Below are 72,089 nucleotides of genomic sequence, written 5' to 3'. Positions count from 1 at the left end.
AGACTTATCGTAATCTCGATTCCTAGTTATGTTCGGATATCGCAGTGCGCAAGACAGCACTCTGCTAATACCCTAGCGTGTACAGTGGTGTTCATCTGTCAGTTCCTGGTATTTAGTGATAATAACGCCTTCTTTTGGTGTTTGTGTCAGTAAAAAGAAATTTTGAACGTTGATAACAATTCCTGTGGAGAGTGTGCAGGCTAACCCTAATGCGCCGGCCCATTTACTGACTGTCCCTAAGTGACGAGCCCTATCCCAACGGTCCACACTCACGCATTAGGACGTCGTCATCCAGCGGCGTGTTCCATCTGTTCCAGCAGGAGTTAGCTCAGTCCGTCGACTGAGAAGCAACTTACAGTATGACTTCTAAAGAAAAGGACAAGAGCCTGGAGCGTCAGCAGATTTGCGTGTCTTTGACATGAGTCCAACCACATTGGTATTAACATGAGGTATCATGTGCTGTGGGGTCTTGGAGAAGAAATTTTATGTCGGGATGGAGATAACGAGAATTACAATGCCAACACATGTTGGCAGAGTGGAGATAATAGGAAAACTTCCAGAATCGGATGCGTCAGACACGTCAACTATGCTCTCACGATCTCAGACGCTGAAAGAAAATGTAGTAAGCAGGGAAAACAGAATCATGATGTTCCATCATCGTTCTAGTGTGCATCCGGAATATTATTAATCCTTTTTCAGATAATTAGGCTGACAATGTTACAGTCATTGTCCAGGCGAGTCACTTAATTTTTTTTTTTTAAATTACTTTACACAGTACTGTGGAGCAAACGGCTAAGCGTCAGAGATGAAACTGCCGTTAAGGAGAGCGTCAGTCATAGATAAAACTGTTTGTGTCTAAGAGAGTGACTGTAAGGCTGTCAGCCGAAACATCGGAACAAGAATATCCTGATGTACCTCTGAAAGATGATGGAATTTTCGATCCAGAGGAAAACATCAAGAAACACAAGCAATGATGATATTTATCGAACTGAAAAACAGGATGACATTAAGAAACTTAGGGAAAATAGTTGATACTAAGGAAGAGAAAGTAATGTAAACGTAATTCAATGAACTAACTACGTCTTAATAGTACTTTCATCCTGTTTAGCGGATGGTAAAAAAAAAATAATCGAAAATGAGGGCCTTAAAAATAGTCGTTTACCGTGAGATACCGGGTAGCAATTCCAGTTGGCCTACAACATGTCGTTCCCAGAGGCGAGACTAACGAGGATCTCATGGTAGGAAGAAGCTATACAATGGGTTCTTTGCAGTTACATTTAAAGCTTACTTGGGGATAAATACTTGGAGATAACTCATCTCTCAAGTGCTTCTGATATTGCACTCGTACTTCCGATAAGACCATTTCTGGGCGCTGTGAAGAAATGAACCATGAAAAGAGTAACTTTCCTTAAATTGTGCCTCATAGTCCACATTTCCTGCAGGAAGCAGGGGGGGGGGGGGCGGGGATTGAACTTTAAAAGAATGGATTGTGCTACCTGTTATTTAGTGTTGAACTGATTAATACAGTGGACTTACTATAGGAAGATACAATAACTAAGTACTCCAACGAAAAAATTTTCTGGTATGACATTCACCCCATAAAAGTACGGAACATAACTGCACATCTAAACGGTTATCGGACTTACTGCTTAGATAATGACGGGTGATATAGGCCGACGTCATAAGAGTCATCAGATAGCGCTGTGCATGTATACAGATGGTTGCAGCATCACGTACACAAGGTGTTAAAGGGCAGTGAATTGGTGGCTCTGTCATTTGTACGCAGGTGATTCACGTGAAAGAGTTTTCGACGTGATCATGGTTGCACTACGGTAATTAAAGAGACTATGTACGCGGAATGGTAGTTGGAGCTAGACGCATGGGAGGTTCGCTCTCGAAAATAGACAGAGAATTCAGTATTCTAAGAACCACAGTGTCTAAAGCACGCCAACAACACCTCTCACCTCGGACACTGCAGTGACCGACGGCCTTCGCTTAACGACCGATAGCAGGGGCGTTGGCGTTGAGCTGTCAATGCTAAGAGACAAGCAATATTACGTGAAACAAGAAATAGATTAGATTAGTTTTTCGTTCCATAGATCCGTGCTGAGCAGAATGTGGGACCTATGACGAACCTTTCTGTTAGGACAGTTACAGTGCAATGAAATGTGTCACTAATCGGCTGTGGCAGTAGATGACCGACGCAAGTGCCTTTGCTAACAGCACAACATCGTCTGTAGCGCGTCTCCTGGTCTGGTGACCACATCGGTAGGGTCCTATACGACTGGTAAACCATGTCCTCGTCAAACGAGCCCCGATTTCAGCTTGTAAGAGGTGATGGTAGGGTTCGGCTGTGGCGCAGATTCTCCGAAGCCTTGGACGCAAGATGTCAACAAGGCACTGTGCAAGTTGAGGGTGGCTTCAGAACGGCGTGGGATGTGTTTACGTGAAATGGAGTGGGTCCTCTGGTCCATCTTATGTAACTTACTTAAATTAATCCCAAAAATGTTGAGGCTCTCAGCAAATAATCAAATGTGAAATTATAATAATTTCTGTATAACTTTTCAAAACTTTCGGAGTTTTTCTGTGTATTGTCTCAATCGCATTTAACATTAAAAAATTATTTAGAAAGTGGTGAACAATTTTGCTAGCTTAAATACCATCTTGAGATTACATGTTGTATCGTAAATGCACTGACAGTGTACAAAACGAGCAAGTACTATAACCTGATGTATTTTTTACGTCATACAATGTGAAACACGCGTTTGAAAATCCGAATCAGTTCTGGAAACGTGTTATGCAAGTGATACGTAATTATAGATCAGATCGAACATGACGGGTTATATTTGGTACTTAAATACAGAATATTGACGTTTACGTAGTGTGGTGGAACTGTCACTCATTTTCATATAGAAAGTTTTCTGTTCTACCATCTGAGCAAACACCTAGCACAAAACGAAAACATTATGAACCATCGAATAAAGTTATGCTATTTACATTTGTAGTGTCAATATGTCTCGCAATTTTAAGAGTCATGAACACAAGGGGCGTCATGATTATGTGACTACCTTACAAGCTCGTATTACTTCTGAGTAGACAAACTACAGAACTACAGGTATATGATTTAATAGGTAATCGCTTAAGTCTGCTCGACAGATTGCTTCCTTTAGGAATCAGGAAGATGAAATTTGTTCTCTATAATCGACAGAAAAACAGTCATGTCTCTCCTTCATTATCAGAAATGTATAGGTGTTCTTTGCATTCTCAGATTTACTGTCATGAACACAGACACTCATACTAGATTTTCGCATATTATTAACACCGGTGAAGACCGCGTTGAAGGTGGAACTTTTTCCAATCAAGTCAGGAATGCATAAGCATGAATGATAAACATATTTCGCACTATTATCATGTTGTCCAGTCTTTTTTCTATAAAAATCATCCCATCCCAATAAGTTGTCAGACAAATCGCCTTTCACGTAGATGAATATCCAGTCATTCACTGCCTCTCGCGACAACCAAATGTTCCACTGAAGGTGCATTCTCGTAAAACATATGCATCCTACACTGGTTATGAAATGTACTTCACATAGGAGGAATAGATAGTCTTTCAGATTTGCGACAGAATTGCGTCAAATTACAGTCTGCAACGAAACGATCAGTCTCACTGATTGTTAGCTTGTCTAATGGATTTCCACGTTAAATAATTAAAACTGTAGATGTACAGAGCATAGTTTTATAGCCAATTATCAGTCCTGACTGCATGAAACGTGTGTTGTTCTACACAAGTGAAATGTGGACCCATAAGTATTTACTTCAGTTCTCTGGAAGGTACTGATTTGGATCCCACATCAATCTGCGTTAGTATCTGTTTATGTATAGGACAAACGCTGTATTGTGTTTTAGCATAGCATTGCGATCAAAATATATAACAGCTGCAAAAACGTTTTTGCTGATGACCAAGAAGGCAACACTCCCAGTAACGTGGTTTCTTCTAAATTTGATTCTAATTGTAATACAATTGTAAAACTGCTATCCCAGTTACGTTATATTGTGTGTGTTACGTTGTGGCTGCCCCATGTTCACTGCCAGGGTGCGGGTGTGGATCCAGCAACGACCAACAACATACTTGCATTTTTGAAAGTGTAATGTCACCCTACATACCAAATTCTTACTAAAGGAGGAAATTTAGAAGCGTGTACATTTAGTAAATTATCTGCCCTGTTGTCTTTAAAATGCACGGTGCCAATTACAAGGAAACACTGATCATATCCTGGCAAAAGTAGAAAAACAGAAGAAAAAACAAATAATTAAATAAACAAAAATAAAATAAAAAAAGAAAACGAGATAATGCTAATCTTGCATGTTACCATAACATGGAGGTTCACCGTTATATATGGACGACTTTGACATCATTTTAAAAGAGCAAAAAGGAGAATTAATCGACAAAATAATAGAACAGTCTGGTTTGGTAAATACACACATTCGAAATGTTGTAATAAGATCAGTCATACACCACAAGAAGTGATACATCATCCACAACAGTGTCTCGTTATATATGTTAAGGGATTAAAACTGTAGACAGACCGATGACAGTTTGAATTATACACCCACCTATCAAACTCAATTTAGTAATGTGCAGTAATTGCTTTAGGAATAGTGATGTGATGTAGACGGAGCTCAGAATATGTTTCTTCAGCTGTAGTTGATCAGTGTTCCGAGCATTGCTTTCATCTTGTTGTTCAGGGTATGAACTAAGATTTGACAGCTCTGGTGTGACTGTATTCTGTGCTATTATTATTACGGAATGTCTAAATGAATGTCATGATTGTTATGTCGTCATGGAGTGATATTTTGTCAGAATCAGTAGGCATAAAGCTGCATTTAAGATATCGCTAAGGGCAACGCTCCACCTCCACAGCAATACATGTGTGATCGAGAATATATAAGAGTTGACTCTGTAAGTTAGTACTGTTTGGTTTCACATTTGGTAGAAGTACAGCTTCTTGACACTTTGGCTGCATGGAAAATCTGTACCATAGTTGGACAGTAAAAATAGCAACTTACACCAGGTAAGGTAAGCAGTAAGATCATATATAAATCTGCACATTTATGCAGGCTATGGCCAAAGTAGAAGACGTGTGAAATGTAAAAAAAAATGGAAAAATGGGAAAGTTTGGAAATAATGTAGAAAACAGAAATAAATAGAAAAATGGAGGAATACTGAAAAATTTGGATATAAAATGTAATCCAGAATATCCATATTTATGAATGGAGAGTATTCGAAATTTGCAGCATATGCACTAGATATCTAGGACAGATGTGACGTTATACATACATTCAGAAACAATAGATTTATACAGAGGGAGTAATCGGGACAGGTAGTACAGAGAGGCTGTGGGTTGGTAACTGAAGACTAGATATAGCAGAGGGGACGACAACACATATACGTATGTGTATGCTTTACAAGTGGCTCGGTGGTGCGTTCTAGAGATAAAGTGGCAAGACAAAACCATCATATTCCAACAATTTCTGCTTGCATGTGGAAGCGGAAATTTTAGTTCCAATCCCCAATATAACTTAACTACTGGTTCTGTACATTTGAATATGTTGCGAAAACGTTGCTGACATGTGCCAAGCTCTTTGCTAATTACTGGTGTTAATTTAGTGGAGTGTGATTTGTAAGAGCCTTTTGTTTGGATTATGAATGCTGTGGTGCTCCCTCCCAATATACACAAGCTGCATGTCACAACACTTGCTCTCCGTTACATTCATAATGCTAGTACTATATGTATCAAGTGAACTTACAGGAATGTGCATAACATTCACTTCCTGACACAATTGTCCAGTCTCATACAGATTTTTTCAAGTGTCATTCCTCATGTTTCTTCCCTCTGTTTCCTCTGTATCCTTCTTTCCATCCTATCTGTTCTCTTCATATTTATCAGGGTCTGAGGTCCATTTTCAATAAACCACCCATCACGACTTCTCTTCACGTCCTTAGCATACTCTGGAGTCTTACGACATGCTACTTCTTTCTCCTCTTTTCTTCAATCCTCCTTCCCTCTTCTAAAACCGTGCGATCTGACTACTTCGTTAACCCCTCCATTACGAAAATCTTTTTGCCTCACTGAGTGCTACAGTGGTCATATGAACCCCAGGTAAGTAACACTAGATGCATCGACAGTAGTTTAAGAAACTAACGTAAAACAAACATTACACTGCTCAATGTAGCAGGTATGTTTCTATTTTCATAAATATTACGGTCAAGAAACAAAAAGAAATATATATTGGGTCATATTGAGCCCAGTGGTTTGTAGTGCAAAACCCATGTGTTGTAAATATTAAAATGAACGAAACATAATTGGCTACAACTGACTAAGAGGGACAAAGTCATTTATTTTGAAACTTTTGGTAAGAAGAGAGGTACACATTTCATTGTGCTTATAGGATCACAGTGACCCAAGTGGTACTAGGGATTTTCCACAGTGCACAATGTATTGTCAAAGTGTCTTACTCCATAAATATTAACCAACATGTTACATTATACATACCATGACATCATTAATTTCTATTATCAAAGTACCTACCATAATAATTAGCGCTATTTTTGCATAATTTATACAAAAACTTTAATGTCAAAGTACCCAACTTATAATATTTACTACCACATTTTAAGTAAGATGACTCTGTCGCTGATGATGGACTACTCACCACATTGCACAGACGTCGAATGACAGTAATTGCACAATTGGAATCATAATATAAGTAATTTGTTATCTGCAAAGTGGCAGCCATTCTCGAAATAGGGAATCGTTTAAAAAATACAATTTCAAAGGCCTCAGTTGAGGCTTTACAGTCTTTCTTCCAATGTAGCTTCGGCTGTGAATATGTGACACAAGCTGCCTGCCTTTCAGAACCAAGGTGGTTGTGTTTGGTTCTAGCTGCTGACAAGAGATGCCTTCAACCCTCTGCTATAATGTAAAATAGCGAATTATGGCCTTGAGCTCCGCCAATAGCGTGATAGCATGTGTGGGTTGCAGGCCACATGTATGGACTCTGGAGATTCGGCAGAGCAGAACACTGTTGCTTCTTTCTGTGGTAATCATGACCTCGAGTAAATGAAACATCCTTCTTGGGAGGCAGAACAGAACTTAATATGAACCGAGTCCCTTCCTGTTGGATACTTTATTTAGTTTGTTCATCTCCCCCAAACTGGTGTACACCTTATAACTCTCTACCCTATTCACTCCTCGTGTATCCGCACAGTGAAACGTATTCTCTTTATTTGACTTAATATCCTGTCTTATCACTTAACATCGACATTGGACGCTAACCACACAAGTCCTGATCAGTCGACCTCCTGTACATTGTCGTAATAAGCAGGATGCAACAACCTCCTTCTTTCCTCACACCTGTACATTCCATAGGATATTATTAATGAAACAAACAAATCCATTTTTACAACAATAAATTTTATTAAATCACATTTAACTGTAGTACATACTCTCACATACACTCATGCCAGTCGATTACTACAATGAAAAAAACAACAGAAGTGTGTTATATTCTGTTTCTCAGATGTCTAGAAGAAGACAGTTTGTTTCAATTTTCTCAAACTGTACAAATATGTCAGTGTTGTAGTTGAAGCCACATATGTTCAATATCACTTAAACAGCTTTCCTTTTATTATTTAGACACAAATAGTGAAACATATTTGGGAAGCACCTATCAATTAAACAAATGGAATAATACATTTTTAAGTGATACTGACACAACTAAAGAAAATTAAAAAAACGTGAATAATTAATGTAGACAACAATAAATAGCAGCAGGAGATGTTTCTTCAATCTTCAATAAAAGTCATTAGTATTGCAGTTAGAAGCAGATTTACTTTAAACTGGCTGACTGAAGACAAAGCTGTATTACAGATACATATCAATAATTTCATCAAAGTAATTTGATGCACAAAACATTGTAACAATGAACAACACAGACAGCGGACTTAACTTTGCAAAGACATCTCGCTTTGCTGTAAAGCAATAGTATAAAGACAGTAAACTGTAAACAGAAAAAACTCACAATTTAATACAGTAATTTAACACCAAGTACGTTACACATAGTTATAAATTTTAATTTTGAGATATGACTCTTCAAATGATTCCCTGCACAGATGACTAATGGATTTTATTCAAATAATTCACCATGTTGTACATCACATAGAAAATTATTCAGTTAGCTGTAATGTTCAATTAAACATCTCAAAGATGAAAAGATAATTCAGTGTAAATAAGTTATGGCTTTGTTTAGACATTAATTAATTATCTAATAATGTCATTAGCAAAAATAGTCAACTAATGTGCTACCTGACATAATGAATAAAGGCCTGGGAAATTAGAGTCTGTATGGTGTACCTAGTTTCATAGAGTTATGATATGCCAAGAGAGCACTATGAATGTGAATGATGCACACTAATAAAAGAGAAGACCAAGAAAACAGGCGTCACTAGCATGGGATTCCTTATAAGAGGAGTAATATATCCATTACAGCAAAGGTTCATTTTCAGCTTTCGCTGCGTAATATTTTGCTAGTTTCGAGAAGATTACTTCAGCAAGAATGCCAAAAGTTCAGACCGGAGTTTCTCCATGGAATATAGTCAGAAGATCACTTCAGCAAGAATGCCAAAAGTTCAGACCGGAGTTTCTCCATGGAATATAGTCAATCACCACAAAAGAAGATTTAACACCATTAAAAAATAGTTGTACACTGATTTCTAACGCTAGTGATAACGTGTTGTGACATAATCATACTTCAGTATTGGAGAGTGTGCCAATGATGATACCCATAATTTGCTTTTGATCCAGACTGTTCTATGAATGTGACTGTCGTTATATCGTCATTTCAAGTGCATATTTACTTCGCTGTTACCCAAAAACGATATTAATTTTCTATTCAGTAAATAAAATGCCAAATGTGGAGCACTTCATCTGCCAATCCCTTTACCACTTTCAATAAATTCAACAACATCTTGTGTAAAGAGCATGTGTGGTAATTCTATTTATCGATGATTCAGAACAGTTGTTTCGATACAGATTGTTATGAATTAGATGAATATGTGTTCTAAAAACAAGCACAGTTCTTTTGACATGTCTTAATGATGTCAGCTGTCGTTAGTAACCTATCACCAAAAAATTTTGTCTACTGTAGAAATATTTTACAGAAATTGAGAGGCCACACTCTCAAGGATCAGCAATAAGATTTTAGAATTATTTCAACTAAGGAAAATGGAACACTTGAGGCTAAAAAAATAAGTCACGAAACTGATAAATTATGATTTTAGATATAATGGAAGGACACACAAGAATAAACAGATAGTTATAAAGGTATTTTCCTTAATTTTAAGGAACCTTTACCCAATTGCACTAAAAAGCTATTCGTCATTACCAAGATGTTGATTTCAATGGATACTAGATGTTTGTAGGTATCTCGCAAAACAATGTTCATGTAAGTTCTTCTCAGCACTGCTACAAATGGCAGAGGTTGGTCATAAAAAGTAGTACCACTTTTGTCTGTCTGCCGGTTCCTATGGCAGCCAAAATTTTAAATAGCGCCCAGACCAAGCAATGGTGATCAGTTTCTCACTTTTTCGACCTCAATGAAGAAGTTGACATGTCTTTATGCGATAGATACGGTCAGCTTTTGGGCCAAATGGACCAACAGTTTAGACACCTTGTTTTATCAGTATACATGAGTGGTCAGGAGACAAAGGTTTGGGGACAGCTACTAGTTTATGGTGAGAAAACATTTTGTTGTGATAACTCAATTAGTACACAATAAGGTCATAGTAAAATACGACTGAAAGCGAACCTCAGAGTCATCTACGTTGCCACTCAGGTAGCGGTAAGGGCTAACTGCACCAAATCACAGTTTGAACAAATGTTTCTCTTGTTCTAGTTAATATCCTCGTATATTTCAGCATTCAGTGTGAGTATTTCTCTTGTTGAAAAAGTAGTGAATGCCTGTGCAGAAAACCCATACAAATTCAACTGCTTAGGGACATTTTGATATTCAGTTTAAGCGCATTTTGCTGTTCATTTCAGTGCTACCATAGCAAATAATCAAGTGTTTTCCATGTACCAGTATCTAAGGTTGTTAAACAATTTATCGGTGTCTTTGAATGTAAAAGTCATTTTAAAGCTTTGTAATCTCCCCACTGTTCTTGATTTCTATAAGTAGCATGACAATAAATACACAGATTAATTATGAGCCAATGTTAATTGCACATATAAGTACGAAAAGTAAACGACCTGGAGGAGAGGCTATGAGGCAGGTCCTCACTTTTGCTAAAATAGGCTGCCCCGCCAAATCATCTATGGATGAAATAGTACCCATTACAGTTTCAAAGAAAGAAAAATATTTACATTTAATACACCATTAACAACGTCACTAGAGATAGAAACAAATCTCAAAATGCAAGAAGATGGGATAGGATATAAGTTGTGTCCATATCAGAGAAGAAACCCAACTTTGGTCTTCATGGATTTGAAAAAAACCGCTGAACACCTGCATATGACGGGATTTGGTCTCTACTTTCCCAGTGCCACAATTACATTAACATCTGGTTCAGGTACTACACTTGCGAGAATATTTATCAGAATGTGAATAGCAGATAACAAAGAATAAAAAGTAGACTATTGTTGTGGAAAAGCGCCGTGTACCACCAACGCAGATGCGAGCTATCCACATTAAATATTTTTGTCTTTATCATCATTTCCTTCCCCACACAGGAGCGCGCTTGCAGAAGCGATAGTGCCTGCTACCCGGCCTTCCCCTGTATGTACCACTCTTTCTGCTTGATGATCTCAAGTTCATTAGACCAGGTGAGAGAGGAAAGTCTCAGAGCAATGGACATTTTCACCAGTCAGTCACAGCTTGACCAATGACGACGAGGTATGTAATGACGACGGCAAGTGCTGAAACCAGAAAACGGCGATCGATTTCGATGAATCCCGCAGCTGTGAAATTCAGCTTTGTTTCCCGCGACGTCACACGGAGGAAGGACTCCACTTCGCCAGAGAGTGAGGGTGGCAGCACTTGTAGCCTCCTCAGGATCACACCGGTACGTCTCGCCGCGTCCTTAGCTGCCCCACAGGACAGTGCCAGACATACTATCTTGAAGCAGTGGTAGGCGAGCCATGACATCGACGAAATCAATGATCTACTGTACGGCAGTAAACAAGTAATATGTGGTTTCTCAATGATGATAAGCACTTCGTAAGAGGCGCAGATTGCGCCAGAAACGGTATTTGCGATGTCAGCAGCCAATGACAGCTGAAAGTGTTCTTCCAACTTCTCAGCAGCACATGTCAAGGCCATGAACGCTTCCCGCAGATGACTCAGTCTCACTGATGATGTAGACAATGGCGGCGCTACTTGCAATAGTGGAGGACGAGCATGATACATCTGCTCCAAGAGGCACACATTAAGACTCCTCAGTCTCACCCAGAGCTCCAACACAAGCAATACGAATTTTAGGACCACAATTGAATCTACAAACAAATAGAATATCATGTGAAAAGACACAGTTGTAGAGCTTTCATACAGACTTAGTGCAGCGCCACTCGTCAGTGCAATGTTAATGACGATCAGGAAGCAAGATATGAATTTACTACAAGCTATCTTTTTTACAGAAATGAGGTCGTCTACATACTTGAGGTCTTCAATAAAAGATAATATGTGTTGAAGCCTTGTTATAGTGCATATCCAAAAAATCAAAATCAGCTTCCCTTCTGCTATAATTAACATGGTGAAGTAGTGGTATGGAAGGTAAACTAGCATGGGTCCCAAAATTTTCACACCAATACAGTTCTGACAACAACACAGCAATGCACAGCCAAGAACCAGAAGGATGTTGTACTCTCCTCCGTAAGACACTAAAAATTTTGCTGCCGTGTATGGGTGAAATGGCATCTTCTTCCACAGGAGCTAATACTAATACTAGCCACAGTTTGTATAATGGTAACAATACGTTGTGGAAATTTACCATAGGCTTGCGGTATGATATCTGCATTGTCGCTGCCTTTCTTTCTATTACAAATTTGTTTTATCTTTTTCACACGGTACCTTCAAAAGACCAACGTTAAAACCTATATTAGTTACCAGCCATCACTCTTTTACTGAGGCATTTTCACTCCAGCAACTTGTATCTGTGCACTAGAATGATGCTAGCATTGACTAACTTTGGTTGTGGTAGCGTCATTAATATAGTCCTTCCACAAGCACATCATGTGTATTCTTTTACATAACTTAATTTGCTAACACCACTTTGTCATCTTTTCAACGAGTGAATTACACATTAAGCCAAACCGGTTTCATTCCTAATATATGCGGCCATGCCACCTGTTATCACAGTCCCCATTTGCGACTTCCCTAAGGAACTCTTTAAGCTAACGTAACTATTGGCGCCTCTTATATTGAGAAGTAGACTGCCCTTCGTTTGACGCAATCAAGAGATGTGATCTTCACCGAACCTGCAGAACGCTTCTGTGTTATTGTTGCATTATGTTAATCCATTATAGATGAAAACGGACTTCAAAAAGCCTTTTCTAGCCGCGTTTAATTTTTCAGGGCAGGAACCTTAATCAGCTAAAGGGATAACTGCAATGCAGCGGCAGTTATCGATTTTTATTTCGTAACAGCTTTTATGATAATTAACAAAAATGGCTCTGAGCACTATGGGACTTAACAGCTGAGGTCATCAGTCCCCTAGAACTTAGAACTACTTAAAGCTAACTAACCTAAGAACATCACACACATCCATGCCCGAGGCAGGATTCGAACCTGCGACCGTAGCGGTTGCACGGTTCCAGACTGAAGCGCCTAGAACCGCTCGGCCAACACAGCCGGCGATAATTAACAGAAGGAGTCGCTTCAAATACTCGGAAACATTGTAAAAAAAGCCCCGAAAACTAAAGGATACTGTAAACAAATGGTACTTGAAATGCTTTTGTTTTCCATATGGTCTGATGACGCTTCACATTTCTCTGTATCCGTTCTAATCTTTCATCTCTTCTTGCCTATTGTTTCTCAATATTCTTTGTAGTTTATTTTGAGCAATTTTTTAGCTTTCATTAACTGTAAATTTTCTGGTGCTTCTCCCCTGCCAGTAAAGTATTCACAAATGTCCATTAATGTGCCCTTTTTCCGATAGGAATTCCCAATTACCTTTGAAGCATTTATTTCCAAATTTCGTCAGTCAAATTAATTTTACAGAAAACACGACATTATACTACATTTTCATGCCTACCGTCAGTTGTCTTATGAACAAATAATTTCCGTCAGTGTGTTTCAGCAGTAGGGCACTGCTGTTAGTGGCAAGAAACGCTGGTTCGGTAGCTGTCACCACTTAGTTATCTGCTGTGACATGTTACCATAGAGACTACTGTGCGCATAATATTCCACTGACAGCGGTATCAGCAGAACTTTATCTCCTAGACCATTCCACGAATAATGAAATCCAGCCAGCCACGTGACAAGGCCAAGGAGGGGAGTCAAGCTTCCCCCACTCCCACCCCTACACTGCCTGGACCCAGCCCAGGTCCCCTCCCCGAATATCCCTGCTGTGCAACCAATGGTGTGCAATCTAATTTTCCCATCCCATGAGCATTTTTCAATAATAATGTGATCGCATGCACAACATCATTTACTAACCAGAATAAAGTCCTGCCAGCAGCAGCAGTAGTAATCAGCTGAGAGTGAGAAGAAGTTTGTGTGCTTCATTACCCTCTGCCTTTTTTTTTCAGCTATTGGAGGCACACGGCAGCAGGTGGAACTTACTGAATGTCTAGTATTGTTCGACTGTTCAGTGTTACGCTTGGCTGCCTCTCTCACTCTAAACTGTGGTTAGAGTTTCCTCCACAGACCGACCCTTGGAACACTTCTGAGTACCACTGTTTGTTGTTTGTAATTGTCATTTTACTTGGTTGCAGATACTGTGCCAGGCCTTCAGCTGTTTGTTAGTGTTGTCTGTATATGTTTAGTATCTGGTCTTCAGCCGAACTTCATGACAACTATTTTAAGATTAGGCCTTCAGCTGTGTTTCATTTAAAATTCTTATTGCTCTGTATTTAGGTCTTTAGCCGCCTTTGTTTCAGAATCTGTGGCTTTGATATGTAAATCCTTGTCTGCAAAGTTTCTCTTTAATTATCTCGAATTCTTCAATTGGCCTTCAGCTGTGTTCTGTAAATGTTTATTTTAAGGTTTGTAACAACAACAACTGTACATATTATAAATTTTTTTTCTTTCTGAATTTCGAGAGATTAATGTAAGCAATGTTTTGAATTTCTTTTTCTTTTCGTATCGTTATGTTAAAGAAACTGTAAGCAACTTTTGAAATGAATATTATTATTTATGTTAGATTTCAAGTAATGTGGTAATCAAAGGAAAGTTTACTTGATGTTGAAACTCTTGTAAGATGTGAAAATTGTATTTTATATGCCTGGTCCATATTTAGGAAAGGTGTTAATATATGTGTAGTAGAAAACCTGTGGTGAATACCCTACCTGTAGGGGAGCGGGAAAAGGTGGAGGCAGGCGAGCGCGGGAAAACGCACACTGGCGCGGTTCGGCACAACGGGCTCAGTATTACAGTCGGAGTTGGGCATCAGTCAGAGGAACACATACCGTATCGAGGAGGCTATCCAGGAAAAGTGGATTCCATTGAGCCTCGGATGTGCCGATCCCGACGACTACATGGCATGGCTATATTCTTAGGCACAAAATTGGAAAGATTACGACGCTAAGAAGAAGGAAAGTGCCGATGCAGTGAGAGGCTTAGCCGTGCTTGTATGTGTGCTGTGCTTCTCGCTATCTCGCTGCCCGCCATCCGCCGCACCGACTTGCATAGGTCAAACATTTAATTCATCTTTAGAATTGTATCTGTGTGGACCAGTGTCGAAAATGTTTCTAACTGTTCAAAATAATGTGACTTTTACCAGAATTGCCCTAACAATTAATCATCCTTATCACTGACCTAGACAGGGTCCTTACCACATATTGTGCAACCCAAGTATCCCGAACTGAAAGTTTAAAGTTAGTGTTAATGAGAATTATCAGCAGACAAATCTATGCTATAAAGAAGTTTAAAGTTCTGTGCGTTAATGCAAATGTTAGTAAAGAACAACAGTTTGATTAAATTGGAAGATAATTTTTTGAATTGAGCTAGCAATGACACTTAATTAATTTGAGACAGAAAGAATGATAGTTAAATAATCCAGAAGTGAGACAAAAGAGTAGTAATCCATAGGTTAATAATTCTGAGTGTTAATTTACCTTCAGTACTTAATAGTTTCAGTATAACGACCATAACAGTTTCAGGGCCCCCCCTTCTCTTGTCCATTCTTTCAAAACTTGAAGTGTACTGATCAGATTTGACCAGCAAAATTAAGTTCCATATTAAACTTAAGTGTATTAGTGTTTATCCATCCTTAATAGTGACATTGTATAGATTGCTAATTCTAGGGTAATCTATGCCCGATTTCAGTCTGATCAATATACAAAATGCAGTTCGTAGTAATCATTGCAGTGTGGTGTTGTGTATTTATAGCTCGTCCAAATTAGTACAAAAGGACAAAACTTTAGTTCAGTGGATTTTTCCGGTTCCAAACTTTGCCATAAAACGCAACATTACTACGTGTTATTATGCTTGTACCTGCACCCACTTGTACAAGGAAAAACTCACTCAATGCCTAATTAGGCTGGCGACCGAATTATTAATCATTGGTAGTATCTACTGTGTGTACTTCTTGTCCATGCAAACGAGTAATTATACTTTACATTTGCTTGACGCATCACTGTAGTTACTGACTGGATATAAGTCCGAATTGCTTCCAATTAGGTACACGCGGTCAACTTATGTACTAAAATCCTTGTTTATAAGGTGAAGTCCATGAACTTATTACAGTACAGGCTTTAAAGAGCTAACGTACGCCCGAGCGGGCAGTAGCGTTACAAGTGGCTTCCCGGTGACAGGACTCGAAAAGCAATAATATTTAGCAAAGTAAATTGCAGTGTGCGTCAAGTATAGTAGTGTGGTACAATTGGCATTTAGTATGGACAGAAACGTAGACGGGGTAGATGCGCCAAGCGAAATGGAGAATGCGGCTGGCAGTAGCTGGAGTTTACGTGGCCAGATAACAGATGGCGTTAGCGGAAGACAATTGGCGTACATACAATACCATGAACACGTCAACGAACAGATTGAAATGTGGAGATCGTCTCGAACACAGCAAGGGACAAAACAGGAAGTAGAGGGTGACTTTGTAGATGATAGTGGGTACGTGAACGAATCCACTGACATATTTGATTCACCACAGATAAAGAAAGAACCGAAAGAAACTTATGAAGTAGGACCGGAACACACGGATTCCGTAGAACAAAACAGTGTAAAAATTTTAAGCATGAACGACTTATTTGAACAATTAACCAAACAAATTGCAGGACAGACTGAGCAACTTGAAACACAGAGCCATCAGCTCAAAACACACGTTTCAGAGCAGCTTAAAACACAGAGCCATCAGCTAAAAACACACGTTGATGAGCAACTCAAAACACAGAACGAGCAGCTTAAAACACACGTTAATCAGCAGCTCAAAACTCAAAGTGATCAGATTAAAGCACAGGTTGAAGGACAGGGAATTAAAATTAGTAAACAAATAGAACAGGTAGAACAAAAAATGGGTAATTTAAGTGCTGTGGTAAACAATATGAAATTTGAAATTGATACCATTAACAAAAATATGGATATTATGCAGGAGGAAATTGGAAACATTAATAGTAGATTCGATGTTGAAATTCTCAACATCCAAGAGAAAGTAGAACCTCTGGTGGAAACTAAGGTAGACGAAATAGACGAAAAAGTTTTCGGTCTTAAAACTGAGATCGTAAACGAATGTCAACACGGAATATCACAGTTGAAAAAGGTAGTTTTAGACACTGAAAGGGATTTAGGTAAAAAAGTAACCGGATGTGTTCAAAATTGTGAACAAAATACTACGAAAATTCAAGGCAGAATTTTCGATCTGGAGAGCAAAATTAAAGATAGGCCTGGTGTTGTCTGTAATGGCACACCAATTACGAAGCTATTAGAAGGTGAGGAACGCTTCGATCCAGCCAAGAAACATAACGGGTGGCATCCGTTAGATTTTATCAAAAATTGCGAGAGAGTATTTCCTGAGCACTTGTCTGATCAGGAAAAGATAAATGTAGTAATTAGCGCCTTAGCAGGTGACGCTAAGTGCTGGGGAATAAATTTAAATACTGAATGAATGACGTTCGAAGAATTTAGGCAAAGATTTACAGAAGAATATTGGTCTGAACAAAAGCAGGACCATTTATGGCGCGAGTTCATCATGGCCAAACAGCATGATAACTGGGGCAGGAATTCTTTGAAAGATTTCTGTGAGTATTGGTACCGGAAATTGACGCATTTAAGAGGCCGAAGATCAGATTCAGAAATTATCTGGGAGCTATATAAAAAGCTTCCAGATGATTCAAAGAGGTATGTAGGAAGCAATCATCGCAGCTTCCAAGCATTTCTCGAAAGAGTCGAAGACGAAGATCATTGGCGCAAAAGTCGTGCCAATTATTAAAATTTTGGTAACCGTAATAACCGAAACAATGACGAAAGAAATGACGGCGATAGATTTCGCGTCAATGTAATACAGAGAGGAAGAGGCAGAGGAAGAGCAGAGGAAATTATCCAGGTCATGGTAGAGGGTATACCGCGCAAAATAATAACGACGCGGGAAACTAATTTCCGCGAACGTTGCGGGCCAAACGGAAGCGGACAGTACATACAGGCCCCGATTTAAGAAAAGATACCGGACCGACAGTGATATAATGAGACAGGTTAGAGACAGGCGTGAAACGACGCAACGTGTTGTGGGGAAACAAGCGTCAGGTGCGAGCCAGAATGAGTCATCTCTGCCGCACAGAGTGCTACATGTTAACAGACGAGTGGAGCATCAGAGGGCAACGACCCAGCCTAGCAGAACATCTGTTCGGAAAGAAGCCGCTAGCAATACGGCAGTAGTAGGTACGAACGTAGCCGTAAGAGCTGAGGAAAATTTTACGAGTGATAATTCCGTGGCAAACGAAACAATAAATGAGACTGTGAGTACACAGAAAGGTGGGGTTAGCAGTGTTTGCAATGAGGTAAAAGGCGATAATGAATTAGCAGAAGTAACTGATTGGCGTGTGCAGATCGACGATCTGTACAAGGGCCTAAAGCAAGGTGAGTGGGAGGATTTTAAGAAGGAGTATGAGGCGAGGAAATTAGTTGGTGGAAAGAGAGATAGTAGGGACGTCAATAAAGTGACGTGGCCCAAATTTGAAGAGGGGAGAATAAATAGCGCCGCGCAAAGTACGCGTGCTGCCGGTAGGAGGAAGGTTAATGATAGGAAGGATTTGGAGGATGAAATCCTCAGCATTGACGAAGAAATAACTTCTGCTAACAATCTGCCAATAGTACAAGATGCTACCGAGAGGCACCGTGGAGAAGGGGTAGATGATTACCTGAAAGTAATTAAAGTCCACGAGGATTACACGGAATATGAAGCCACAGTAGATGTAAATAAAGCTGATGATGAGGCCGTTTTGCCAAAAGAGGAGATTGAATTAAAATCCAAGCCAGACGATAATACTGAGGAAGAACTTAGTACCTGTCTCAGAAAAGCTTTTAAGTTAGAACCTGAAAGCGATCCGGAATGGTCGGATTCCGACGATAGTTCAGATGATTAAAGGTACGCAAATACAAACAAAATTGAATATTTTAACTTTACCTATTGTGCAAAAGTAGCGTACTTAAGTGAATCTGATGGTGAGGAAGAGAGTAGTGATGACTCTAGTGTAGATGAATTTTCAGGTGTAGAAGAAAGTGAATATACTTTTACTGAAAGAGGGTATGAGAAAATTAGTGAAAATAAAGGGGATGCAGTTAATTACGATATTGTACCTAACGATGACGAAGTATCAAAACAAAATCCAGACGTTGAGACTGAACAAAGAAAGAAAGAGCCACCTGATGACTCTGTGTTTATTTTGCGAAGAGTTCAAGTAAGCAAAGACTTTGAACTCCACAGGCCTAAAAAGCCACCAGACTTAAGTGACTGTTTTATGAACCATAAAAGACTGCCTTGTTAATAAAGAGACTGGGGGCAGGATGCTGTATTTGTATATATTATTAGTATTATGCATGACTTTATTATTACTGTAACTCAGTGTTATCTGAAAGTGAATTATTGGTTTGTTGAATTAGAGCCTGGGGCAGATTTATATCGGATTTTGAGAATGTCATGGACACATTACATCATGAAACTACAGGATTCCCACCGGAAGAAATTTTGTTAGGCAGAAGTAGTAAAAGTTTAATTGAAGAAAAACTAGAGTTTCCACCTTGTACAAGTTTGGGATTGGATCAAAAGAAAGAATGGGTGCTAAAAAGGGCAAAGCAAAAAGCTGAATCTAGATCTAAAAGACACAATAAAAATCTAAAAGTTTCAAAATTTAAAATTGGAGATTATGTTCTTTTAAAAACCCACAAAAAGTCTAGTGAACTAAACCATGAAATTTCCAAATTTAAATATATTTATAATGGACCATCTATAATACAGAACATTCCACACGATAATGCTTACTACCTGATCTACCCGAAATCCAAAAGACCTTTAGGTGTAAGAAATATTGTGGACCTGAAACTGTATGTTCCTAGGAACGAGTAATTGTGCTGTATCTTATGCTGAACCCAAGTTATTTAAAATGTAACTAATCTTTGTAAATGTCTGTATACCCTTGAAAGTGTGCTAATGTAGTTACGTGAGTTTCAGATTACCAATTGTACTGTAACTGTAAAAATGTATGAAGAAAAGGATTGAAAAGAAAGGATAAATGCTATCAGCCAGATAAAAGATGTGACTGTCAAAATGAAAATGGGCAGTGTATGAACTATAAAACGAAGGAGTGCCAAATACCAATGAGGGCAGATAAACAGTCGATGGAAAATTGTAAATGTGATCCAGGAGATGTGACAATGTGAAGTGAAAAGGACTGCCCAAATCCGCATAATAGGCAGCAAATATGTGTAGTTAATTTTCTGAATATTTTGTGTGTGTGTTTTGTTTAGTAAGTAAGGAAATGGACTGCTATTCAAAGCAAGCAGCGACAAATTACCTTATAGTGTATACGAAATATGCATTTGTTTTTTGTAGTTAAATGTTTGTATTCCATAATCTGAAATTATTTCTTGGGTAAGTTAGTAAAAATGATTAAATTGCTATTTAATTAATGTTATGATGGGAAGTTGGACTGTGCAAAAGGCACTTGAGTAAATGACAAGTAATTAGTCTTAATATGTTAAAAAAGTGTAAACCTATATACAGTGAGTAAAAGGAAATATGTAGTGTAAATCTTTTTGGACATTTAAGTAAAGATTCAGAACCACTGTATAATTGTAAGATTTAGTGTTCCCATAAAATTTAGACTTAAGAAAATTTTTTGGAAACAGGGGCATGTGTAACAACAACAACTGTACATATTATAAATTTTTTTCTTTCTGAATTTCGAGAGACTAATGTAAGCAATGTTTTGAATTTCTTTTTCTTTTCGTATCGTTATGTTAAAGAAACTGTAAGCAACTTTTGAAATGAATATTATTATTTATGTTAGATTTCAAGTAATGTGGTAATCAAAGGAAAGTTTACTTGATGTTGAAACTCTTGTAAGATGTGAAAATTGTATTTTATACGCATGGTCCATACGTAGGAAAGGTATTAATATATGTGTAGCAGAAAACCTGTGGTGAATACCCTACCTGTAGGGGAGCGGGAAAAGGTGGAGGCAGGCGAGCACGGGAAAACGCACACTGGCGCGGTTCGGCACAACGGGCTCAGTATTACAGTCGGAGTTGGGCATCGGTCAGAGGAACACGTACCGTATCGAGGAGGCTATCCAGGAAAAGTGGATTCCATTGAGCCTCGGATGTGCCGATCCCGACGACTACATGGCATGGCTATATTCTTAGGCACAAAATTGGAAAGATTACGACGCTAAGAAGAAGGAAAGTGCCGATGCAGTGAGAGGCTTAGCCGTGCTTGTATGTGTGCTGTGCTTCTCGCTATCTCGCTGCCCGCCATCCGCCGCACCGACTTGCACAGGTCAAACATTTAATTCATCTTTAGAATTGTATCTGTGTGGACCAGTGTCGAAAATGTTTCTAACTGTTCAAAATAATGTGACTTTTACCAGAATTGCCCTAACAATTAATCATCCTTATCACTGACCTAGACAGGGTCCTTACCACATATTGTGCAACCCAAGTATCCCGAACTGAAAGTTTAAAGTTAGTGTTAATGAGAATTATCAGCAGACAAATCTATGCTATAAAGAAGTTTAAAGTTCTGTGCGTTAATGCAAATGTTAGTAAAGAACAACAGTTTGATTAAATTGGAAGATAATTTTTTGAATTGAGCTAGCAATGACACTTAATTAATTTGAGACAGAAAGAATGATAGTTAAATAATCCAGAAGTGAGACAAAAGAGTAGTAATCCATAGGTTAATAATTCTGAGTGTTAATTTACCTTCAGTACTTAATAGTTTCAGTATAACGACCATAACAGTTTCAGGGCCCCCCCTTCTCTTGTCCATTCTTTCAAACCTTGAAGTGTACTGATCAGATTTGACCAGCAAAATTAAGTTCCATATTAAACTTAAGTGTATTAGTGTTTATCCATCCTTAATAGTGACATTGTATAGATTGCTAATTCTAGGGTAATCTATGCCCGATTTCAGTCTGATCAATATACAAAATGCAGTTCGTAGTAATCATTGCAGTGTGGTGTTGTGTATTTATAGCTCGTCCAAATTAGTACAAAAGGACAAAACTTTAGTTCAGTGGATTTTTCCGGTTCCAAACTTTGCCATAAAACGCAACATTACTACGTGTTATTATGCTTGTACCTGCACCCACTTGTACAAGGAAAAACTCACTCAATGCCTAATTAGGCTGGCGACCGAATTATTAATCATTGGTAGTATCTACTGTGTGTACTTCTTGTCCATGAAAACGAGTAATTATACTTTACATTTGCTTGACGCATCACTGTAGTTACTGACTGGATATAAGTCCGACTTGCTTCCAGTTAGGTACACGCGGTCAACTTATGTACTAAAATCCTTGTTTATAAGGTGAAGCCCGTGAACTTATTACAGTACAGGCTTTAAAGAGCTAACGTACTCCCGAGCGGGCAGTAGTGTTACAGGTTGTCTTCAATCATTCTTGAGTAATTGTTTGGGCCTTCAGCCGACAAGATACTTCAAGCTTTTTTTTTTAAGATGTTTTTCTGTTGTACTGTGTAAAAGCTTACATTTAAAGCCTCACTTTTATTATGTAAAAAAAAAAATTAGTTAGGCTTTCAGCCGGAGAATCAATTTGAATTTCCTTAATATGGCCTTTAGCCGAAATTTGTAAATGCTTGCCTTTTACAGAATTTCCTTAGCTGGTTTGAGATATTATTTCGGCCTTCAGCCAAGAAGATATTGCAATTTTACTTAAGTAAGTCCTTCAGTCGTTACTCTAAATCCTGGTGTCTTAAAAGGAATAATTTAAATTCGTTCGGGAGAAGTTATTTGGGCCCACAGCCGTAAATTGATCTTTGTTGTTTTAAAGAGAAACTGTGCATTGGTTCGAAGAATGAAGTTGTGTGTTCTTATATAACTAACAATAATTGACCTTGACCTTGACCCCTTTCCACAACCTGATCCGCTCTGTCCTGCGAATCCGGATTGACACTATCGCAAATAAGGGGTAGAGGAGAAACCTTATCAGCAACGATGTGGGCGTAACCGGCCGGACACTACTGTGAATGGCGCCTTCCCTCCCGCCCCTATTTTGTGATGGGGTTAGGTACTATGTCTTGATGGATGCTCAGCAGCACCTTCCAGCACCAAATGATCATTGGATCCACAACGAAAGCATCACCTACGCGGGCGATTCCAGATAAATAAGGACAAGTATCATTAAGGAAGGGAAGACTTGACGCTCGCCCTTCCTAACCCGGACCACGCTATTCATCAGAAAACTTTAAGACTTCAATCGAACCGACTAACTGGTTTCATTCCGGAAAGGTAGTAGGCTTACTGTAAAAACTTATGGGTGTTGCCCAGCCCTTGGGCTCCATCCCATCTAAATTGGTACAAACGACATCCTGTTCCCTAACGGTCATCAGTGGGGCGGAAACTGCGGTGCGAACGCTCTCTATATAGTGGATCAAAACCTCATTCACTGCCTGAACACGCCAACACTGTGTCCGCTCTAATTCATTGCGGACACGCGGTGATAGCTTCTGTTCGCTAGTACCCCATCTTAAATCGGTTAGGCTACCCCGACATCGGTGCACTTCGACCAAAAAATTACCGCGGCTAGCGGTTACGAGAAACTAAGGGTAACGGTATGAGGTACCTGAAGAGCGTCGGCATGACTTTCAAAACGGTGAGTTAACGAGCATTTCGCTCTCATTGCAGTATATGGCCGAAAGAGACAGCCTTCAAGGAATTGTGAAATGAATCCTGTCGTCCAAGACCGTGTGCCACAAAGAGCGCAGGTTCGCCACGAGATGGCGAAATTCCCAAGCGTCTACTGTGCTGAATGAGGCCAGACTGATCAGGCCTAAGCGCTGTTGTGTGCGATTGAGTCAGGCGAGAATCTGCGTCATAGGGAAACCCCATAGGAGCTGTTTGTGCACAGGATGGCATAGCAGTGTTAGATACGACGGACCTAAGACCGCCGATAAAGGGAAACGTTTACGAAAACTATTTAATTCTGTAGTAATTCAGGGAATGAAGCCACAGTAATTTTAATGTACCATCTTTTTCAATTTTTCATGGTGATCCCAATAAAACTTGAATATTGATCATATATATAATAGTTTGGGATTTACTGTTAAAGTTAAATTAACAAGTTTTGTAACAAAGACCTGAATGGTAAAATCTGAACGCTTTGGTCGAGCTTAACGATCGACATTTCATATAAAAGGGATTCATTAAAATGACAAATGTTTTAAATATCAGCTCTGTAACTTTATTTGATTAAAAGATACAGTAAATTAAAATTATCAGTATTTTCAGTTAAGCATCAGATCATCATTTCCTGCACACAAAACGCATTAACGATGACAGCATGACACCTTCTTGAATCATTAGGTAATAGAATATTTGTGGTAAAGTTCTTTATTTATTCATCAGAAAGCACATTGGTGCATCGCTGCTGGCCGTGACATTCAAAGTTAAGAAGGAAATGCTATTGATTTTAGGTGAAGGAACTTAACGTTTGTTATGTAATGGATACTATTGTTACTTTATTAAGAACGTGAAAGTGGTCAAGCTTTGATTATTTAAATATGTTAAAATGTAAAATAATGTAGTATAAGCTGTAGCCAATCAGATGGACGGCTTCAGAGAAGGGAACTGCACTAGTCAGTTGAGCGACGATGTTTGGCACGCGGGAGACGCGACCAGACACGGGCAGAGGGACAGTTCGGCTAGATGCGCCAAAGTGGACAGTCCTAGTCTAGAGTCGGCCGTTGGTGGCCGAGCGGTTCTAGGCGCTTCAGTCTGGAACCGCGCGACCGCTACGGTCGCAGGTTCGAATCCTGTCTCCGGCATGGATGTGTGTGATGTCCTTAGGTTAGTTAGGTTTAAGTAGCTCTAAGTTCTAGGGGACTGATGGCCCCTGCTGTTAACTCCCATAGTGCTCAGAGCCATTCTAGCCTAGACACCAGAGGGTACAATTCGGATTGAGACGCGAAAGCGGACACTCGGTTTTTAGGTAGCTAGGAAGTGAAACGACTTTCACGATGTGTCGTATCGTGGGACTTAGTCTCTGAGCGGCGAACAGCCGCGCGCCTGGAGTGAACTCTAACTTTTCGTGTAGATAACGAGGTGGAGTATTGGAAGTCCAATACTCCACCTCGTTATCTACACGAAAAGTTTCGCGAAGAGATTGTGAATTATCGAACTGTGTCAAATGGATATGCAGTCGAGTGTAACAGAAAGTCTAAATACGACCACTTTCGCCATTAGTTTGCTTTCTGAATAAACATTATTCTAACAAAATAGTAACTATGCTCCAGGTATTATTATTACTGTTTTTATATATTATATTAACTTTGTATGTTTCATACAAATGCACAAACTTGCCATCAACCACACAATGTAACCAAAGGGTCACAAGTGTCTAATTTAGGGCACGTAATGCGACATGTGCGGTTCAACCCCTAGACGAATTTGAGCCAAGACATTTCGACCATGAGGAACCGCATGTGAGCTGGAGCGTCTTTGGGATGTCAGCTCGCAAAACGGACAATTAAACACAATACACGTTCCGCCTGAGCTAGCTGATTGACTGGCAACTCTGATACGTCCTTCAGCTGATACGTAATTGGGCTGAGCAATTTGGCGAAGGTGGAGGCAACACGAGCTTCAGTTTCCAAGGGATGCTCAGGTCGAGTCCCCAGATCTACATTAATTGGAGCCGAAACTGCTGCCTGATTATCAAGGCCTTCTTCTTCCAACCCTAAGGTACTAGTTGAAACCAACGATTTCTGTACCTCAGCGTGTAACTTATTAACCGTCTCTTGTTACGACTGACTAAGCTGGAGACCCCCCAAATCAGCAAATTGGTTATTCCAGTGACAAAGTTGAGCTTGTATTCTTATTAAATGTTAGTGGGTGAGATTTAATATCCCTAAGGAAACTAAGATTTTGGTCGTGTTCATGTAAGGCTGAAGAACAGCTAGCAAATGCGACAGCCACCTCACTAATGGTGCCCATGTTAATGTTGACCGGACTGTACCAGACGGGGCGTAACCAAACTTGAAGTGGAGGGAACCCCCGCCATCCTCTTAAGACCTAAGTTGGGGCTCCTACTGAAGTTGCTACGGCTGGAGGCAAGACAAACCAACACAAGCCATGTTCTCCAACACGCTCACTCACATCTTAAACAACTGTAATATACTATATAACATTAGATCCAATATACGAGATAAACAACAGCCAATAACTTCTAACAGAAGGACAACTAAGCTCTAGGGCCACTATGGAAAACTCAGTGGGCGCGCTATGACACGACAACTTACTGATGGGGAAGAGGCTGCAGAGTGAGTTTTGTGGCTTCACAATAGTTTGTAATCCTTTATTGAACGAAATATACTTAAAACGCCATTACCATATAAGTCAATAGTAACTGTTTGAGATTGATTTCAGGACGACAAACCAAAAAGACCAAAGCTACAATCAATGGTTCTAATGGCTCTGAGCACTATGGGACTTAACTGCTGAGGTCGTCAGTCCCCTAGAACTTAGAACTACTTAAACGTAACTAACCTAAGGACATCACACACGTCCTTGCCCAAGGCAGGATTCGAACCTGCGACCGTAGCGGTCGCGCGGTTCCAGACTGTAGCACCTAGAACTGCTCGGCCACCCAGACCGGCTGTTACAATCAATAATTTCTTTTCTATTTCAGGCGAAGTAATGCCTCTTTAAAATAAAAAGTTCATCATTCATAAAACTATAAATCGAGAGCCCTTTAGGTACAAGCAAAATTTGAACCAGGCAAATGTGACTTCTCTACAATTACAAAAAGTACATCACCATAACTATTTTCAGAATCACTCATTAGGAAGTAAACTTCAAACAAGGAAGGTGATCCACATTGAGAAGACTTTTACAAGTTGAGGATTGCGATTAAAGTAAGTTGAGGGCGCATTTGGCGCTAAAATTTAGAGACCCTTGAAAAAGTTATGGTTCAGCATTTCACAAACTGGAGGAGCTCATTCTCGTTAACAAATTTTCTAAGGCGGAGGTAATACCATTGAAAATTTTACAAGCTCAACATTTAATGACATTTCAAAATTTGTAGGTCCAGGATTACGATAAAAAATTTGGAGCACCCTTTGGCCACTAACAAGTTTGGAACAGAAAGGTAACAACGATTTCAAAATTTACAGCAAGGATTGAAATAACTTCAAATTAAGCAAAATTTAAAGCAGCAATAATAAGACAAGGCCGCTCTGACGGAGGCAAGGCTTGGATAGGATGGCTCAGGGCAGCGCATACTTTGTTTCAAACTTAAGCCCGAATGCCATAAAGATTAAGAACGTATCCTATAGGGAGATGCCATAGCAAGCGACGAGGCCGTGGAGCCTCAGTGGCGACAGCAAGACAGGAGGCGGGAAACCACGCCGCTCACACGTGCAGAGATGGTGTGGACTATCCTCACCAGCGAATTGGCGAGTAGTGGATAACACGCCGGGGCAACGCCTCCAACGCTACGAACAGCTCAGGAAGGCGAGGTCAGACAAGCAGGTATATAATTCATGCAAGTCTTACCATCAAAATAAGTAAATTCTCAAGGCCTGACACAAGAACAAAAATTGCAAACCCCACACCCAGACACCGATCAAAACCTAAGTGTTATAATGACTGCATAATTAAGAAAAACGTGATTATCATTTGAAAGTAATGGACAAACATAACAGTTAATCTGATAAAACAGCCAACTGTTAACAAGACCCTCCCATGAGGGTCTAGCTTCACAACAGCTCTGAAAAGATTTCTCTAATACGGAAAATTTCCCCACCGCTGGTTTTATTCAGCAAAATTTTCGGAATCATTGATCAACACAAACGTCATACATGCTCTTCACACAATATACTGCTGAAATCATTCAAAGTAATGAAGAAAAGAGGTTATGTATTCTTGACATATGATGTTTTATCTGGTGAGTAGAAAATTAATATTGTCTTAGGTAGTAGTTCAGCAAATTAACTTCAAAAATGAAGTTTCCGTGGAGGTCCGATTAACACAGAGTTCTGGATCAAGAGTTATTTATGACATTAACAGGTTTATCTATTTACGGTTTATGCTGCACGCTGCAACCATTCTTTCTTCAGTGGTGTTTAAATTTCTTGTACATTGCTAGCCCTCATTCTTGAAAAATCTCCTGATCTGACTTTTTGGTTTTCTTGCTGAAGCATTCTTCTGGGAAAAGACTGCACACTGTTCACTTCAATTAGCGAAAGTTGAAAATGCACCTTGTGTTGCAGTTTATTTCTTGCCCTTCTAGTAGGAATTCCATCTTAATGATTCTAATTCTCTTAATCTTCTGTTTTATTAGGGTACGTCATTTGCAAATTTTACTGCTGCTTTCGACACTACCATTAAACTGTGGAACGTAGGAGATGCTCCAGATTGCCGTTTTCAAGGGAAATATTCATCCTAAAGATGTTTAACTAAACGTTTGTGCCAACAGAAGTTGAAGAGTACTGTCTTAAAATTTATTTTTTTGAGCACTGTAAATGGTATTAAAAGATTGTATTAATGTTTGATTCTTTCCAGTTTTTGTTTCTACGTTATTGCTTTACGATGTTACAGTACATCTTAGTTAAGTAACGTTTGTTCTCTGTGTAATTCATGGTTAAAGTGTTCCTGTAGATCATATTATAATGACACAGTTACAGTTCAGATAGTTTAACACATCTTTGTCTTCACAGGGGCAGTTGAAAATAAAAACACTATAAATAACAATTTTTAAATGTTTGAGCATCACCTACTACTGTCATTGTCTGTGGACTAAATTCTCTGTTATGTTTATTACGTTCCTTCCAATTCAGACATTAAATAGTGCATTTATTCATCTTAAAAATAGCAACCACTACTCCTTTTTCCTCGTACATATTACACCAAGTATATTTTTTGTTTTCAAACAAAAACAAATGGGAAACTGATGTTAAACTCTTATGTCCTCGAGTGCAGTTATGAAATATTTCTATGGGATGAGAATGTTAATACAAACTTTCTTACTATATAGTATGACAATTATATATATGAACTGTTGTTGTTGTGGTCTTCAGTCCTGAGACTGGTTTGATGCAGCTCTCCATGCTACTCTATCCTGTGCAAGCTTCTTCATCTCCCAGTACGTACTGCAGCCTACATCCTTCTGAATCTGTTTAGTGTATTCATCTCTTGGTCTCCCTCTACGACTTTTACCCTCCACGCTGCCCTCCAATACTAAATTGGTGATCCCTTGATGCCTCAGAACATGTCCTACCAAACGATCCCTTCTTCTAGTCAAGTTGTGCCACAAACTTCTCTTCTGCCCAATCCTATTCAATACCTCCTCATTAGTTATGTGATCCACCCATCTAATCTTCAGCATTCTTCTGTAGCACCACATTTCGAAAGCTTCTATTCTCTTCTTGTCCAAACTATTTTACATGGCTACACTCCATACAAATACTTTCAGAAACGACTTCCTGACACTTAAATCTGTACTCGATGTTAACAAATTTCTCTTCTTCAGAAATTCTTTACTTGCCATTGCCAGTCTACATTTTATATCCTCTCTACTGCGACCATCATCAGTTATTTGGCTCCCCAAATAGCAAAACTTATTTACTACTTTAAGTGTCTTATTTCCTAATCTAATACCCTCACATCCAACCGATTTAATTCGACTACGTTCCATTATCCCCGTTTTTCTTTTATTGATCTTCATCTTATATCCTCCTTTCAAGACGCTGTCCATTCCGTTCAGCTGCTCTTCCAAGTCCTTTGCTGCCTCTGACAAAATTACAATGTCATCGACGAACCTCAAAGTTTTTATTTCTTCTCCATGGATTTTAATACCTACTCCGAATTTTTCTTTTCTTTCCTTTACTGCTTGCTCAATATACAGATTGAATAACGTCGGGGATAGGCTACAACCCTGTCTCACTCCCTTCCCAACCACTGCTTCCCTTTCATGTCCCTTGACTCTTACAACTGCCGTCTAGTTTCTCTACAAATTGTAAATAGCCTTTCGCTCCCTGTATTTTACCCCTGCCACCTTCAGAATTTGAAAGAGAGTATTCCAGTCAACATTGTCAAAAGCTTTCTCTAAGTCTACAAATGCTAGAAACGTAGGTTTGTCTTTTCTTAATCTAGCTTCCAAAATAAGTCGTAATAAAGCATCATTACTGAGAAAATATTCATTGAGGGAGAGTTCCAAGTCAGAAGGGGTGAAAATACTTCCTTATTCTGAGTTCAGAACACGGATCCCTATTATTTGTCAGAAAGGTATGTTACTAAAGTATAAGCGTAGTACTAGTAAGTTTTTAAATCTTTTGGATGCTATCTCACGTTTCCAATCTGAATCCTCCGATACTAGAGAAAACTTTTAGTCGATTATTTCATTCTAGTAGGCAAGCAGTGTCCTGAATTTGCAGCTGAAATACCGGCAAAATGTCCTTTTTTTTAATCAAGTAGAGAATCGAAGCACACAAAATGGCAATGTCAAGAGTCTGTGGAAATTTGGTAAATGTTGTAACTTGTTGTAATATCTCTTTCTAACCACACCTGTAGAAAGTTTCGTGCAGCTGTCTTGTACAGATGTTTTCATATAAATGTGTAGTTTTATTCAATTGGGATTACATCAGACATACCAGAATTGAATGACGTGAAAAAATGGTAATGAGTCCTAAACTTGCCACACTAATTAATTCTAATATTGAAAATTTTGAGTGCACAAGTGTGGATCCTGGTGAGTACATGCACAGATTTGAAAAATTAGTGAAAGCAGTAAGTCGTAGATGAAGAATTAGTTCCCGGCGGCAATAGAGCAGTGGTAAAACAGATACCTTCAGAAAATGGTTTTTTTATAAACTCTGTTGTGTGTCGGGAAGTGTTAGAAGTGGACGCATTCTGTTTCAGTCATAACAGAAACCGATAAATAGCAGAAAATCAACAACTGTCTCTGTGTGTATCTGCCTCTTTAGCCGATTAAGGCTACGTCTTGATAGATTAAAAGCAACTCCGTGTCCACGCAATGCATCGCATTTAATGTGATGTCGTCATTATTAAAATGTAACACCAATTATACTCTATATTGTATTAAATTACAACATTGAATTTGTGATGACCTTTCTAGTCTCCAGTTCAGTTTGCTATTTTTATAGTATTGCCATCCAGAGTCCCGGTAGATCCAACCTAATTAATACGATATTACAGTGCGTGTGTGATTACGAATTACGATTGAAGTTTCTTCGGTCAGGCATGCATGTCCAAAGGAACAGGACTGCGGTGACTGTAGCCATCAATAACTAGATTAAATGTATTCGCAGTTTGCAAAAGATGGACACCATCCACTATATAATGGAATATCGGCGGTGATCATTTGTGCTGAAATGGGACTCAAAATTTATTGTCGTCATTTTATTTTACAGTTTATGGTAGTCCATATTCGCAATTGCGAATACATTTTATGTGTTTAGTGACGGCTGTAGTCACCGCAGTGTAGTCACTGCAGTGCCTGTTACCTAACAGCGTGATTCGTAATAACACAGACACTGCAATGTCGTATTTATTCGCCAATACCAGGCAAGCGACTTTCAAGTAAAATGTCTCCCGTCTACCGGAATAAACATAATAGGACAGGATACAAACACGTGACTGTTTCGGTCTGGCTGTGCGTCGTGCATGGAATGTTAAGTCGTCCAGCACAAATTTTCATTATCCTCATTCCATTACACAGCTGAATAAGTCCATATTCGCAACTGGGCATACACTTGAAATTTAACCAATTTAAATTCTGTTCCTTGTCTCATTTCTTCTTAAAATGGCCATTTGTGTCCCTATGTTTTGTTGAAGTTAAATTACAATATTTTATCATCTTTGGCATCAATTTGACATCTTAATTAAGAGAAAAATTAATGAACTGTATCAAAATTTGAAAGAAACCATCATCTACTACTTTCAGTATCTACCGTACATACTAAATTATTCTTTACTTTGTTTTGAATATCATAATTTTTGTTTACCTTAGACATATAAATATTTTGAAGTTGTTACCTTATGCTATACTATTTAAAATATGAATTATATCATATCTAAATAGGCAAAATTGGTTACTACTATGCATTTTCCTTCATTCTCCTCATTTCCAGACATATCTATCAACTGATTTTAAAGTTATAAACAGTCAGACTTACATATCTTTATTTACATTGACAAAGATTTTTACGCTCTAAGAATAACGAAATATATTATCACATAAACCTGAATCAAACGTGGAACAGCTTGAGCTTTGCTGCAGTGGGGATGTAGGCACTCAATCAGCCGTGGCAAATCGTTGTTCAGGCTGTGTCTCTTCTTCTTAAGTAGAACCATTACTGGCACCCAAGCAAGACTATAGAAGCAACGCCAGTTGATGATACTGTCCCTGTTGCGTATTTCGGTGGCTGATTTCGAAGTTTGTGCTAAAATCCTGGTGCATTCATATTCCATTGCATGAGTTGCATGTAGATAGGACTCTGCGACCGTTGATTTGGTAGGATAGATTGCCAAGTGGCCACTGGTGGCGCATACAGTTTGTGCAATACATGTCTTGCCACTCTGGCATGAAATCTGTAAACCGAGGTCATCTTAGATGCTTCCCAGTAATTACCGCGTTTTCTTGGATGCACACAAGTCATTTTTAATCTCTCTCTTTCAGCATGCTCCTGAGTTTTCCAGGTAGCATGCTGGTGTATGACATTAACGCTGTGACTGCCTCTTTCCTCATAACTACGTTCATCTCAACAGGACGTACTGTATTGGTAGAGAGCGGAGCATGATTTATCTCCCATTGCGAGCAATCGTTTTTCCAGAATAGTGTTCTGAGGTGTTCGACCACTCGAGAGAGAGATTCTTTGAATTGAATTCGAGGTAGTGAGCAATCTGTGTAATAGCATTTTGAGCAGTTGCCTTCGTGCAGGTACAAATCAATGTGCGTTTTCCTGCGGTATACACTGAAGCGCAGGTGTCATTCACTCTTAGCTCGACCTGTCTCCTGCGTCTCCGTAAGGAATCTGACCTGCGAAGGGATAGTGTTTAGACGTACGAAGAAATATGGAGATATGGAGCCAGACGAACGATTCGTCCACATAAAGAAAAAAGCAAGCGAGTTTCCGTGTTGATGACTTCAGCACTTCTTCTTCAGAGTGCTCCACACACAAATCCGCGAGTGAAGGCGCCAGTTGGCTGGACAATATCACTCTCTCTGTCTGCAGTATCCTCCATCAAAGAGAACATATGTAGAAGTGAGGATATGACTGAAAATGTGTAAAGATCGAGACTACGTTGGTGAATATGAGGATGAGTCAGGATGTGTATAGACGACTGTGGATCTAATACCCACGTACGATCTGTTGATATCTTTAGTAACATTATTTTTACTAAATGGTTCACCACGTGTTACATATTGTAGCGTGTTAGTAAGATGGATGTAGGAAGTTATGGATGGTGAGCTAGAAGTCAACAAGACAGATTACATGAAATATGTCCTATGATTTGCTGCTGTATGTACTGTGTACTGTGACACAAAGGAATTCGGAACACCAAGTTTCAATTACTGTCCCGACGTCAAGTGACTGAAACACAGCCGACGAGCAAAACGCCGCATGCTTTACGTCAGTGTGTGGTAAGGCGTACGTAAGGATTCGTTGTTGCACCACCGCGTCGAATGGTGGAGCCACCAGGAAGCCAAATAGTCAATGGGCTGTTCCTTACACGTGCTGATCAAAATTCCTAGGAGGGTCAATTTGATGAACGTAGCTAGATGGCCGTTGCGTCGCAGGATTCCCCAGAATCGGTTACACAGTCGTCGTCATCATGAGCCCGCCACTCTCACGCCGGCGTCCGGAGTTCGGTTCTCCATACCACCCCACCTTCAACCTACTGTCGAGCGCCGCAGACAATGCCGGCCGTCGCCTGCTGAGTCACTAGGGCCATGACCAACAATTTCCGCCTCAGCACGCTGTGTGGCAGCGTCCGCATGCAACGACGCTGCCTTCCACAATGAGCATGACCTTTGGCACGGCCTGGAGTTCCTGACAACCCATCGAACACCCAAAGCTGAACACTGTCCTGACAAACCAGAACAGTGCCTCCTCCACTGTAGCTGTCAACGTAGTCCAGACCTCTTCAACTTACTGACTGGTTTATAACTGTATTGATTTTGTATTTCCAGATGATGTAACAGGAGGAAATCCTAGTGATATGGTTCTAAACACTAGTTTCGTCAGCAACTTCGATGCATGAGCCGGTAATCGGATTGTGCGATAGTTCTCATATTTATATGCCCTTGCTACGTTTGGGATTTGGTGGATAATATTTTTCTGACTGACTGTAACCTTACAGACTCAATGCTTCATTTTGAATAGTTGTTTGACTGCCATTTTTACCAGTGCTTTTAAGAATTATGATGGAATGCTACTTATCCCCTTTGGCTAATTTTATCACAAGTTTCCCCAAGATCTTTTAAATTCTGATTCTGTTATAGGATCTCCCCAGTCTTGCAATCGGCTCCCATTTTTTTCTATCGTGTCATTGGATAACTCCTCCCCATTGGAGAGATCTTCATTGTAGATGATACTGTTCTCTCTAGAGGATAGTGTACCAAGGAACACTCTATGTTTTTGGTCGGTACTTTACTCTAATGACTGATGCTCTAATGACTGACTTTAGAATCACAAGATGGAATGCTCACTACAGACCGCCATTTTCAGTTTAGGCCATTTTCCACAGTTTTTGTAGTCGTCAGACACTAGGTTACGTTTTGTGCAGTATTTGTAAATATTTCGCTTTCTATGCACTCAAGTACTATGTAACATATTAAAGAATATATTGTTAACTCTTCAGGTACAGAATTATACAGCGAATAAAATGCTTCGTATCTTTAGTACTATTTATATAACTTGTGGACATAATTTGTCGGTCATGGCTTGAAACGGAAGAAGGTGTTTTACTGTGGATTGTGTAATACTTGTAAGTGAACTGAGTTTCTTTAATATCTCAACAATTTTATATATTTTGAAACTGAAAATTTGTGTTAGTTTCAATAGTTTGTATCTCAAAATGCATCTAACTTATAACATGGTTTTGGTAATACTTCTGCTTAATTTCATTTCACTTACTGTTTACTGGCGTATGGTAGAGAAACATACACTACTGGCCATTAAAATTGCTACACCACGGAGATGACGTACTATAGACGCGAAATTTAACCGACAGGAAGGAGATGCTGTGATATGCAAATGATTAGCTTTTCAGAGCATTCACACAAGGTTGGCGCCGGTGGCGACACCTACGACGTGCTGATATGAGGAATGTTTCCAACCGATTTCTCATACACAAACAGCAGTTGACCGGCGTTGCCTGGTGACACGTTGTTGTGATGCCTCGTGTAAGGAGGAGAAATGCGTACCATCACGTTTCCGACTTTGATAAAGGTTGGATTGTAGCGTATCTCAATTGCGGTTTATCGCATCCAAGCTCTGTTACCTCAATGCCCAGGGTTATCAAGGCCGTTATTACAGCCAGAGGTGGTTGTTCTGACCCCTACCCTCCATCTCTGCACCCTACATCTCCTTTCCCAAGGTGGCTTCCATCAACTCCCCCTCCCAGACGATGCCCTCTCTCCCTCCATTTCTCCCTCCTATCAACTCTGATCCTCACTCCCCCTCCTTTCCTCTGTCCTTTCCGTGGGCTCCCTCTTCCCCCCCTTCCGTCCTGTTTTCTCCCCACTACACCTCTCCCTACCTCCCTTCTACCCCCCCCCCCAAGTCCTTTTGTATTCCCCTCCTCTGCCTACCCCACTCCCTGTCGTGTCCGCCCCCCACCCCTCTTATGGGTCCTCATCCTCCATCAGCTCCTTTCCCGGTTCCCCCCCCCCCCTTCGCTTTTACTCTCCTTTCCCCCCTTTTTTGTTTCCCCATCATCTGTCCAGTTTCCCCCCACTTGCTCTCGGCTGTGGTGTGTCACATTTGCCAACTTTTTAGTGCAATGTTCCAGTGACTATTCAGTGTTGTTCGTCTTTCTCGTGTTGCGAACAGAAACCATGCTGTCGCTAGGTGTGAATTTTATGTCTTTTGCGAACAGACTCCAGACTGTCGCCGTGTTTTTTAATTGTCTGTCTATTGTTTTACCTGTCTGCTTCGTATGTATTTTATTAGCATCATCATCCCTCTGTTCTTTGTTTTAAGTTCCACGATTTCTTTTCGCTATGTTGCTCTTTAAGTCACCGATTTTATCGCCTGTTTTTTATTATTTATTCTCTTCATATTTCTCACAAAGTCTGTAGGCTGAAGAGCGGCATACTACACTGCTGCCAGCCCGCCCCCTTCGGGGGGAATTGAAATTCAATAAAGAAAAAAAAAAGTTGTTCTGAGTACTGATTTCTCAGGATCTATGCATCCAAATTACGTGTAAATGTAATAATATGTCAGTTCTAGTATAATATATTTGTCCAATGAATACCCGTTTATCATCTGCATTTCTTCTTGGTGTAGCAGTTTTAATGGCCAGTAGTGTACATATTATTAAAAACAGTTTTGACAAGCTTTCCTCTATAACAATGCATTTAAATTTCGATTGAATATTTTTCCCTAGTTGTGTACATGGGCATTTTGTACTTCCAACATATTTTGGAAAACCTTAATTTTCCAAAGTAATTTTTAGAAAAAGTCTGCAGCGTATAAAAAGTGAGTGCCATCGTTTAGAAACAGATAATAAAATCTGCACCTATCTAACTTAATATGAAACAGTTTGTAAAGTAGAAGTTAAAGCACATAATACCGAGTAGTTTGAGGTTGACGATCAACCATTGATTAATACACTACGAATATTAGTACAGCAAAATATTAAAAAAACGAGAAAAGTCAAAGAAAAATAACGTATTTAAATTAAATAAGGAAGAATTATCCAAACAGTAAAGGAAATTACAATATTAAAATCAGGAGAAAATTAATAATGGCAGTAATCTGACAAAATAGGAATAGGCTGTTCCTCAAAAAGTAATTTAATTGCATCAGTAAAAGTGACAGGAATAATAGCAAACCCTACTATATCAGAACCTTTATGAATTTCAGTATAACCTAAAACCTTTCGCCCTAAGTTGCAAGAAAAAGACTAAATAAAACAAAAATAATGAAGAGAAGACGATTTATAATACAAATAATTCATAAAGTATCATTACTATTTGTAGAGAAATCTCCATAAATGAATTCTAAATTCTAAATGGTATTTATAAACTCTTTTTACGAGATAATATTCATTTTCCCAGGTCTGTGTTCAGTATGGGCCTACGTGGGCCCCATACTATGTACTAGAAACGGCAGTTTTATGAAAAACAAACACCCACCACAATGGGACTACTCAGTGGTTCCCTTCAAAAGTAATCATAAAATGCGTTTAACTGTGTATTCCACTGTGAGTTGAGACGATCGGTTCCTTTTCCTTAAAACGGGGTCGGTAGCTGACGGATCCTCCACCATATCCACTCTTTCACTTCCTCATCCGAATGAAAATAATGTCCACACATTTGTTTCTTGGTCACCAAAGACGCGAAAAACACGCTGACAGATCAGGGTTGTACAGGGGATGTTGCATTGTTTCCCAACAAAATCGGTGAAACATAGCCCTCGTCCGATTGGGAGTGGGGATGCGGTCGTTACTGCGCAACAGGATGAATCAGTCGGACAGCATTGCAACAGCGCGAGGGCAAACGGCTAAGTCAGTAGTTGTTACATCCCACACCTCTCCCGCCAATGATGTCCAAAGCTATTCACACAAGCCCCATTAATGCGCAGAGCTTTGAAGACAGTTTGCAGGTACTGTGACGTGCCATAAAATCAAAATGTCCAGGAATGGCGTCGGACAGCGTCATCCTGATGCACGATAACGCCTGCCCCAATAGTGCTGAGCGCACTAAGGCTCATTTCGGCGATATTTTAGGGAAACACTGTCCAAAATTTAAATATAACATAGCCATAGATGAAACAGAAATTCTGGATTAACGTCTGAAATTCGATGTAGTGTCAGTACTAAATTTAAAGTGTCAGAAGAAATGATTATACCATATAAAATGTCAGCTGACGTATTAAAATTGTGTTATAATTAAATGGGACATGTCTTTTACAACTTATAAAATCAGTTTATGCGAAAGCTACAAAGTAATTCAACAACGACTGTTAAACAAAAGAAGTTCAGATGTGACAGATTCGATCCGTGAGGCTCTAAGGCTATCATTATCAAAGCCAATAGTGAGAATACTATTCTGAGAGCAAAAAGCAATAAACTGGCAGAATGTTAGCTTTCTTCGCAGAAGAAATGATTAATAACATCTATAATAGATTGACGGAAAAGTTCTAGATGTAACAAAAAATTAATTTTTCAAAGGAATTACGTTTGTGTTGTTCATGAAAATGTGTGAGAATTCCTAAGGGACCAAACTACTGAGGTCGTCGGTCCTTAGAGTTACACACTACTTAAACTAACTTAAACTTATTGATATAAAAACATCACACAAACACCCATGCCCGCGGGAGGAAGGGCTGTACGTTTGTGTTGAAAGAACCGGAGAAAATAGACTGCACAGCAATGCACCCACACTGCAGTAACGATCACGAATCAAAATTATCTATTTAGGCCAGTAGTAGTATCAAACAACAGCCCGGCGCACAGATTTTATTAAAATACTCAATTAAAATAACATCGACCAGGAATCAACGAAGTAAACGGAAAGCCAACAACAGACACGCCGCTTTTCTTATCTTTAGATAAACAGAAGTCCGCATTCGTATGTCCCCATCAGTGAGGCACAGTTTTACTTAAAATAAACTAGTTTCCATCCAGGAAAATGTCAAATTCATTTTTTTCAGTTAATCCAAAAAACAGAGCGTGTCAAAACGAATCGTCGGATTTGACACCTCTATATTTGTTAAATTAATAAACATATAATATGAATTTTGTTTTTCATGAACAGGAAACTTAAAATATTTTTCATACGTTTTCGTAGGTGTTCAATATGACACCCCTCAGATACACGCCAAATGTCAATGCAGTATTCAAATCGTTCCCACACTGCAACGAGTATGTCTTGAATTACAGCTTCCACAGCTGCTGCTATACGACGTGTCAGTTCTTTCATTGTTGTTGACAACGGAGGCACATAAACAGAGTCGCTTATAAACCCCCACAAGAAATAGTCACATACAGTCAGGTCCGCTGACCTTGGAGGCCAGTAATGTAAGGCTGAATCACGTGGTCTAGTGCGACCGACCCATCGCTCAGTAATCCTTTGATATAAAAATCCCCGCACTTACAGATGCTAGTGTGGCGGTGCCCCATCCTGTTGGTAAAAGAAGTCGTTCAAATCAGTCCCCAACTACGGGAAAACAAAGTTCTCAAGCTTATCGAGATATTTGCTTCCTGTAACAGTTTTCTCAGGAAAGAAAAATGTACCATGCACCTTTTCCCGCGAAACTGCACAAAACACGTTAAATTTTGGAGAGTGCCTCTCTTGTTGTACAACTTCATGTGGTTGTTTAATACCCCATATTTTTCACATTATGACGGTTCGCCTTTCCATTTAAATAGAATGTTGCCTCGTTACTAAACACTACGCAGGGAAGAAAACTGTCACCCTCCATATTGCCAAGAACTAAATTACAGAACTCCACCCGTTGTTGTTTGTCACCTACACGAGGAGTTTGCAGTAGTTGAATTTTGTTTGTTTCATGTGTAAACGTCCATGAAGCAGACCCCAGACTGGCATCGGAGGCATGTTGAGATGTCGAGCTGCTCGGCGAACGGACTCCTTGTGAAACTATGGCGGATGCATTCGATGTCTGCGTTAGACACCCGCGGACAACCCAGCGATTTGCCTTTACACAAGCAACTTGTTCCTCGGAATTGTTCATGCCATCGTCGAACGCTCTGTGCTGTAGGAGGATCCGCACCACACCTAGTACGAAAGTCACGCTGGACAGTTATCACTGACCCGCGTTGCGCAAAACATAGAGCACAAAACGCTCTCTGTTGTCCAGACACCATTTTTAGTAGAGCTGAAGTGGGCACACATTATTGCTGCTTAGCGGGAACCATATAAAACAGAGAGTTTGCTCTTTCCAACAGTGCGTTGTTCATACATATATCTCAAATGACACAATAGTTGTGATTTTTTAAAAATCAAATGATTCTTTTTGATTCACCCTGTATAACTATTTCACATTCAACGACAAATTTTACTTTAATTTTATCCATATTTTGCAGCTTAAAACGTGACTGTATTCAAAAAATTGGAGGTATGAAGTAAACAACTCCTTCAGTCACAACTTTTTCGTGTTTTATTAACTACACGATGCATTTCGGACCCATTAAAAATGCTTTCCTTGGATTATGTGGTAACTTTACGCTGTTCATTTTCCACTATTAAATCTTTTCGTGACAGGAATTTGCATTTCACCTCATTCAAGAGAAGATATAAAACATGTATTAAGAAAAATTACATCTGACGATGGTTCCACAAGGTCCGAAATGCATCGTGTAGTTAATAAAACACGAAAAATTTGTGACTGAACTCGTTGTTTAATTCATACCTCCAACGACAAATTTTACATCCAAGAAAATGGACCAACCCCAGTTTCTATAATATTCAGCACACTTGCAGATATTTTGTTAATCTAATTGGAGGAAGCTTTGAAGTACCCATAATTCACAAAGATTAAAATTTTAAACTGGAGCTGTGCTGTTATTAGTAGATGGAAACGATGGGGTAATGTAAAACGTTTAGAAGACAGATTGCACCTACGCTAACTACTTCAGTTCTGATGTAAGTTACATGCCGACGTCGTAAATAAGAGATGATTAGCATATATGAAGGAAGTAACATCTAATACGTAAGTAAATAAAACGAAAATGTAATAATAATGAGGAACTGGACGTGGTAGTAGCAGAAGGAATGGAGATCGATTTACGGAAGAAATAAAGGTCGGCAATACGTATGCCAATGCAGAAAGACTCCTTGAATTCTAAAAATAAATTTCTGATGATAACTGCAAATAAATTCGACGAAAACCACAAGAGGAGAAGTATAACTGGAACAAGGCATCTGAAACAGGAAGGTGCCTGCTGGATTACATAACAGTGAGAAAGAGATTTCGAAATGAGATATTAGATTGTAAGGTGTGCCCGGAACCAGATATGAAACGAGATCACAATTCTGTAAAGATGATGAATAGAATGAAGTTTAAGAGGATCATCAGGAAAAATGAGAGTGTAGCCAAGTTGGCTACTGAAGTACTGAGGAGCAATAATGAGCGCTCGGAGTTGTGGCTATCACAGTAAGAAACTAAACTGCTGCAGGATAAAAGGGGAGAAAATCGAGTAGTTGATGGTAATCGGAAAGACAGATTCAGCATATAAACCAACTGAAATAACTTTAAAGAATTTCAAGATGAAATGCCACGGCATTAAGAGTCCAAAAGGAATTCCACTGTCAAACGCCGAGGGGAAAGTGATGAGTGAACAGAATAGACTCCAGGTCAGCATGTCCTGAAAGAACTGTCCTGAAAGAAGATTAATGAGACGATATGAAGGTGGTAGCTGACCCAGTACTAGAGGGAGAGTCCGACAAGACTTTGGAAGACAAGTGAACAATGACGGAAGAAGGTTCAGATAACGTTCTCTAGCATTTTACTTAATCATAGGAGGAAGTGGTGAAACATATCATGTTGCACGTATGGTTTTGATCATTGCCTCCCCCTACCTTTGGGTAGCGCCACTCGAGGCGGACGGAGTGTGTTCTGTTGAAGTCCGACCTACATCGCGAGATCGTTTAGGGACTGCGCAAGTAATGTGGTGCACCGTGACAGAATGTGTTCCTGCAGTATTGTATCAGTTAATTCGGATTTCTTTGAACTGTATACAGTGTTGATCTCTGTTGATCCATAGTGGACACAGGGTACAGGTGGTCAAATAATTATCAAGAAAGATCGGCCAACAGCTGTAAGTATTTGAGAAGTTATTTTATTACGTTTTGGCTACCAATTTAGCATTTCAGTATTCCATTTTCAGGATCCATACATACATTATGTATACGCTCAGATGTATCGATTTGGCATACGGAAACCATCAGCGTCTGGATATCCTGAATTCGTTATTCGAGTGCTTCCTTCGAATAAATTACAACAAGTAAAATAACTTCTCAAGCATGTGCTGCTATTTGGCGAGCTTCTTGATAAATAATTACACAGTATTATTCTATTACACTCTGTCATGTGGGGTATGACTAAAAGTAATAGGTGAATAACAGACGAGTGGCAGTGTGCTTTTATGGATACTGAAAGAAAACGGTCAGGTGAGAAAATTGAATTTATAGCGATATTAACTAGGGAACGAGAGAATGGCGATGACATAGTTGTTTAGTGAAGTTCAGTGCCTACTTCGTTCACGGTGGAAAACAATTAAATTATGTGGGAAACCAAAGACATCACTGATAAAGCCATGAGGAAGAATTTAAGGCTTGTTTCACGGAAGGAACGATACAATGTTCAGTGGAAGAAACAATGTAATGAGAGCGATACACCAAATACTTACGAAGTACTGTGTAGCAGCAGTAATGGCTGGTTCAAATGGCTCTGAGCACTATGCGACTTAACTTCTGAGGTCATCAGTCGCCTAGAACTTAGAACTAATTAAACCTAACTAACCTAGGGACATCACACACATCCATGCCCGAGGCAGGATTCGAACCTGCGACCGTAGCGGTCGCTCGACTCCAGACTGTAGCGCCTAGAACCGCACGGCCACTCCGGCCGGCTAGCAGCAGTAATGAGGTGGAATAAACTGAACACTGAAGCTGGCGTCCACGTAAATGACGAAGTGGCGGAATTCTGCTACCTTAGAAACAAAACAACTCTTTACGGACGAAGCGAGAACATAAGCAGCAGATCAGCTCATGGAGAGGGAACATTCTTCGGTTAAATAGGTGTGCTAGTGTTAAACGTAGGCCGTGATTTCAGAAAGAAATTTCTGGGAATGTACGTTGGCCCACAGCGCTGTGGGAAAACAAGAAAAGATAGTCGAAACATTCGAGAAACATGCTGAAAATTAAGTAGACCGGCAGGACAAAAAGTACGGATGTGCCGACGAGTTGCTGGAGGAACAATTTGGGTTACCAGAGGCCATTGACATTGCGCATTGTGTGCTCGGTGGCACATGTGGTGCGTACGTGTTAATTATCGTTATTTTAGGGGATGCCGTCTACGGATATCCTACCATACAGCAAATCAGTGGTTACGTCGGTGCTATGGCTCGCCTACCACTGCCTGAAGCTTGTGGCCTGGGCGCTGTCCTGTGCTGCATTCGAGAATGCAGCAAGACGTACCGGCGTGATCCTGAGGTGATCGCCGGTGCTGCACTCTTCAATCACTGACGAGATGGAAGCCTTCCTGCGTCTGACGTCGCAGGACTCGCTATTGCGTTCATTGTAGAACTAACTAACTCCCATCACACTGCTGTTTCAAAGCATCTTATTTAATGCGTAAAACATGGAATTCTTAAATTTTTCTGTCAAAGGCATTATTGGATGTACAAATTATGTCATAAAGTGATATAATGCAACTTATCCATAGTATCAGTTTACATGATTTTTCTACCCATCGAAGAGGCATTTCAATTGTAAACCTGTCCAAATTTAATATTTCTGTTCTCTACATTGTGTACTGTACTTTTATTTAGGTAAAATCATTTTTAATTTACCCAGAGTATTATACTTTCTGTAATATAACTAATATTAAAATATTGTTATAATTTCTTATATTATTATCCCATAAAATTATTGTGTCCAACACAGTTAATTTCTCATGTCAGCGCCAATCATTGTTTAAATGCTTAGATATATTGTATTATTATGATCTATTTATGATTTAGAACACATAACAAAAACATTTTGGTTATTACTGAATCAGTTTAACTTTCACTATTAAATGTTAAACTAATGAATTATATTTCATTTTGAGAATAAATCTGATTTTTACTTTCGTTAATACTGCACTAGATCTATACTAATAATAAATCTGTAGAACTCTTGTTCATTTCTTCTTAGCTGTTTGAAAACGCTTCTCCAAAACTACTAGACAAATTTCATGGGCCTCTATCAGGTAACTAAAGAATATCTTGGGGCATCGTATAAGCTTTAGTTCATAAAAAAATTGGACCAAGAAAAAAAGGGAAAAAGATATCGTGACCTAAACATATACTGAAAGCGTATTGTCTTTCTGTTTGCGCCTCTTAACAAGTTAATTTTCTAAACTACTAGACCAGTTTTCGTGAGGTTTTCGAAGGTCCCTTAGTACTGTACTAGATCTACACTAATAATAAATCTGTATATATCTTGAAACTTCCTGGCAGATTAAAACTGTGTGCCCGACCGAGACTCGAACTCGGGACCTTTGCCTTTCGCGGGCAAGTGCTCTACCAACTGAGCTACCGAAGCACGACTCACGCCCGGTACTCACAGCTTCACTTCTGCCAGTATCTCGTCTCCTACCTTCCAAACTTTACAGAAGTTCTCCTGCGAACCTTGCAGAACTAGCACTCCTGAAAGAAAGGATACAGCGGAGACAAGGCTTAGCCACAGCCTGGGGGATGTTTCCAGAATGAGATTTTCACTCTGCAGCGGAGTGTGCGCTGATATGAAACTTCCTGGCAGATTAAAACTGTGTGCCCGACCGAGACTCGAACTCGGGACCTTTGCCTTTCGCGGGCAAGTGCTCTACCAACTGAGCTACCGAAGCACGACTCACGCCCGGTACTCACAGCTTCACTTCTGCCAGTATCTCGGGCACACAGTTTTAATCTACCAGGAAGTTTCATATCAGCGCACACTCCGCTGCAGAGTGAAAATCTCATTCTGGAAACATCCCCCAGGCTGTGGCTAAGCCATGTCTCCGCTATATCCTTTCTTTCAGGAGTGCTAGTTCTGCAAGGTTCGCAGGAGAACTTCTGTAAAGTTTGGAAGGTAGGAGACGAGATACTGGCAGAAGTGAAGCTGTGAGTACCGGGCGTGAGTCGTGCTTCGGTAGCTCAGTTGGTAGAGCACTTGCCCGCGAAAGGCAAAGGTCCCGAGTTCGAGTCTCGGTCGGGCACACAGTTTTAATCTGCCAGGAAGTTTCATATCAGCGCACACTCCGCTGCAGAGTGAAAATCTCATTCTGTATATATCTTGTTTACGTCTTTTTGACTCTTTGAAAACGCTTCTCCAAAACTATTAGACGAATTTTCATGGGACTTTACCAGGTAACTAAAGAATAGCAAGAAAACATAGGGAAAAAGATATTGTGACCTAAGGATATACTGAAATAATATTGTCTTTCTGTTTGTGCCTTTTAACAAGCTAATCTCCTAAACTACTAGTCCAGTTTTCGTGAGCTTTTTTAAGGTGATTTCAGCATAGCTTGGGGCACCGTATAGGCTTTTATCCTCATAATCGGATCACGTAAAAAAGATATCGAGATTTAAAATTATATCTAAACCCGTCCTTCTGTCCGTCTGTTTGAACATCCTAATCTCCAAAACTTGCACGCAAATTTTCGTTAGGTTTTCGCAGTTAACTTGAGCGTAGCTTGGGTCATCGTATAGGCTTTAGTTAATCAAATCGTATCACGAAAATAAAGATATCCATACATATTATGAAAATGTGTGTGTATGTATGTACGTATGAATGTTCCACATCTTCTCAGAAAGCGCTGGAACGCTGGGACCATATACATGTCACATAATGTCCTGAAAGAATCGCTGTGGGCGTAAGGACCACCGAAGTACCAAGGAGGTGGGGGTGGGGTAAGCTACGAAGAGCGAATACCCAGGTTTCATTCATCTAGTATTTGAGAATGACAGTAATTAGTGACTTTCAACAAACCTTTCACATAATTACAAACCTTTGCGAATCTTTTGTCGCTTTCAACCATAGCAAAATGATGAAAAGATAAATGTTTATCGCTTAATACAGTCCTGGAAATTGAAATAAGAACACCGTGAATTCATTGCCCCAGGAAGGGGAAACTTTATTGACACATTCCTGGGGTCAGATACATCACATGATCACACTGACAGAACCACAGGCACATAGACACAGGCAACAGAGCATGTACAATGTCGGCACTAGTACAGTGTATATCCACCTTTCGCAGCAATGCAGGCTGCTATTCTCCCATGGAGACGATCGTAGAGATGCTGGATGTAGTCCTGTGGAACGGCTTGCCATGCCATTTCCACCTGGCGCCTCAGTTGGACCAGCGTTCGTGCTGGACATGCAGACCGCGTGAGACGACGCTTCATCCAGTCCCAAACATGCTCAATGGGGGACAGATCCGGAGATCTTGCTGGCCAGGGTAGTTGACTTACACCTTCTAGAGCACGTTGGGTGGCACGGGATACATGCGGACGTGCATTGTCCTGTTGGAACAGCAAGTTCCCTTGCCGGTCTAGGAATGGTAGAACGATGGGTTCGATGACGGTTTGGATGTACCGTGCACTATTCAGTGTCCCCTCGACGATCACCAGTGGTGTACGGCCAGTGTAGGAGATCGCTCCCCACACCATGATGCCGGGTGTTGGCCCTGTGTGCCTCGGTCGTATGCAGTCCTGATTGTGGCGCTCACCTGCACGGCGCCAAACACGCATACGACCATCATTGGCACCAAGGCAGAAGCGACTCTCATCGCTGAAGACGACACGTCTCCATTCGTCCCTCCATTCACGCCTGTCGCGACACCACTGGAGGCGGGCTGCACGATGTTGGGGCGTGAGCGGAAGACGGCCTAACGGTGTGCGGGACCGTAGCCCAGCTTCATGGAGACGGTTGCGAATGGTCCTCGCCGATACCCCAGGAGCAACAGTGTCCCTAATTTGCTGGGAAGTGGCGTTGCGGTCCCCTACGGCACTGAGTAGGATCCTACGGTCTTGGCGTGCATTCGTGCGTCGCTGCGGTCCGGTCCCAGGTCGACGGGCACGTGCACCTTCCGCCGACCACTGGCGACAACATCGATGTACTGTGGAGACCTCACGCCCCACGTGTTGAGCAATTCGGCGGTACATCCACCCGGCCTCCCGCATGCCCACTATACGTCCTCGCTCAAAGTCCGTCAACTGCACATACGGTTCACGTCCACGCTTTCGCGGCATGCTACCAGTGTTAAAGACTGCGATGGAGCTCCGTATGCCACGGCAAACTGGCTGACACTGACGGCGGCGGTGCACAAATGCTGCGCAGCTAGCGCCATTCGACGGCCAACACCGCGGTTCCTGGTGTGTCCGCTGTGCCGTGCGTGTCATCATTGCTTGTACAGCCCTCTCGCAGTGTCCGGAGCAAGTATGGTGGGTCTGACACACCGGTGTCAATGTGTTCTTTTTTCCATTTCCAGGAGTGTATATTTCCGCTGTTCACGCAGTAAAACTGTATTATCAGGCGTGAAATTTTAATTTACCTACTTTTTGCAACTAGCTCCATTCGTTACACATTTGGTAGACAGGGTTCACATGTACCAATGAATACACTCGCAAAATTATACCATCGTACGACTCCTAATGTAGGATACATGACGCCATAAACACTGAACTACGTGCAAACGAAACTGCAGGGCAAAATTCGCTAGAGATGCTGGTGAAATATGTGTACTAAATACCTGTTTAAATGATATTTGGCACTGAGATACCTGGAACTTGTAGGAAGAACATAGGCTACATTATGTGGACTATAGTAAAAGATATGTAGAAAATTAAGCGAATTAGAGCAAAATATTTACTCTTTGAAAATGCTATTTTCTCTTTGACTTTCGAACTTCATTACCTATGTGAAAATGTTTTTATTGCTTGATATGTGATACGATTCAAAGTAGTGAATACAAAGCTTATACAATCTTTAATGTATTTAGTTTACACTTCCACATCATTTGTTGCATGGTGTTACGTTGAACACTGCTTGGAAACCGCTAACAGACACACTGTCAGACAGGAATAATCAACAGGTGGTGATGGACGACATGAAACGCAGCACGTACGTAATATTGATGTAATTGTATATTTATAGGAAAAAATCGTACAGAATTCACCACACGTGAAAGCAAGAAATTAGATATAAATGACGTTTATGTTTGGCACAGGTCAGACTCCCAAAGCGAATTGTAGAGGAGTCCTTGGGAGGATATTGTTCTCTCGTTCCTCAAGAATGTTTTCAGTTATTGGACGGTTCGAGGAGGAGTGTTCGTTGAGAAACACGTCTACCAAGAGCATCCAAGGTATAGTCTACATAATTTATTGGAAGTATGCGGTCTATTCCATGTGTTCAATATCTTCACATTCCAGTGTGTCCGACACTTCAGAGGTCCGGTGTAAACAGAACAGAGGGTACCTCCCCCGCCCCAAATAGACGGAAAATGCCCAGAATAATCTCCTTGCAATACCGATGAGCTGTAACTGTACCCTTACGCAAAGATATGTAGCGGTGTGACCAGAATCAATTACTCAGTGCAGCGGGATTCGTTGGAGAACATCACTCTGGACCTGTGTTGGTGATCCCAACTGACATAGTTCCTACTCCAAAGAGCTCCTTTTCGACCATGGCGTAGATGATGAGGGATACATTTAACAGGCTTTCGAGTATACAAACGAGCCTGATTTTATCCCCAGAGACGTCTACCGGTAGCTGCTCTAAGTTCTGCAACGGCTTGCCTAGGAGTGAGACGTCGGTTACTTTTTGCCGCTAGGGTTACTTGTCAATACTCTTGCTATGTGATGGTCTGTCTACACCCATCGCCAAACTTTCATACAGCTTTTCACTTGCAACGACCTTGTTTCATCTCGAAATGACACTTTTGGACACACCCATTACTGTGACGACAGTACCGACATCTTGACGGGCTTTAAGCCGTTCAACTACTCGTCCACGATCGTAAACACTCATCAGACAAATCTTCCCCCTCATAGAGACCTTAAATGCACTCTTTCCACCTATTCGCTCTCGCCTCTACGTTTAACAATGGAATTCCTGTTAGTCTCTTAATATTACTACCTTTCCTTTTAATTTTACTGAAGGTTATTTTGATTTTCCTATATGCTGACTGAGTTCATCCGACAATCATTTCTTTTCCGATTTTTTCACAATTTTCAGGCAGCCATTTCGTCTTAGTTTCCCTTTACTTCCTCTTTATATCATTCTTGAGCAACTTATGTTTCTGTATTCCCGAATTTCCTGAACATTTTTGTACTTCTTTATTTCATGGATTAACTGAAGTATTTCTTCTGTTACCAATGGTTTCCTCGCAGTTACCTTCTTTGTACCTATGTTCCTCGCAGTTACCTTCTTTCTACCTATGTTTTCCTCTCCAGCTTCTGTGATTGCCCTTTTTAGAGATGTCCATTCCTCTTCAGACGTACTGCCTACTGAGGTGTTTCCGTTACTGTATCTACCGCCTTAGAGAACCTCAAGCGTGTCTCGTCATTCCTTATTTATTTATTGTTCCGTGGGACCAAATTAAGGAGAAGTCTCCATGGTCATGGAACGAGTCAATACATGAAATTATAACACGATATTAGAAACAGATAAAATGAAATATAAAAAAACATATTCAGGTGACAAGTCGTAAATTTAAATAAAGAAAATCAACAATGTAACACTGGAATTTGCTTAATTTTTTAGCTCTTCCAGGAGCTCCTCGACAGAATAGAAGGAGTGAGTCATGAGGAAACTCTTCAGTTTAGACTTAAAAGTGTTTGGGGTACTGCTAAGATTTTTGAGTTCTTGTGGTAGCTTATTGAAAATGGATACAGCAGAATACTGCACTCCTTTCTGCACAAGAGTCAAGGAAGTGCATTCCACATGCAGATTGGATTTCTGCCTAGTATTAACTGAGTGAAAGCTGCTAACTCTTGGGAATAGGCTAATATTGCTAACAACAAACGACATTAAAGAAAATATATACTGTGAGGGGAATGTCAGAATTCCCAGACTATTGAATAGGGGTCGACAAGAGGTTCTCGAACTTACACCACATATAGCTCGAACAAGTTTTTGAGCCAAAAATACCCTTTTTGAATCAGAAGAATTACACCAAAAAATAATACCATACGACATAAGCGTATGGAAATATGCGAAGTAGACTACTTTCCGTGTTGAAGTGTCACTTATTTCAGATACTGTTCTAATGGTAAATAAAGCAGCATTTAGTTTCTGAACAAGATCATGAACATGGGCTTTCCACAACAGCTTACTATCTATCCGAACTCCTAGGAACTTGAACTGTTCCGTCTCGCTTATAATATGCCCATTCTGTCTGATCAAAATATCGGGTCTTGTTGAATTGTGAGTTATAAACTATAAAAACTGAGTCTTACTGTGATTTAGCATCTAATTATTTTCCACAAGCCACGAACTTATTTCATGAACTAGATTATTTGATACTGTTTCAACATTACACACAAGATCCTTCACTATCAAGCTGGTGTCATCAGCAAACAGAAATATTTTTGAATCACCTGTAACACTAGAAGACATATCATTTATATAAATAAGAAACAGCAGTGGCTCCAGCACTGACCCTTGGGGAACGCCCCACTTAACAGTGCCCCATTGGGACTGAACATCACTACCACTCTCAATATTGCGGAGAATTACCTTCTGCTTTCTGTTCTTAAGGTAAGAGGCGAACCAATTGTAAGCTACTCCCCTTACTCCATAATGGTCCAACTTCTGCAGTAACATTTTGTGGTCAACACAGTCAAAACCCTTCGTTAAATCAAAGAAAACACCTAGCGTTCGCATTATTTAATCCGTCCAGAACCTCACAGAGAAAAGAGAATATAGCATTTTCAGTTGTTAAACCATTTCTAAAACCAAACTGAACATTTGACAGCAAATTATGTGAATTTAAATGCTCCAGTAACCTTGTATATACAACCTTCTCGATAACTTTAGCAAACACCGATGGCATAGAAATAGGTCTATAATTGTCAACATTATCCCTGTCTCCCTTTTTATAAAATGGCTTCACTACCGAGTACTTTAATCGGTCAGGAAACCGACCACTCCTAAAGGAAAAGTTACATATATGGCTACGTACTGGGCTAACATACATAGAACAATACTTCAGTATTCTGCTAGATACCCCGTCATATCCATGAGAGTTCTTGGTCTTTAGTCATTTAATTGTTAACTCAATCTCCCTCTTGTCATTATCATGGAGGAGCATTTCAGGTAACAGACTCGGAACACTTTTTCGTAAGAGCACTATATGATTCCCTGTTGGGACTAGGTTTCTATTTAGTTCACCTGCTATATTCAGAAAGTGATTATTAAATACTGTACATATATGCGACTTATCAGTAACACGGACATTCCCATTACGCACTGATTCTATATCCTCGACCTGTTTCTGCAGACCAGCCACTTCCTTTACGACTGACCATACGGTTTTAATTTTATCCTGAGACTTAGCTATTCTATCTGCATACCACATACTTTTTGCCTTCCTAATAACATTTTTAAGCACCTTACAATACTGTTTGTAATGGGCTGCTGCATTTAGATTTTGACTGTTTCAAACGTTTTGATATAATTGCCACTTTGTTCTACAAGATATTCTTATCCCTCTAGTCAGCCAACCAGACTGCCTGTTTGTGCTAGTACCCTGTTTTGAACGTTCTAACGATAGGCAACTTTCAAAGAGCACGAGAAAGGTCTTGAGAAAAGCATTATATTTATCGTCTACTGTATCAGCGCTATAAACATCTTGCCACTCTTGTTCCTTGATAAGGTTTACAAAGGTCTCTACAGCAACTGGATCAGCTTTCCTAAACAGCTGATGACTATATTTATCACGTGTTGCAGCACAAAAATCTTTTAGAGTTAAAATTTGTGCATCATGATCTGAAAGGCCATTCACCTTTTTGCTAACAGAATGCCATTCTAGTAATGAGGAATGAACAAAAATGTTGTCTATGGTTGTTCTACTGTTCCCTTGCACTCTCGTTGGAAAGGATACGGTTTGCATAAGATTATATGAATTAAGGAGGTCTTCCAGCATCCTCTTCCTTGCACAATCACTTATACAATTAATACTGAAGTCACCACATATAACTAACTTTTTGTATTTCCTATAAAGTGAACCAAGAACCTCCTCTAGCTTTAGCAAATATGTTGTGAAATCGGAGTCTGGGGATCTATAAATAACAACAGTTAGAAGTTTAGCTCCTTTAAATTTAACCACACCTGCACAACATTCAAACACCTTTTCAGTGCAGTTCTTTGAAATATCAATTGACTCAAATGGGATGCCGTTTTTCACATACATGGCTACTCCTTGCAAAGAGCTCCTCGAAAAGCTGCCAGCCAACCTGTATCCTGGTAAAGGAAGCCTCTGAATCATCTCCTTATTTAAAAAGTGTTCAGATATACCAATAATTTCAGAGTCAACATCTATAAGCAGTTCACTAACTTTATCTCTAATACCTTGTATATTTTGATGAAATATACTAATTCCCTCATTACTCGGATACCTAAGCTTTGTCAAAAGTGGATCCTTTGTTAGAGAGACTTCCCTTAAGCAGGAATACGTATCGGCTGACTTCAATCTAAAAAAAGGTGCAGGTCTAACACCCACTACTGTAGGAATTTTCCCATGAGTGATCCCACCAACCCCACCTATGCTGTCACCTATAAGCTTTGCCAACCTCCCCTTCTCATACCTGTTGAGGTGCAGACCGTGTCTAGTGAAACCCGTCCTGCTGACAGACTCCACCGACACCACTGAAATGTGACCCATGCTTTCTGTCATCAGCGCACCCCCAAGTCTCATGTTATTACGCCTGACGGCTGTATTAAGATGAGGCCGATCGTGACGCTGAAACAGTCCCACGAAATGCACATTCGTGTTGCCAGTCTGAGTGGCTATCTTTTCCAGGTCACCATCTATGTCATACTCCCCATCCCTATCAATACTGTTACCAGCCCGACCCACAATCACTACCTGATCCTCTTTAGTAAAATCCCTACATAACTCCCCTATGTTAACAGTCACCTGAGCCAATCCTGCGTTAGGCTTCACAATGCTGGTGACCGGGTACTCACTCCCCAGCACTTCCTGCAACTGATGACCTACACCTTGCCATGAGAACTACCTAACAGCAGAACCTTCTTCTTCCTCTTCGACTTTGCAACTGTTCTAGCCACCGTAACTACTGAGGTCTGCTGCATACTTCCTACATCTACAGCTACTAGAGATTTCTCTCCACTAGACTCTGACAGTAGGTCATATCTATTGTAAACACCAATAGTAAAACTATCTGAAAATCTTCTTCTCCTAGCAGATCTCTTGCCAACAGCCAGCTCCCATTCCCCAACCCCCTTCTCCCTCCTCATCCTATCTAGCTCCTCCTGTGCGTTTTTCGACTGCACATGAAGGGCACAGATCTTACGCTCCTGCTCCTCTATTAACTTACTCTTGCTACATAACCTGCAGTTCCAGGAGACGATCTCACCAGAATGCCCACTGGCTTCCCCACTGCATTCCCCCCAGTGAAAATACTTCGAACAAGACTCACACCGCAATCCACTACTCACGAACCTACGGCAAAGCCCACACTTCTCACTCATAGTAAAATTTTACTTTTTCTAAGTTCCGCTACTACAATAAGAAGATGTTAAAAACCTGACTACAATAAACACAAACTTACTCTACAAGGGGAGTAAATACTATTATTAACAGTATTAATAAACAACAAATGTGTATAAAACAAAAGACTAATACAGAAAGAGAATCAAACGTCTAATGAGACAGTAACGAAACTGAAAACAGTTCCCAAAAGGTTCTTCTGAAATTATTCCACCAGAAAACACTAAAAACTCCGGTTGAAGACTACTACAGTTCCTAAATAAACCACTATACACAAACAATTAATTAGTACTTAGCTTTCGATGCGCCGCTACAGCTGTAACTGGTCAGCGCGGAATGTAAACACAGGTAAGAGGTTACGTTGCTCGGTGCGAAACACTCACAAATATCAGGTCCCAACACAAGAAAGGCAGAGGTGAATGAAGAAACCACTAATAAGTCACTTATATAGTAAATATTATCACAAAAACCCTTAAAATATATATCTGAAACCTAAAAATATATAAAAACTTGGAGAGCGATCTCACACGCAGTCACTCGCTTATGACGTCACACCAGCTTAGCACTTCCGTATCCCATTTCTTTGCGTACTGATTCTTCCTGACTAATCTCTTAAACTTCAAACTACTCTTCCTCACTCAGTCTATATCTGCTCATGGGTAAGCCTTACAATCCAGTATCTGGTTTCGGAATCTCTGTCTGATCATGATGTAATCTAATTGAAATTTTTGTGTACTACCTGGCCTTTTCAAAGCGTACTTCCTCATCTTGTTATTCTTGAACAGAATATTCGTTATTAGTAGCTGAAGTGTATTACAGAACTGAGTTAATCTTTCTCCTCTCTCGTTCCTTGTCCCAAGCCCATATTCTCCTGTAGGCTTTTCTTCTACTTCTCTTCCTACAGCTGCATTCCATTCTCCTCTGAATATTAGATTTTCGTCTCCTCTTACGTACCGTATTACGTTTTCAATATCGTCATATATTTTCTCTACCTCTTCATTTTCAGCTTGTGACGTCGGCATGTGTACCTGTACTATCTTTGTCAGTGTTGATTTGCCGTCGATTCTAATCAGAACTACACTATCACTGAACTGTTCACAGTAACTCACTCTCTGCCCTACCTGTCTATTCATAACGAATCCTAACACCTGTTATAACATTTCTGCTGCCGTTGATATTACACTATATTCATCCAATCAGATATCCTTGTCTTCTTTCCGTTCCAGTTCACCGACCCCTACTATGTGTAGATTAAACCTTTGCAATTCCCTTTTCAGATTTTTTTAGCTTCCCTACGCCGTGGTCTAGGGGTAGCGTCTCTGATTAGTAATTAAAAGTTCATCGTTTCCTGTATCGAAATCCCCACCCATTAAATTTTGATTAATAATCAGCATAAGAAGTCGCCCTCAGTCTGCCAACGGCCTCGTCAAAGAGGGCGGAGGAGCAGACAGAGGTTCAGACACTCTCTTGTCCTTGGTTTATGGACTGCCCCTAAAGGCGGAAGAATCGGCAACGGTTAACGGCATGGGGATGCAGAAGGCAACTGAAACTACTCTATTAAAGAGACATAACGTGTGTCCAAAGGACATGTGGCCTTTAAGTGAAAACTATCATGATGATCTCTCCATTGGGAAAAGATTCCACAATAATCCCCCATTCGGATCTCCGGGAGGGGACTGACAAGTGGGAGGTGACCATGAGAAACAGACTGAATAATCAACGACAGGGTAACATGCCACGAGTAGGGGAGTGGAATGTCAGAAGCTTGAACGTGGTAGGGAAGCTAGATAAAGTTGAAATCGACTTTTAAAGGATTCCAATATTTTATTTTCCTCTTATATGGGAAAGCACTCCTAGTGAGTCTATTGTCTTTCCTTCATTTTCTGCTGCGTTTCCTAGTCATATTTGTGACGACTCCACATTTAAATCCGGTCTAAAATTAATATCCTTCTTATGATTAAGGAGCTCGTATCCAGGCACATAGTGGAGAGACTTCATTTCAGGAGCTTTGATTTGTTTTGTTTGGTCAGACGGTGGACGTCTACTTTTGCAGTTGTAAAAAAATAACGGAAGAGCTCTAACTTCGTGCAGTTTGAGTAGGATTTTCTTTCGCTGATTACCTCTAAATTTCTCCAGATAAATTCCGGGATGGTTCTTTGCAAAAAGGCACGGCTAGCTACCTTCTCCAAGCTTTCCTGACCCGGGCATGTGCTCCGTCTCTTATCAGCACGCTGATGAGGGGATATTAACTCTAATGTTCCTTTTTTCAATATATTGGTTACTTGTTCTGTTCCTTGTCAACACATTTCAGTGTTTGCTCTGATTCGTTCCAGTCCTCCAAATATTAACATTAAATTTTCTTTTAGAAACTGTCATATCAATTTTAGCAGCATAATGGCGCAAATTTAGGTAGCGCAGTCTGTAATTTAATATTAATTAGTTATAAATTACTGCGTACTATGACCAGGTGATCAACAACCAGTTAAATTCTAAAATTTACCTTGCTAATAAAAAAGTCTCATTAGCCAGTTTTTTACGAACGTGCTAATACACTCCTGGAAATTGAAATAAGAACACCGTGAATTCATTGTCCCAGGAAGGGGAAACTTTATTGACACATTCCTGGGGTCAGATACATCACATGATCACACTGACAGAACCACAGGCACATAGACACAGGCAACAGAGCATGCACAATGTCGGCACTAGTACAGTGTATATCCACCTTTCGCAGCAATGCAGGCTGCTATTCTCCCATGGAGACGATCGTAGAGATGCTGGATGTAGTCCTGTGGAACGGCTTGCCATGCCATTTCCACCTGGCGCCTCAGTTGGACCAGCGTTCGTGCTGGACATGCAGACCGCGTGAGACGACGCTTCATCCAGTCCCAAACATGCTCAATGGGGGACAGATCCGGAGATCTTGCTGGCCAGGGTAGTTGACTTACACCTTCTAGAGCACGTTGGGTGGCACGGGATACATGCGGACGTGCATTGACCTGTTGGAACAGCAAGTTCCCTTGCCGGTCTAGGAATGGTAGAACGATGGGTTCGATGACGGTTTGGATGTACCGTGCACTATTCAGTGTCCCCTCGACGATCACCAGTGGTGTACGGCCAGTGTAGGAGATCGCTCCCCACACCATGATTCCGGGTGTTGGCCCTGTGTGCCTCGGTCGTATGCAGTCCTGATTGTGGCGCTCACCTGCACGGCGCCAAACACGCATACGACCATCATTGGCACCAAGGCAGAAGCGACTCTTCATCGCTGAAGACGACACGTCTCCATTCGTCCCTCCATTCACGCCTGTCGCGACACCACTGGAGGCGGGCTGCACGATGTTGGGGCGTGAGCGGAAGACGGCCTAACGGTGTGCGGGACCGTAGCCCAGCTTCATGGAGACGGTTGCGAATGGTCCTCGCCGATACCCCAGGAGCAACAGTGTCCCTAATTTGCTGGGAAGTGGCGGTGCGGTCCCCTACGGCACTGCGTAGGATCCTACGGTCTTGGCGTGCATCCGTGCGTCGCTGCGGTCCGGTCCCAGGTCGACGGGCACGTGCACCTTCCGCCGACCACTGGCGACAACATCGATGTACTGTGGAGATCTCACGCCCCACGTGTTGAGCAATTCGGCGGTACGTCCACCCGGCCTCCCGCATGCCCACTATACACCCTCGCTCAAAGTCCGTCAACTGCACATACGGTTCACGTCCACGCTGTCGCGGCATGCTACCAGTGTTAAAGACTGCGATGGAGCTCCGTATGCCACGGCAAACTGGCTGACACTGACGGCGGCGGTGCACAAATGCTGCGCAGCTAGCGCCATTCGACGGCCAACACCGCGGTTCCTGGTGTGTCCGCTGTGCCGTGCGTGTGATCATTGCTTGTACAGCCCTCTCGCAGTGTCCGGAGCAAGTATGGTGGGTCTGACACACCGGTGTCAATGTGTTCTTTTTTCCATTTCCAGGAGTGTAGAAATATTAAAAAGTGTCGGTTAAAGTGAACAGCGTCGTCTGACCCGTTGATCAGTGTTTGCTGAGACTGGTTCTCCTTTCAGAGAACGAATCTTCATCCAATTATTTATGTAGAGGGATTGATCAGCGGATATTAAGTAAGTGCTTCCCATAGTAATTTTATCCTATCAAATCGCCCGGAATCCGAGCCCGGATTTCCCACTTTACGCGAGCTATCTTTGCACAACCCACGATCAGACCCATACCTGCACTTCCATATGTCGTCGTCCTTTTGTCACGACCTGCAGTCATTCGTTACGTATATTCCCACGAAGACAGGTTTGAAGGGGGATGGAGAGGGTGAGGGCGTGGAAGATGCTGTGGATGAAATTGATCTGAGCATCCAAGACATCATATACTAGCGTACGATAAACGTAAGTGTAAGTACTATAGTATAGCCATTATAACCTTTATTGCTGTCAGCCAGCTTTAAACTGTGTATTCAGATGATGCTCTTCTTCGTATGAAGTGGCTGTTTTCAAAAACATTATTGTGCCGTGGATGCCCAGATGAATGTCATACACAGTGTGTCCACCGCCCTCCCCCCGTCGCACCAAGCCTGTGTTTTTGGGGACGTTAATGTTTTGAGAAGCCACTGAGCTGCGCCACAGTGTTCTGGACACGGCCATCGCCCACGTATAATAAGTAACGTGATTCATGCGATCAGATGACACGTTCACATTGATTCACGGTCCAATCTCAATGATCCGGCGTCCATTGAAATCACAATTGATGGTGTTGGATGTAGGGGAAGCCCTATGTTGGACAACGCTCGCTGAACGGTTTTCTGTGAAACACTTGTATGTGGGCCAGCATTGCACACGGGCGCCAGATCGGCCACATATCGCTACAGACCCTGCTTTACAGAGTTGGCGAGCTTCCGACCCCTACGTTTTGTGATGAGACGTGGTCGTCCAAAACCTCGTCGGCTACTCGTGGCTTCACCGCACTTCAGCCACTTTCCACTGACGATCGCGACAGTACTCGTAGTATGAGAGCAGCCGAAGAGCTTCGCCGTTTTCGAGAGATGCTTCTTTCCAGAAGCCAGACCATAACAACCTGCTCTTGGTCAAAATCAATTATTATTTTATTATTATTATTATTTTCAGTCAGCAGTCTTCTCAGTGGTGTGAAGCAGCCCGCAACGATTTGCTCTCCTGTGTCAACCTGTGCACTCGCAACCTACTACAGCCTCAGTTATTTGCTGGATGTACTCTAGTTCCTATTTTACTCTACGGTTTTTACTTGTGTTGCTGCCTCTAGTACCAAGGAAGTTATTATGATGTCCTATCATCTTGTCCTTTCCTCTTTTCAGTGTGTTTCCTCGCCGTTTTTCCGATGACCTCTTCATTCCTTTCCTTGCCAGACCACATAATTTTTAACAGTCTTTTACAGTACCACGTGTCAACTTCTTTGATTGTGAGACCTTAACTTTTCCCGGCGAATTGTATGTTCAAATAATTTACGGGTTTGCTGCCGGGTGACGTCGTCGACCACCGCCGATGTTTCGACAGGAGCACACCCTGCCATTCTCAAGGCACAAATGCAGGGAGGAAGCAATGTGCAAGGGAATTTAATACCTCGGTTCACAGAGGAGAAACAAGGAAGATACCACACACAGAACAAGTAACCGCAGAGTCAACACACAACCAAAGATAACCAACATCAGAAATATCGATAGTGACTATTAATCAACAGGTGAGGTAGCACTAATTCTGTCCCTCTGTTTTTAAATAAGAAACAGAGCTGGATTCCAAGCAGCATTTAAAAAAAATCCATCATCTCTATTTACAAGGTTGCTTGATAGTTTTATTTCAACAGCTTCCTTAATCCCAATAGCTGGACATGCAAGGCAGAATCTCCGTGTTGTTGTATTCCATAGGATGACCGGTGTCAAGGCAATGTTCTGCAATAGCAAACCCTGCATTTGAATGACTCTGATATTTTAGTCAGTTTTTATGTGGTTTCTTTTATCACCCACGTTCGTCTGTCTGATTCGTTGCAGCTAATTGAGGTTAAGTTTGGTGTCGAGATAAAAATTTTGTTTTTTCATGTTCTGACTTCCACTTACTTTTTATTCAATGGTTACTACTACGAACAGACTGATGGAGCTGCAATGGGAAGCCCGTTGTCACCTATTGTGGCCAATTTGTTTGTGGAGGAGTTTGAGGAACGTGCATTGGAGTCAGCGTCTTTGAAACCTACGCGTTTTTGAGATATGTAGACGATACTTTTGTTGTTTGGCCTCATGGTAGTGAGAATTTAAACCGGTTTTTGGAACACCTGAATTCAATCCACCCAAATATTCAGATCACTATGGAGGTGGAAAAGAATGGATGCCTGCCTTCCTTGATGTGTTGGTCAGAAGGAAGACTGATGGTACGTTGGGAAATTCTGTTTATAGGAAGCCTACTCAAACTGAGTTGTATCTGTGAGCTGATAGTTGTCACCATCCAGCTCAGCGTGAAGGGGTACTTTTCGTACCATGGTTCACAGGGCTCACTTTATCTCAGACTCTGAAAGTTTGGCAGCTGAGCTATCACATCTCGAAGTCACCTTTCCTCAGAATGGTTATAGCAAGAGGCAGATCAAACTTGCGTTGAGCTATCAGCCTTCTGTAGAATGGGTGAGTGACAATAGCAACGAAGCAGCACCTAAGTCAACGGACTTGGTGAGTGCTGAGTAAGGGGAAGTGAGGCCAGCACGCTAAGTTACGCTGCAATATACTGTGGGAGTAATAACAAAAAGCTACCATCGAGGTTAAAAACGTCCTCCTGCCAGATATAAATAGTGCAGCGCAGGCAGAAACAGACAGAAGCAATTAGGAAGCAATTCGAATCTGAGGACGTATGTGGTCCATGTCCAAAAGTTCAGTCTTTGTAGGTGACAATTCTGGAAGTCTGTTCCAGCTCGCAGAAGTCATCCGTTCGCAGCCAGATGTCAACTTCATCTCTGGAGGTCGGCCCGAGTTCGGTCAGCACTGTGGCTGAGTAACTACAGTGAGAACTTCCAGCAGGACCGGCCGCAGCGCGGTCTTGGTCACAGATGCCGCCGGGGACTGACGCCTGGACTTCATGGGAACCCAGCCCCATGACACATGGTCTTTCCATGATGGGACCTCGCGGACATCACGGATGACGGCTTCCCCCAGCCGCCGGTGCAGCAGGCATCAGCAGCTGACCTCAAGTACTGGGGCGCCAAGTGGCAACGAGTTCATCTCAACCACAGGGCATCCTGGCTTCAGCTGAGCACTGGTGGCCTAAGGCTCCCGAGTGCCATCAGTGGCGCACGTTGTGCGCATTGTCGGAGAATCTACACAGCAGCAGCCAGGTGGAGGGATCCGCAGGGCTGGGCAGCGACGACGAGGGGGAAATTGTAAAGAAAGTTCAATAAATAATTGTAAAACTCCACGCCGTCTCAGTCTTTGGCGCAGCTAAGAAGTGGTACAGAAGTCGTAACAAGTTGTGTCAGGTGCACCCACGGCACGACTTTGACTAGCACTGTGTGGAGCAACTGAGAAACACCGAATAAGGTGAGTCCAGCAGCTGCCTTCTCTCTATGTTTTCTGTTTAGCTAGACTTGTCGAGGGTATTGTTAAGGGATGTGAGAGTGTCATTTGAAAGGCCTAGCAGCCCTGTAGACTTATCGCACTTTCGTGGGAATGATAGTCACGTTAACTTAGTACCTTCTAAATGTGTAGTGTGTGGATCAACGGGTCATGTTGCTCCTTGCAAGAAATTTGTACCAGGGAGTTGTGATGTGTGTGGCTTTTATGGTTACGTAACTGGGCAATATGGTAAGTCTAGATGGCTTGCCATCTCACCGTCTCGGAAGCAACTCTCTCCTAACTCCTCCTTACTACAATTTACCGAAGTTGGTTTAAAAAAATACTATCTGGCTGTGTTTTCATCTGACCAATCAGGGTCTCAATGTTAACCTTAAGTTCCGCCTACAAAAATTCTGTCTATCCAATGAGAAACGTTATACTTTTCGTGGTGGGGCAATGTTTTTAAAGTTTGCTACATAACAGAGACGCGGAAAAGTCTCACGCTAAAACTTTCAGCTGGTGTGGCCCTTTTAGTGTTATCGTAAGATCTATACTGTTCTTCTGGAGGGCTCTAGCTTTTAACATGGGCTGAGGGGTGGTCCTGGTTGTTAGCGGGCGACGTGGGTGTCCATCCCTTAACGTGGGGGCTTCTAGCTTAACACGATTCTGCTCTCGGCTTCTGTTCTCGTTTCTCCCCTCGAAACTGTGTCTGTCTCACAGTGGAAAAGTATGACATGCATTTAGGCATTCTTGTGTTAGTGTGTGGTATTCCATTTGCTCACTCGTTATTCATATTACTTTGGTTAATTTAATGTCACGATTTATTCGGTGCTGTATGACACACTACTGGATTTGTTTATCATGTCAGGGTTTTCATGGAAGGTGTTGGATTTGCCTGACACCTTACATATCACCACCCTTCGAACTTAATTTTTGTACTGAAGTTAGGCAATGATTGAATCGTTGTCTAAGTCAGTCAAAAATTATTCCTTTATCTAAATTTTGTTGCCTACTGTTCAGCCACGTTATTCTGGTTCTATGCTAGTTTGTATTACTAATTTATATTTTTATATTGTTCCACATTATTCTCAAAAATATGTTTATATTGACAAGAGAAGAATATTTTTATGATATTATTATTATTATTTATTTTTAATTATTTTCTTTCTTTATTTAAGTGTGAAGATTGTTTTTTAAGAAGTTTGTTATCGAAAGTGAGGAGTCTTTCACATCGATTTTCTTAGAAATATTTTTTTTATAAATGTAGTAATTAAGTAAAACCTATTCCCAACACATTTTCTAAATATCATGTACAAGTAAAATGTTTTTGTTTCTAGACACTCATTTCAACATTGTTACACTAACAAAGAAGAATTATTTCCAAGAATTGCTTTGACAAAGAAATATACATACACAAGTATTGAGATATTATCCTAACAAATGGTACAAATGTTAAAAAAAAGGGAAAACATCCAACAAAGTAATTTTTTATTCTTTGTTTTTATAAGGAGAAAATAAGTAACATAGTTATTATTTTATTTTTATGAGGAGAAAATAAGTGGCATATAGTTTTAGTGTTTATTATGCCTGACTTTTATTCTTTATATACTGTCCATTTCAGAACTAATGACTTATTTTTATCGATAGTCTATTTTTTACTTAAGTCCATAGTCCATGACTGTTATTTTGTAGTTTATTAGCTGTCTGGTGTGCTTTAATTATTTAGTTTTTCACACATTTCTTTTTGCACAATTCCTACTTCACATAATTTGATTTCACACATTCACACAATCCTATGAATGTTTAAGCATGAGGTTGTCGAATAATTTTCCACGAAGGTGATGCACTTGAGCAAGATGGATGTGGGAAAGTATTTGATGTACAGCTTCATTCGTCAGTCCTTGTTGGCTTTGCAAGTGTGTGTTGCTGTTGTGGAGGTCGCATAATGGAATGGAGCTGTGAGTGCAGAATCTCGTGGTTTACTGGCTTTGTATGCACGAAAGTCATCGTTATGTGTCGCTGAAAGCGGTCGTTTTTCGTTGTAATACTTTGCAGACGACTAGTTTACAACAGGTTAGGGATTTGGGGAGGTATGTCGTCTATTCTTCACCCATCTTCTTTCTTGGTCTCAATCTTGCGAATCTTCAACTTCTGTTCTTCCTGCTTTTTCTCTGCTTCTTACTTACTTCTTGGTTCTTCTCTGGGCAGGATATGGAAATATTTATTGATAACTAGTCGCTTTGAAGTTCTCCTCTTAGTAATAGTTTGATAAATTGTTTGGACGTGTCATTTCTACTTTGGGGAAGTTTTCTTCAGTTTCGTGCATCAGCGTTCTGTTTAATAGCAGTAGTGTGACTTTTACACATATTTTTTTGCCAGTGGTGGCTTGCCCAAGCCGTCTTCTCGTCGGGCCGTTTTTTTGCGCGCTCTGCTGAGTCAGGGCATCCCAAGACCCTCTTGGCCTTCTGTGGTGTTCTGTCCCAGCAGCATTCCGCTTAGCGGGCAGATTTACTGCCCACTTCCGATACAAGGGCCCTCTGTTTGCCGCACTGTCCTTTCCCTTCACTCGACGTGGCTGCCCTGTAGGAATCGTGTCTTGCTAATTATGTCCTTTTCTTTCTTGATACTTCTCACATTGCAACTTGTTGGTCGTTGCATCTGGTCTTTGCTAGAGTTTTTACAATGGTTATTACAAAAAGTTTTACTTATAATCATCTAACCTATGTCTAGTACATACATTGTTTTACGCCTTCTTAAAAAGCTTTACAAATTTCGGTGCTCTTTCCATGTTACAATTCTAAGATATTTTGAGTCTCAACTTCTACAAGAATCCTCAAATTCGTTTTTTATTTTTGTTTAGTGTCATGGTGTATAGCATTTTAGTATTTCATGCTATTAGACTGTCTACGCTTTATCCCTTCACCTTAATCTATGGTACTATTGGTGTTATTTTTGTTTTTGTTTTTATTGAAACTACTTTCTTTTTCCCACCTTCCTCTCTCTTCATTCTACTTTCTCCTGACGATCTTATCTGCAACATAATCTTGAAATATTGTGCTGATTATTTACCAGTAATAAAATTAATCTTCAAACTTTTTGATATGGCTCACACGGTGAAGTCCTAAGGTTTTGCCTGTTTTACTTCAAACTTGTATTGAAAGTGTTTAATACTGTCAGTCTTAGGTAAAAATACCTCTGCTTTATCTCGTAAAATACCCTCTAATTCTCTTTTACTGTGTTCCGAAATACCTTGAACTTCTTGCAATTTTTCGTCAATTTCTTTATGGACTTCTAACATGAGTTGAGGCGATTCCCCCTTTTGTGCATACCATTCTAATTCTTCATCCACTTTATCTTGCATCATTCTTAATTGTTTGTTTATAACTGGTATTTCTTCTAATTTTAGCTTTTGCTCGAAGAGAAGTGTGACATTCCCAAATGTTACACAACCTTTCCCCATATCTATTATCGCTTGTCTCTCATTTAAAAAATCTGCACCTATAATCAAATCTACAGTTAGTTTAGGTGTAATCACAAAGTTGGCTTCGATATTTTGACCTTGACATGAAAAAGTTAACCTTGTTTGTCTCGTAACTTCCGCAGCATTGTTTCTAATAAGACCTCTTACTTTAATCTTACGTGTCTTCAGAACTGGTAATTCCTCATTGGCATTACACTGCATGAATAAATTTTCTGAGGTCGCAGTCAGTTCACTTCCGTTATCAATTACAATATTGACCGGGATATGCTTTGCCATGGCCTTCTCAATTGGTTGAATTTGAAAGGGTTGGTTCTGTTGTTCTTCTTCTTGCATCAACGAATCCTCCACTGAATCATACATGAGTCTTTTCAGGAATTTCCCTTGTGAATTCGAACTTTCTGTAGGATAAGCTTCGACTGCTACTTCTCTCTCTTTTACTTCCTCTTCTCTATTTCTTCCTTCGTTTACGCTTTCTTCAACATCCTCTACTTTTCCTCATCCTCATCTATCTTCTCCTTCTTCGTCGCTACATCCACATTATCGCATCTAAATGCTCTAATTATCGCTTCATAACTTCCTTCATTATATACGTTGGGTTGTGTGCCCACTAGTAACTTATTTTCAACTTCTGTCGACTGCGCATTATCCTCATTGAATTCGCTTTCCCTGGTTTCCATCTCAAATAACTCTGCAATACTCATTGCTTCGTCCTTTCCTCCTACATTCGTTGTGCATGCCTCTGGTAATTCATCTTCCTCGTCAGTATTCTCCCAATTATTTTCGTCGCAACACGATATTGTTATTTTCCTGTCTTCGTTTTCATCTGGTCCCTGCGGTTTTCATTCTTCCTTCTTCTCTTCTCGTGATAAGGTATTTACTTCTCTGTTCAAGATCCTGCAATTGTCCTGGGTCGGTGCGTCATTCGCTTTGGCATGGGCGCGTAGGTGTCAATTCGAACGTTTTTCGGGGTTTGGTGGTCTTACCTCCACCTCTTCTATCTGTATTCTCTTTTCTTGCTCCGCTTGTTGATATTGGTTTCTTTGTTGATAATTTGACGGTCTATTGGCGCTCCAATACCCGTTCCGGTTGTCGTTATTCCCTCTGTAATAGTTGTTGCCGTTCCTGGGTGAATTATAGTTATTGCCATATTCTCTTCTAAATCCATAACCGGTTCTTTGTTGAAATCTATTGTCGTTTCTTGGTGCGAAGTTATCACGTGGTTCGTAATTATTGTTTCTTCGTACTGTGTCTTGTGGATTCCACTGCTTTTTGCTTTCGTTTTCACGTGCGCTTCGTCTTTTTCTTGTATCATCTTCCGAAAATATGAACTCTAGTTCCATTAGAATACCTTTAAATGCTTCGGCGTCATTGCCTCTGTTGTGGACTGGCAAGACAGCCAATCCACTATGACAGAAAGCCGAAAGGCACGCGTTTAAGCTCACGCAGGCTGGCGTGAGGTCTGGAACATGAGAAGGAATTAAGACTAGCAAAAATAGTACGTATCTGTTGGAATACTTAACTTTAATCCATAATTGGTGAACATCGCTCTTGACGGTACATGTTTTACAGCATCAATAGTAACTGGTAATGGCGCCTTGCTAGGTCGTAGCAAATGACGTAGCTGAAGGCTATGCTAACTATCGTCTCGGCAAATGAGAGCGTAATTTGTCAGTGAACCATCGCTAGCAAAGTCGGCTGTACAACTGGGGGCGAGTGCTAGGAAGTGTCTCTAGACCTGCCGTGTGGCGGCGCTCGGTCTGCAATCACTGATAGTGGCGACACGCGGGTCCGACGTATGCTAACGGACCGCGGCCGATTTAAAGGCTACCACCTAGCAAGTCTGGTGTCTGGCGGTGACACCACAGCCTCCGCGATCGACTAATGATTGCTGGTATTTCGATGGTAACTTCATCGCGCATAATTTAATCAACTATCCGTCACTGTATGGTGCATCTAAGCATTGATTTTTCTTTGCCATTAATTCGAAAAATTTCACGGGACTCTTCTCTCCTGAATTTTCAAAATATGGGTTCTGTAATAATTCGTACTTCACTCTGTTCTGTGCTTCGCTGGACCAATATCGTGAGAGAAACTTCTCTCTGAAATCTTCGTACGATCGGCATGTCGCTGCAACATTCTGCATGGTTTCTGCGACTGTTCCTGGCATGTGTGCACATATAAAGTCGAATTTGTGTGCTAGCGTCCAGTGTTCTGGTAATCCTACTCGGAATTGATCAATAAAAGTTCGTGGATGTAATGAGTTTCCTTCTCGAAAGTGTTGAAATTTTCTGACTGTGAGGAAATGATCGTTATCGTACTTCGTCATAGTTCCATATGAAATCCGCGATTCTTCGCCACTTTTGTTTCTGATCATTTCTCCCGTCGTTCTTTCCGGTTGTGGTAGATCCATTGGATATTGTCCACTGTAACTTTCGCGTACCCGCGGTGCAGGCTGTCTGCCTTCACGTATGTTACTTTCCGCCTGTGATTGGAATCGCAAATGCATGATATCTTCGTTAATAGTTTGTTTTTCCGGTGCTGTTACAGATACGGATGTAGTTGCAGACTCAGTGCTTGTTCGATCCTGTTTACTACGCTCTTCAATGGTTTGCAACAACTATGTTCACAATTTCTGAAATTGCCGTTTCGTTTGCGCTTCTATTTTGACTATGCGGTTATCATATCTTTTCAGCGCTGCTTTTGTGATACGTTTGCGTAACACACTGTTTTCAACAATTTCACGCGTTGTACCTGCTGCTTGTCTAGTAATTACGTTTATCTGTTTCTCTAGTTTCTTGACTTCTCCCTGGGTGTTGTTACGTAATGTTTTGATCTCGTCCTGAATGTCATTACGCAATGTTTGTACGTCCGCTTGTACCTTGTCAATGTCTGTTCTCAATTGATTGTGATCTGTTATTAAGTTGCCTATCACTTCTCGAGATTCTTTTGCCTCGTCTTCAATATGACTTAGGTGTAACTGAATTTTTTTGTTTTATTCTTTAATCTCACGCATTTGTCTCGTTGTTTCTGCAATTTGTTTCGTCGTTTGTGCATTCTGAATTTTAATTTGGTTCGCAATTTCTTTATTTTGTCTTAACATCGTTTTGCGTCATTAATTGTAATATTTCTGCCAGATTGGTGGGTCCTATTGCGTTTTCTTCCAACGTCCTACGCTCTGTGTTTTCGCCCAATTGTTGGTTTGCAACCGATAGCACTGAACTGTGCGGTGACACGTTTCTGCTCGCATTCCTTGTACTCTGTGGTGAGGGAGCTCTGATTACTTGTACAGGGAATTACAAATGATTGAAGTGATTTCACAGCTCTACAATAACTTTATTATTTGAGATATTTTCACAATGCTTTGCACACACATACAACAACTCAAAAAGTTTTTTTAGGCATTCACAAATGTTCGATATGTGCCCCTTTAGTGATTTGGCAGACATCAAGCCGATAATCAAGTTCCTCCCACACTCGGCGCAGCATGTCCCCATCAATGAGTTCGAAAGCATTGTTGATGCGAGCTCGCAGTTCTGGCACGTTCCTTGGTAGAGGAGGTTTAAACACTGAATCTTTCACATCACTATGTGTGAAACTTTCCCGCACGCGTTCAACCATTTCTTCGCTCACTGCAGGCCGACCCGTTGATTTCCCCTTACAGAGGCATCCAGAAGCTTTAAACTGCGCATACCAGCGCCGAATGGAGTTAGCAGTTGCTGGATCTTTGTTGAACTTCGTCCTGAAGTGTCGTTGCACTTTTATGACTGACTGATGTGAGTGCATTTCAAGCACGACATACGGTTTCTCGGCTCCTGTCGCCATTTTGTCTCACTGCGCTCTCGAGCGCTCTGGCGGCAGAAACCTGAAGTGCGGCTTCAGCCGAACAAAACTTTATGAGTTTTTCTACTTATGTGTAGTGTGTCGTGGCCATATGTCAATGAATGGAGCTACAGTGAATTTATGAAATCGCTTCAATCATGTGTAATAGCCCTGTACTATGGGTTGTACGTATTCAAGACGCAAGTTAGAATCCTCATCGGCTGTCTCTCTACTTTCCTGCTCCTCTGTCGTGTGCTGACATATGTTTTCTATGCCTTGACGTATATTATCCTCGTAATGGTGCGTTATCTGTCCTATTTCTCGCGATACTGCATCGTCTGTTGTACTGTCCTCTATTCTCTGTCTCTCTTCATGCTGGGTCTCTAACTCAATTCGGTCAAGGTCTCGATCTGCCATTGCTAATCTTTCCGAATCCCTTATATTCTGTTTTAAAAGCAATTCACGTGCCCTACTTCGCGTCAGCATGTGCTCATACGATCTCACGCGTTTCATAAACGTTTTGCACACACGACTTGACAATCCATTCACTTACTCGTTGGGTCAGAACCAACTTGTCAACGATGTATCCGCCATCTGTGCGCTTGCATTGGAGAGAAAACTTAATTAAACTTAATTCTAACAATGTTAAAATTCATAACTTAATTATGCTATTGTCTCTGCTAGAATGTCTCACTTTCTATTGAATACTTTCTTACTATCTACCGCTGCAGCTACTGTTTTTGACTATATATAACTTTAAGAAAAAATTTTTTACTACAAAAATTTTTCAACAGGATATTTTTCTGACCTAGTTAGGCATGTGGTCGACCTTCAATCATGGTATTTTACCATCCTGGCAGGGTCGCCACTCTCTAACATTCTGCATGGTGTCTGTTTGTTCTAAGTCGTGTCTCCCTACCACTTTCGCGCAACGACGCTCTGAGTGTGTTTTTTAGGGAATTGACTAGTTTGAACCTGGGACCTGTTGCTGGTAAGGAGACGCCAGACCACACATGACATGTAGAGTTCAGAAGAGTTGAGTGAGACTAGCGATGATATAACCAAATACTTAATGATTTCAGCGTCAGCTCCACTGCACTGTAAAAGAATCTTAATACTAACTAAATTTAGCGGAAGGGGTTCAAGTCTTTCCTATTTTTAGTTATCTGGTAAAATAACGTCGAAAAAGCAGTTAAGTTTACCATTGGAAATTTTATTCTACTCACAAAACATTGCTTATAAATTGCACTATTGATAAAAGGAAATGTTTTAATACAGGATGATAAAAACCAACTGCGTTCAACAAAAATGTGAACGAATATTCCCTGAATGGGTTTCCAAGTTCTACAATGGATCGAAGGATGACCTATGCCATATCACATCTATAATATAGGTTTAAATTAAGTTTCACAAAAGAGAAAACTATCAAAATGGTCTACAGTGACCCTCAATTATCTTTAATTACTTATCTAACTTGTCTAAATTACAGTGGCTGATGTGGCTTCTCAATACTTACATAACAGAAAAATCATCGCGTTACAGAATTTAACTTACGTAGCAAATGTGAATACCATGAGCTTCAATTGATGATCGACACTAGTATTACGTAAAAAGGGGATGTAACAGATGAGACTTCTGCAGTTCTGAGTGAAGCCTTATGTGCTCAAAAATGCGGCATCGCGTGCGTTCATTACCTTGTCGGTGTTCGTCAGGGGGCGGCGGCCGGCGCAGCTCCATGCATCTCGCCGTCTCGGAAGCAACTCTTCCTAACTTTCCCTTACTACAATTTACCGAAGTTGGTTTAAAAAAAACTCTCTGGCTGTGTTTTCATCTGACCAATCAGGGTCTCAATGTTAACCTTAAGCTCCACCTACAAAAATTCTGTCTATCTAATGAGAAACGTTATACTTTTCGTGGTGGGGCAATGTTTTTAAAGTTTGCAACGTAACAGAGACTCGAAAAAGTCTCACGCTAAAACTTGCAGCTGGTGTGGCCCTTTTAGTGTTATCGTAAGATCTATACTGTTCTTCTGGAGGGCTCTACCTTTTAACATGGGCTGGGAGGTAGTCCTGGCGGTTACTTTTCGTGGTGGGGCAATGTTTTTAACGTGTGCAACGTAACAGAGACGCGAAAAAGTCTCACGCTAAAACTTGCGGCTGGTGTGGCCCTTTTAGTGTTATCGTAAGATCTATACTGTTCTTCTGGAGGGCTCTAGCTTTTAACATGGGCTGGGGGGTGGTCTTGGTTGTTAGCTGGCGACGTGGGTGTCCGTCCCTTATCGTGGGGGCTTCTAGCTTAACACGGTTCTGCTCTCGGCTTCTGTTCTCGTTTCTCCCTCCAGAACTGCGTCTATCTCACAGTGGGAAGGTATGACATGCATTTAGGCATTCTTGTGTTAGTCTGTGGTATTCCATTTGCTCACTCGTTACTCGTATTACTTTGGTTAATTTAATGTCACGATTTATTCGGTGCTATGTGACATACTACTGGATTTGCTTATCATGTCAGGGTTTTCATGGAAGGTGTTCGATTTGCCTTACACCTTACAGAAGTCGCAATGACAAGAAATTTTTTTCGTCTTCCAAAGAGGGTTACCATTGTGGGAAGCAAGGTCATTTTAAGGGACAATGTCGGGAACCGCAGTGTTCCAATTGTCAGAAAATAGGGCATAAGGCACGGCAGTGTAAAGCCAAGAAACAGGTTAATGATACAGCAGGTAAAAAACTGTTAAACGAAAAAAGGAGTGTTCCTGCCGTCGGGAGGCATTCCCAGTAATCAGAGATACTCAGAGAGTGCACGAAGAGGCGGATTGTAGTTTGATGGTCTGGATAAAAGATAAGTGGCGAAGAGTTTTAGTGGAAGCTGGAGTGCATGTATCAGTTGTCACTGTGGACCTTATAGGCAAGAAAGGATTGGAAGCTCCGAGATACAGATTGTGTGCAGTAGGTGATAAGAAATTAGATGCAGTAGGCACAGCACAGCTCAAGTTTAAGATAGGGAACGTGTGGTTCTGGGAGCAAAAGGAGGTGTTGTCAACTGTGGGACAGGGATTTTCAGCGATACTTGGGTTGGAATTTCTGATTAAACATCACGCCAAAATTGACCTTTCGCAACATACGCTGGAACTCGATGGCAACTTGATCTCAATAGGTACAGCCATTGCAAATGTTTCAGAGTCGCAAGGTGCACCGATAGCTAAGGTGATACCAACTAAACTGCGTACTAGTGCATTAAAGGTGATTTCGTGTGACAAAGTACGAACAGGTACAGGGAAGTTGATCTGGGTACCGATGGATGTCGACGTGCCACAGCAGGGGATATGCTTAGAAGAGCCACTACCGAGTAATGAGGTCTTAGACAAAAAGCATTACTTTATTCATAGGAGTGTATCACAGGTAACACACATAAACCGGCAGTTTATGGTTCCGGTGAGTTTAGATAACGTCAGAAGGGATGATGTCGATCTGCCAAAGGAATTAGTAATAGCCACAGTAGAGTTAGTGGATGAAGAGGACATCGATAGTTCGAGGCTAGACTATGATGTAAGGCAAACTGTCAGCACATCTGCACTTCGTGACTAGGTAAATCATTTGAGAGTAAATGATCGTTCGGGTGTGGAAGCATTATTACTAAAGTATAAAGCATTGT

This window comes from Schistocerca cancellata, chromosome 2 (genome assembly GCF_023864275.1).
Source record: "Schistocerca cancellata isolate TAMUIC-IGC-003103 chromosome 2, iqSchCanc2.1, whole genome shotgun sequence".
NCBI classification, from domain to species: Eukaryota; Metazoa; Arthropoda; class Insecta; order Orthoptera; family Acrididae; genus Schistocerca; species Schistocerca cancellata.
The sequence above is the reverse complement of the archived record's forward strand: the minus strand, read 5'-3'. Positions refer to the sequence as shown.